This window comes from Nicotiana attenuata, chromosome 7, assembly GCF_001879085.1.
Source record: "Nicotiana attenuata strain UT chromosome 7, NIATTr2, whole genome shotgun sequence".
NCBI lineage: Eukaryota > Viridiplantae > Streptophyta > Magnoliopsida > Solanales > Solanaceae > Nicotiana > Nicotiana attenuata.
Window position 1 is genome coordinate 67,576,344 of NC_031995.1, and position 68,941 is coordinate 67,645,284.

The 68,941-nt window shown below is 42.7% G+C and overlaps 2 protein-coding genes across 2 annotated transcripts; both read left to right on the plus strand.

Moving 5' to 3' along the window:
• On the plus strand, positions 39,321 to 40,091 carry LOC109230124 (craniofacial development protein 2-like). Its single transcript, XM_019395652.1, has one exon. The coding sequence runs from the start codon at positions 39,321 to 39,323 to the stop codon at positions 40,089 to 40,091; it is 771 nt and encodes a 256-aa protein (XP_019251197.1).
• On the plus strand, positions 41,748 to 43,754 carry LOC109230125. The gene is made up of 2 exons (XM_019395653.1): positions 41,748 to 42,188; positions 43,695 to 43,754. The coding sequence occupies exons 1-2, from the start codon at positions 41,748 to 41,750 to the stop codon at positions 43,752 to 43,754; spliced, it is 501 nt and encodes a 166-aa protein (XP_019251198.1).

A 68,941-nucleotide genomic window follows, 5' to 3' on the forward strand; every position in this document is an offset into this window, starting at 1 on the left:
TTCACTTAGTGCACTTCCAGCCCAGGGTTCGTCCCGTGCTCCATCGGTTCTTGATTCTTCTACGCAAGGGCCATCTGCTAGTCAAATCGGTGCTAGGGGTTCCCATCAGTCCCCGTCTCCAGCACCCGGGAGTTGCTATGCGTGTGGAGAGATGGGCCACTTGCGGAGGCAGTTCCCTCGTCATTCTCAGCAGAGGGGTCAGTCGTCATCCTCAGCCCTTGCCACTTTACCACCTACCAAGCCAGCTAGGGGTGGGGGACAGTCATCTAGGGGTCTCCCCAAAGGGGGAGGTCGATCCGTAGGTGGCCAGGCTCGCTTCTATGCACTTCCAGCTAGGCCCAATGCGATTGCTTCAGATGCGGTGATTACATGTATTATCTCAGTCTGCTGCAGGGATGCTTCTGTGTTATTTGACCCTGGCTCTACTTTCTCTTATGTGTCATCTTATTTTCCCATTATCTGGATATGCCCTGCGAGTCCTTTGTTTCTTCTGTTCATGTTTCTACGCCGGTGGGCAATACTGTTGTGGTAGACCGTGTGTACCGGTCATGTGTTGTAACTATTGGGGATCTGGAGACCCGAGTGGATCTGTTATTGTTATGTATGGTGGACTTATTGGTGGAGAAGAATGAAGAAAGACATATTGGGATTTGTAGCTCGGTGTCTCAATTTTCAGCAGGTGAAATATGAGCATCAGAGACTAGGTGGCATGCTTCAGCGGGTGGATATTCTAGAGTGGAAGTGGGAGTGGATCACGATGGACTTTGTAGTTGGACTCCCACGGACTTTGATGAAGTTCGATGCTATTTGGGTGATTGTAGATCGGCTGACCAAGTCCGCGCACTTCATTCCTATTTGTACTACTTATTCCTCCGAGCGGCTAACAGAGATATATATCCGGGAGATTGTTCGGTTGCATGGTGTCCCAGTTTCCATCATTTCAGATCGGGGCACTCAGTTTACTTCCCAGTTTTGGAGGTCTGTACAGCGAGAGTTGGGTACTCAGGTTGAGTTGAGCACATCTTTTCACCCTCAGACGGACGGGCAGTCCGAGCGCACCATTCAGATATAGGAGGATATGCTACGCGCTTGTGTTATTGATTTGGAGGGTCATGGGATCAGTTCCTACCGCTCGCGGAGTTTGCCTGTAATAACAAATACTAGTCGAGTATTCAGATGGCTCCATATGAGGCTTTGTATGGGAGACGGTGTAGATCTCCAGTTGGTTAGTTTGAGCTGGCGCGAGGCCAGGCTATTGGGTACAGATTTGGTGCAGGATGCTTTAGACAAGGTGAAGGTGATTCAGGAGAGACTTCGTACAGCGCAGTCAAGACAAAAGAGCTATGCTGACAGGAAGTTTCGTGATGTGTCCTATATGGTTGGTGAGAAGGTTCTGTTGAAGGTTTCACCCATGAAGGGTGTTATGAGGTTTGGAAAGAAGGGTAAATTAAGTCCACGGTTTATTGGACCTTTTGAGGTACTTCGGAGGATTGGGGAGGTCGCTTATGAGCTTGCTTTGCCACCCAGCCTGTCAGGTGTGCACCCAGTATTCCATGTTTCTATGCTCCGGAGGTATATTGGAGACCCGTCTCATGTTCTAGATTTCAGCACGGTTCAGTTGGAGGGTGATCTGACTTATGAGGTGGATCCAGTAGCTATTTTGGAGCTTCAGGTTCGGAAGTTGAGATCAAAAGACATAGCTTCAATGAAAGTGCAGTGGAGAGGTCGACCCGTGGAGGAGGCTACCTGGGAGACCGAGTAAGAGATGCGGAGCAGATATCCTCACCTATTCGAGGCTTCAGGTACGTTTCTTGACTCGTTCGAGGACGAACGTTTGTTAAGAGAGGGAGGATGTGACGACCCGGCCGGTCGTCTCATGAGTTACCACCCCATTTTCTCCATTTCTGTTTCTATTTGCCCTAATTATTGGTTTTAAATGTTATCGGGTTGGTTGGCTCGGGTTCGGAAGGGTTTTGAGAAGGTTTGAGACACTTAGTCTCTTTTAAGAAGGCTTAAGTTAGAAAAGTCAACCGGATGTTGACTTATGTGTTAGAGGGCTCGGATGTGAGTTCCAACGGTTCGGATAGCTTCGGGAGATGATTTGGGACTTAGGAGCGTGATAAAAATGTGTTTTGGAGGTCCGGAGTAGATTTAGGCTTGAATTGGCGAAATTGAGTTTTTGGCGTTTTCCGGTTGATAGGTGAGATTTTGATGTAGGGGTCGGAATGGAATTCCGAGAGTTGCAGTATATGTTTGTGCTTTTGGTTGAGGTCCCAGGGGCCTCGGGGTGATTTCGGGTGGTCAACGGAGAAGTTGAGATGTTATTGCAGCTGCTGAAGTTGCTGCTTCTGGTGTTTTCGCACCTGTGGTTTGGGGACCGCAGGTGCGGCGCCGCACATGCGAAGGAAGAGTCGCAGAAGCGGCTAGAGGCACGATTGGTCAGGAACCGCAGAAGCGGCTAGGAGGACCGCATCTGCGATGCCACAAATGCGGGAGTGTAACCGCAGATGCGCCCAACGGGGATCTTAAGTGATTTCCGCAGAAGCGGACCAAGAAACCGCAAATGCGGTACCGCAGATGCGGTGGGAGGACCGCATATGCGGAAATGTCTGGTCAGATTGTATTAAATTCCTCCTTCGCGATTTTCAGAGGGTTTCTCACTTTTAACACAAAATTGTGAAGCTTTAGGCGATTTTGAAGAGAGAAAATCATTGTTCTTCGTCGAGGTAAGGATTTTGGACCCTAAAACTTGATTATTTGTGATTGAGGAACGAAAATGTCAGTGTAAATTCATGAAAATCAGTAGAAAAAGGTGGAGTTAGGGCTTGAGATTAAGAGACCTTCTAGGGATGATTTGAGGGGTCAAACGAACTCCGATTTTCGAGTTCTTTATATGTACTGACTCGTGAGATGATGAAGAACATTTTGGTATAAAGTTTGTCTAGTTCTAGGACGCGGGCCCGGGGGTCAGGTTTTGACTGATTTCGGGTTTTGTGCTTAAATTAGATATTTTTCAATTGGAATTCATTCGTTTAGCATAATTTGATGATACAAATCTGAACTTGGTAGATTTGGAGCACTCGGAAGTCGTTTCAAAGGGCAAAGGCATTGCAAGCTAGGTTTCGGGCCGGATTGAGTTGAATAATGATTTTAAATACTATCCTGAGGGTATGAAACCCCGGAATTTCACAACGTACGGCTATGTTGAGGTGACTTACACGCTAGATGACGAGCATGGGATAGAGCGCCGTTGGGTATTGTGACTTAGTCCATCCCGAATGATTATTTTATTGTGTATTTGATAGTTAATTATTTAATATTATTATATTTTGGGCTAAATGCCATATGTGGGCTTCGTGCCAGCTGTTTAAACCCTTAGGTGATTTTTACTTGATATTTTCCTCACTGATTGATTTCATTTTGGTACTCAGTCATACTATATTTTACTATTTTAAAGACTCAGCTATATTATTCTATTTTAAACACATTAAATGATATTTACAAAGGTACTTGAGCTGAGCTTCATATTTTACTGTGGCCCAAGGGGCTTATGAGATTCTGACTGAGTAAGGCCGAGGGCCTGTGTTGTGAGGATACATTTGGGTCGGGTTGCACGCCGCAGCAGTGATGCATTGATTATGATAATGAGGCCGAGGGCCTGAGATTTGTACGCCACGAGGTGACTTGAGATATTGATATGAGGCCTAGAGCCTGTTTATGATGCCACGAGATGGCTTGATATTGCGCTTGGGCCGTAAGGGGGCCCTCCCGGAGTCTGTACACCCCAGTGAGCGCGGGTACCCATTGTGATTTGAGATATAGCCCGAGGGGCTGGTATTGTTCTGTGACATTGCCCGAGGGGCTGATTCTGTTGTTACTGTGCCTGAGGGGCAGTTATTATGTGTTTACTTTTTAGTTGTTTTCCTGCATATTGTTTATCTGTTTAAGAGATATTTATGAAGTTTCATTGTTTAATTATATTTACTGATTTGTTATGCCTCTTGTAGCTTAATGTTGTGCCTTACGTGGTTTTATATTACTCAGTCTTCATTTATTTTTATTACTCACTGAGTTGGAGTACTCACTTTACTCCCTGCACCCCTGTGTGCAGATTCGGGCGCTACAGGTCCTGCTCCTAACGGTTGATAGTTTCAGCAGGTCTTCGGAGATTTACTAGGTAGCTGCTTGGCGATTCGCAACCCAGTGCATTCTCCCTCTATTTCAGTTTTCTTTTCATTCTGCTATGTAGTAGTGGATTAGACTCTAGGCTTTTAGTATTGTTTTAGATGCTCATGACTGGTGACACCCCGATGTAGGGCTGTGTTGGTTTATTTTATTTCCGCAACTTATATTGTTATTTTGGGATTTATTTATATTAAAGACCTTGATTTATTAGTTTAACTGCTTAAAGTGAATTGGAAGTGTGTCGGCTGGCCTTGTCTTCACGAGTGGCGCCATCACGACCGGGTTTAAGTTTAGGGTCGTGACATAATAGGATCGTGCCATTTTTCAAAATGACAAGGCATGCCAAGTCCGATTAAATGGCCAATGAAACTGCGCCACATGTGCAAGTGACATATTTTGGCCAATCAAATACGACATTGTCACTCTTCATTCTGATTGGTCGGAAAGAGTTTGTTCTTATCATAATTCTTTCCTCCCACAACTATAAAAAGGCGTCTTCATAACTCAAAAAAGAAACCAAAAATTTATAACAAGAAGCAAGAGAGAGCTCGTGGATCAAATACAACAAATTCTTCCACAAGTTTCAAGCTTCAAGCAATCAAGTTCAAGTTTAAGAAATCAAGTTCAAGTTTAAGAAATCAAGTTCAAGCTTAAGAACGAAGAACAAATCAAGATTCAGGGAGTACGAGTTCAAGTTAAAGTTTGTACCAGTTGAATTCAAGATCATTTTTCGTGGCAACAACTATAGATTCAAGATTAAGCTCGAAGGCCCTTGATTTTATTTACTGGTTAAAAGAAGAATCAGAGGAATCATAGAGATTGTAACACTCAAATATATGAAATCAAATACTACGAGTGTTGTAATATTTTTTATCTTGATTTTAATTTCTTGACGCAATTTATTGTCTACAGTCATATTAGTTATATTATTTTTATTAGGTTGTTAATGTTTATCAGAAAAATTTAGCTATAATTACATATTATTTATAAATAACATAATCGTACACAAATATTTGTACACCGACTTAATTATATTTTATTTTATACCACTTCTAGGAAGCAACTTCTCTTACACACATACTCCACTATTCTTGAACTTCACAAAAGTAGTAAGCGTCTATTATAGCAAGATGTTATGTTATCAACACGTCATCAATATCATTAGCCATTTTTCTAATTGTGCACTGCAAAAACAAAATGGCGCATTATAAATCTGGATAGTAGCTATTCCTTTTGGAAAATTATCACGAAAATCCGTAGCCGTTATTTTTCGGGTGCGCATTGGGTAATTTTCTCACTGTGCAATAACTTACAAATTGCACAAGAGATGTAAACCGCATTAGGTGAGCCCGGTACGGCAATCCGTAGCTGCTAACAAAATGCGCATTATAAATTAGCTATTTCTTTTGGAAAATTATCACGGAAATCCGTAGCCGTTGCCTTTCGGGTGCGCATTGGTTAATCTTTCCACTGTGCAATAACTTGTAAATCACACAAGAGATGTAAACCACATTAGATGAACCTGGTGCGACAACCCGTAGCCGCTGAAAAAACAAAATGCGCATTATAAATTCAGATAGTAGCTATTTCTTTTGGAAAATTATCACGGAAAATTCATAGCCGTTACCTTTCCGGGTGCGCATTGGTTAATCTGCTCACTGAGTCACTGTGCAATAACTTGCAAATCGCACAAGAGACGTAAACCGCACTAGGTGAGCCCGGTGCAGCAAGCTCTAACTGAGGGGCTGTGTTAGAAGCTCAGAGTAAGCTCATGCAATGGGTTTCAATTGAGGAAACCCTAGATGTACAGTAGAGAGAAAAAGAGGAAAACAATTAACGGAGAAGAATCTCTATTTTATTTATGAATCTCATAACCTCTTATTCCGAAAATACAAGTATATATACTAGTGTTACAATGTGGCTATATTTACAAAGATAAAGCTGGCTAAAGAATATATGAGCTATGTTGCTATATGTGTGTATTATTATATGGGCCATTGGGCCTGGTCTGAAGGAGTCCGGAATTGAAGCCTATTTTGCTCAACACCCCCCTCAAGCTTGGGGGTGATAACACTCCAAGCTTGCCTAGCAAATGATGGTGAGAGAGACCAGTAAGGGGCTTGGTCATGACGTCACCCAGTTGGTCAGCACTTGCAACATAATGAAGGGAGACCAAACTAGAAGTAACACTATCGCGCACATAATGACAGTCAATCTCGATGTGTTTGGTGCGCTCATGAAATATTGGGTTCTTAGCAATGTGTAGTGTAGCATAGTTGTCACAAAAAACAGGAACATGGCAAGTAATAGAGACACCAAAATCAGCCAGTAACCTGATTAGCCAGGACACTTCTGCAACTACTTGTCGAAGGGCTCTATATTCACCCTCAGCAGAGGACAATGACAGTTTGTTGTTTCTTGCTCTTCCAAGAAACAGAGCATCTACCAAGAGTGATAAAATAACCAGAGACAGACTTTCTGGACATGGCACAGGCTGTCCAGTCTGAATCAGAATAAGCCTTAAGGGTAAAATCAGCACCAGGAGAGAGGAGAATGCCCATAGCTGGGGCAGTAGATAAGTACCTCAGAACATGAATAGCAGAAAGCATGCGAGGGACTTGAGGAGCATGGATAAATTGACTGAGATTCTGTACTGAGAAAGCAATATCAGGTCGTATGTGTTGTAAAATATTAAGTTTGCCAACTATCCTCCTATAAGTACTAGGATCAGATATGGGCTCCCCCATATCAGTTGAGAGTTTGACAGAGCCATCTAGAGGAGTGACCATAGAGGAAGAAATTAGCAATGAAACTCTAAAAGTAAATTAGAGGTAAATTTGTGTTGAGTCGTAAGAAAACCAGCATCAACCTTAGTGACTTCCAAGCACAGAAAATAGTGAATAGACCCTAGGTCCTTGATTTTGAACTGAGCATCAACGAAAGCCTTGACATCATCCAGATCAGAAATATCACCACCAACTAGGAGGATGTCATCAACATAAACAGCTAGAACTGTGAGAGAACTGCCAGTGGAATTGAGGAAAAGGGAATAGTCATTTTACTAGGAATATAGCCTCTACTGAGCAAGGCCTCAGACAGTTTAGAAAACCATTGTCTAGAGGCCTGCTTGAGGCCATATAGAGACTTCCTTAGCTTGCAAACCAATGAAGAAGAGGAAGAGAAAGATGTAGAGGAAAGTTGTAAACCAGAAGGGATCTTCATATAAACTTCTTCATGAAGATCACCATGTAAAAAGGCATTGTTGACATCTAGTTGATAAACAGTCCAGTTCCTTAAAGCAGCAATAGTAAGAAGACACTTAATGGTGGTGAATTTGACCACAGGAGAAAAAGTCTCATTGTAATCAATGCCTTCTTTCTGAGTGTCACCCCTTATCACTAATCTGGCCTTGTACCTTTCAACGGAATCATCAGACCTTTGTTTGATCTTGTAGACCCTTTTACGGGGTATAGGCTTCTTGTGAGGGGGAAGGGGAACAATGTCCCAAGTGTGATTTGCATCTAAAGCTTGGAATTCCTTTAGCATAGCCTCCTGCCAAGTAGGATGAGATGCATCCTGTTGATAAAACTGGGGCTCATGCATGTGAAAAACAGAAGAAAAGACCTTAGAAGCTAGAGAAGTAGGAGCCTTGGGGTCAAGAGATGGACAAACATAATCCCTTAAATGAGCTGGAGGATTGCTGATCCTGGAATAATGTCTGACAGGAAGAGAAACAGAAGGAGCAGAGGGGATAATAGGTGGAGAAGGGGAACGAGGATCAGAGATAGAAGGAGGAGAATGAGAAACAACAGGAGGAGAGGGAATGGAAGAAGGAGGATCAAAAGTAGAAGTGGGAGAAGGAGGAAAGATAGGTATCACAAAAGGAGTAGGAGAAGAAGGAAAAATTTGTTAAGTAGGAGAAGAATAAAGAAATTCATGCTCATGAAATACAACATTTCTGGAATATAGGATAGCATGATTGGAAAGAGTGAGCAACTTGTAACCTTTATTACCACATGGATAACCAAGAAAGATGCAAGGCAGTGGTCTTGTTTGAAACTTGTCTCTTCCAGATTTGGGTGTGGTGGCATAGCATAAACATCCAAAGGATCTAAGATGATCATAGTGAGGGGAATGACCATGCAATTTTTCATAGGGGGATATGTTGTTCAGGACAGTGGAGGGAAATCTATTAATGAGGTATGTGGATGTGAGAACACATTCACCCCAATACTTGGTAGGTAAGTGTGATTGGAAAAATAAAGCTCTAGAAGTTTCTAAGAGGTGTTTGTATTTTCTTTCCACAACACCATTCAGTTGAGGAGTGTGAGGAATGGTAGTTTGGTGTAGTATACCTTGAGCATTAAAGAAAGATTTGAACTCAGAACTAGTTCCTAGTTCAAAGGCATTATCAGACATGAAGGATTGAACTGAAGTGAGAAATTGAGTTTGAACCATAGAGATGAAAGCCTTCAGAACAAAAAGAGCATTGCTTTTAGAAGAGAGTAGGTGTGTCCAAGTTACCCTAGTGTAATCATCTACTAGAGTGAGAAAATACTTGAAACCATTGTAAGTGGAGGTGTTATAGGGGCCCCAAATATCAATGTGAACCAACTGAAAAGGGACTGTAGAATGAATGGAACTGTCAGGAAAGGGAGTCTCTGTTGTCTAGCCATGGGACAAACCGGACATATAAACGGTTGTTCGGAAGAGTTTTATCAAAAATGAAAGGAATGAATTTTATCCTATTATAAGGCATGTGACCCATTCTTTGATGCAAAAAATAATTTGTTTTATTGATGTGAGTGTGTGAATTACAAGAGGGATTGAGAGGAATGGGATCATTAACAAAAGTAGAACTAGAACATGTAAAATCAGTAGAATTAGAAGCATTACATGGTGAAGGTAAAGTACAAACAAGAGATTGAACATCATCAACAAGATGGAGGAAATACAGCCCATTATCAGCTCTACCAATTTTCAGTGGTCTCTACAGAGAAGGCCCCTATAAAAAATATTTAGAAATGGTGAGGACTGCATAACAGTTAAACTGTAAAAGTAGATGGTAAATGGAAATTAAATTGAATTGGAAAGAGGGAACAAGAAGAACATTGTGAAGAATTATGTCAGATATGAGGTGCAGAGAACCAGTGGAGACAGCCTTCACTTTGTATCCATTTGGTAAAGTTATCAAGTAAGGTCTAGCTAGTGGTGTTAAATGGTGAAGAAAATGTTTATGAGGGGTCATGTGATTAGTGGTCCCTGAGTCTAGGATCCAAGTGTCTATGGTGAATTGAGATGATGAACAAGCATGAAAATCCACAAAATTAACTACAGAACTACAGAATAAACCTACAAAGTTTGCATAAGCAGTATTTTTGTCAGAAGACAGGTTATTGTTGTTGGCCCCAGGGTAGATATGAGATTGTTGCAGTAAACTCAGAAGGTATTGATATTGTTCTCGAGTAAAACCATGTGAAGAAATGTCAGGAGTTGTGGAACCTCGGGGAGAAGCTGATAGAAGACCAGAGGAAGAAGCATCAACATGCACATAAGACGCTGATCTTTTGTTCTTGTTGAACTTGAAATCAGGGAAAATCCATGGAGTTTGTAACACTTTTCAATAGTGTGCCCAGGTTTCTTGCAGTATTTGCAAGATACGGACTGATTGGATCTCTTTGTCTCAAATTGAATTCTCTGTTTGAAAGATCTCTGACCATTGTTAGGTGCAGAAGAAGCAGAGAAAGAGACAAATTCAGCAGAAAAACCTGGAGGGGATGCTTTCTCTCTTTGTTTCTCATCATGCTGAAGAATAGAGTAGGCCTTACTGACAATTGGGAGAGGGATCATCATAAGAATGCTGCTCTTGACTGTGGAGTATGAATCATTTAGCCCAGCAAGGAACCAAAATAGTTTGAGTTCCTCTAGAAATTTAGGAAGGGCTCCACATGAGCAAACATGTCCGACATAAGCTGTGTTCATCTCATCCTGAAGACTGTGCAGTCTGGTGAAATATGAAGCTATGTCTGAGGTCCAAGATAGAACCAATCTCCCTTTGGATTTTAATGAATTTTGACCCATTAGATTGACCAAACTTATCATTTATATCCAACCATATCTCTCTAGTAATGTCATACCCTGAGACACTGGTAGCAATTTCTCTAGACAGAGAATCGGTGATCCAAGCAATCACCATGTCGTTACACCTTTCCCAATAGTGGTAATAAGGAGATTCCTCAATAGGTTTATCATGGCGGCCATTAATTAGACCTAATTTGTTTTTGGCAGAAAGAGACACTAGCATGCTCTTCCTCCAAGCCAAAAAACCAGTACCATCAAAAGGAGGAGGAGACTAAATGAGTACCAGGACTATCAGAAGGGTGCATGTAGAAAGGATGTGAAAAATCTAAGGTGAAAGTTGAAAAACCCTCTGATGAGTTTACTTCTTCAATAGCCATAGTAAAAACTCAATATTAATACCACAATCAAAGAATCAAAAGGCTATAAGGCTAAGATTGATGAAAAATTACAAAAAAAATTGAAGTTTGAGGAAGATAATACCAATTTTGTTTCAAGAGACCAAAATCAGCAGCAAAACCTCTTGAAGACTTAAGGAGATGACCAGTAGAAGAAATCCTCAGCTACTATTTCACCATGGATGACATAAGAAAGTTTGAAATTCCACCAGAGAACGAACCTTCTTTGAAAGTTAGGGTTTCTTCGAACTTGTTGAAAGCCATAAAATCTAACCTCAAGGGTAGGATCGGAAGAAAGAGGAGAACGAACGGAGTTTGTTCACCCGCTCTGATACCATGTTAGAAGCTCAGAGTGAGTTCATGCAATGGGTTTCAATGGAGGAAACCCTAGATGTACAGTAGAGAGAAAAAGAGGAAAAGAATTATCGGAGAAGAATCTCTATTCTAGTTATGAATCTCATAACCTCTTATTCTGGAAATACAAGTATATATACTAGTGTTACAATGTGGCTATATTTACAAAGATAAAGCTGGCTAAAGAATATATGAGCTATGTTGCTATATGTGTGTATTATTATGCGGGCCGTTGGGCCTGGTCTGAAGGAGTCCGGAATTGAAGCCCATTCTGCTCAACAGGCTGCTGGTGAGGGAAATCGATCTCAAGTCTCCCATATGGGGAACCATTCACTCAACCAACTCAGCTAACCCTTCTAAGCAATAATAGTTATTTAATAGTCTTATATGCTAATTTTTTTTTTTTTGGTTTCTCACCTAATGTTTCATATAAGTAGTGGGCCGACAAAAATTCAGTTTTGCACCGAAAAGTACAATATTGGAGAATAAAATATTTCCTACCAAAGATAACTTCATAACCCGAGCTTGAACTACGTAACAACTACTGCGTACACCGGAAGTGCGCCAAGGAGCTCTGTGGTTGGGCGCCCCTCCACTGTCTCTTTGAGTCGTGGTTGAGCAGCAGCCCACTGAGGAACCATCCACCCAAACGAAAGGAAAGCTAGAAAGTTAACTTTTGAATTTGACCTCCTCTTCTTCATTGTGTTAATGTTGCTTAGAATTGTATCGTAAAAGTGTGTTCAAATTGAAGATACGGTTTTAAAAGAAATCATTCAGTTTTAATTTTACAGCTTTTTATTAAAGCAAATTTCCATCTCTCCTTTCCGATTATTACTATATTTTTACTTTCGCGTTCATGTATGATGTATCACGTACCCTCTCTACGTTTAAATAATCTGATATGATAAAAAAATTCTTCAATTGAGTACATTAATCACTATCAGTGGCAGATCCAGAGGCTATGATGGGGTTCCCGAGAACCCGGTAATTTTTTCCAAACCTTGTATATGTGTAAATAATTCATTGAATATCCATAATATTTGATTGCAAATCCAATTATTAACTTGAGATTGTTATAGAAATACATAAACTTTAAATCCTGCATCCGCCGTCTTATCACTATATACTTTTAGTCCTTGTACAAAAACAAGGGTAGGACAAATACACTCACTTAAACAAATTAATCTAGCGAATCCTGTTCTGCGATACAATACAAGTGTTTTAAATTTGCTATGGAACTCGATATATTATCAAATTTTAAGGGAATGTTGGATAACTTTTGGATTCAGGTGGTATTGGTGTAGATAATAAATTTGCGTCGAGAAAATAAAATCAAGACCGAAAATATTGCAATAATTGTAGTATTTTATTTCGAATATTTGAGTGTACAATCTCTATGATTCCTCTGATTCTACTTTTCTAGTATAAATTCAAGGGTCTTTGAGCTTGATCTTGAATTTGAATTTGATTTATCCGTCGCAAACACTTTGATAGTTGCCACGAATTGTATCACGAACAAGTAGCCTTGATCTTGAACGCCTTGTATTTAATTTCACTTCGTTCTTGATCTTGAGTTTGATTGCTTGAACTTGAACTTGATTTGTTCCTCGTTCTTGAGCCCGAACTTGATTTGTTCTTCGTTCTTGAGCTTGATTGCTTGAAGCTTGAAACTTGTGGAGGAATTTGCAGCGTTTGATCCACGAGCTCTTTCTTGCTTCTTGTTATAACTTCTGGTGTCTTTTCTGAGTTATGAAGACCCCTATTTATAGTTGTGGGAGGGAAGAGTTGTGATAAGAACAAACTCTTTCCGACCAATCAAATTGAAGTGTGAAATGGCAGTATTTGATTGGCCAGAACGTGTCACTTGCACACGTGGCGCGATTTCATTGGCTTTTTAGTGACTTGGCATGCCTTGTTACTTTGACACGTGGCATGATCCTATTGGCTCTTCCGCTTGACTTGGCACGCCATGCCATTTGACATGTGGCACCAAACTGGGCCTCTAGGAAAATGTCATCTTGGGCTTAATGAAGTGGGCTCATCACTTTAGCCCAATTAAATGGGCTAGCCCAATAGATTTGGACCTATTTATTTAACCCATATGTATTGTACTTATATAATTAATTCAATTATATTAGCCCATAATATTTATTTGGCTTAATATAGTTCAAATAATTTTATGGATTTAAATCCAATAAAATTTAAATGCCTACAAATGCCCCCTACTTCAAGACTTGTCGGGGTATAAACTTTATCGACTAGACTTGAAGTACACTAGTAAGCAACTACTTTTACTTCATGCAAACACTGCTTAGTTGGTCTTGTAGCACCAACCGCCTTTACGTGAAGTCAGCTTGACTGATTTCATTTCTTATAGGAAACAAATCATATTTTCTGGATAAACAGCAATTTTTGTTTGGTTCAACTTCTTTGATAAAAAAAGAACCAAATTAGAGAAAATGACTACTGAGATTGACACTTTAAATTGCATGATTAAAACCTTTTCTTGTCAAAGAGTTGCTGGCCTAAAATCATAGAACATGTAGTCATGTAGATAGTCAATGTATGTAGCTATCTTACATACTTTCCAGGTTGATCAAAGCTTAACTACTCCACACTTGTCCCGATGGACTCATGAGTAGAAAAGAATTTTTTTTCAATTGAACTTGGCAAAATCATCAGAACTATCCAAGTACGTTCTTATTATTCTAAAACTAATTGATGGCCATCCTTTATTGAGTCCTTAAATATCTCCTTTTCGAACTTTATATATAAGGAGATTCCCTTGGAAATTTTAATTGTTGCCAAATTCATCTTCTCGACTTTACACCAGATTCTTCGTCACTTTTGTATCCTTATTCAACTTGGATCCTTATCCCTCAAAAAATGAAGAGTCCGTGTTCCATTAAAAGTTAGCCACTACTCTACACAATACCTATAAGAAGAGCTTGAACACTCCATTTCTGAAACACCTTAATTTCCAGCTTCACAATTGCATCGACTCTTCTTCTGAGAATAAAGATATTCTTGTTTTTTCCTTTCTTTTCTTTCGGGTTCCTTGTTCAAAAGTATCCAAGCATGCATGCTTCTTGCCGTCCAATTTCCTCCCCAATGCTGTGAGTTTGTGGTGCCATAGGCTCACACCAATCGTATTCAAGGATGGAATTGCAGTCTTTCTCGAGAAGACTTCGCTGCCCAGAAGATGGTGGAGAATCCTTTGATTTTTGGACGTCATCGGCAAAAGATACCAAGGGCGCAGTAGCTTCATATATTTTTTTTCTGTGCTGATCTGGTTTTCTTTCGCCTCCTAACTTGCAATTTGTTTTTACTTGCAGCACCCAAGTGATATAGATTGGCAAATTGAAGGAGAACCATGAGTAAACACAAGAACCGCATATTGATATCCGCAAAGCTCTTCTACTTGTATTACTGGAGACCTCTATTCAACATTCAAATCGCAGAGGGCGCGTACGACACTACCATTCACTATCGAATTGAACCGTATGTCACAGTGTTCACTATGTCGATTTAGGATTGTGTTGTTTGGCGTCGATGTCTATCATCCCAGATAGAAGCATGTGCCACTAGCACTTTTGGGACCAATCCGTATAAAATCAAGAGGCTTCGTGCAATTAGCACCAATATTTAATTCGCATGTCAGAACTAGAACAATTGTGCTACTGCTGATACAGCTTGTATATGCCACGTCGAGGAGTCGTGTCATTGGAACCGAAGTCCACCATGACGAGTTGAAGCGTATGACACAATTTCACCATGCTGAATTGAAGCATTGTGCCATTGGCACCGTAGGCTCTCTTTTTTTCTTTCTTTTTCTTTTGCAGGTTTACAACGGACCGCAAACAGTTGGTGTGCCTACCTCCCTTGTGGCTTGACGAAGAAGTACATGACACATCTCCTCTTTGTGGCTTGGCAAAAGGCTTGAGCGATTCCATCCTTGGCAAGCAAACGCGTGATGCATTTCGGGGGTGTTTGGTATAACGGAAAATGTTTTCCGTGAAAAATGTTTTCCAAGAAAATGTGTTCTTAGAAAAACAAGTAGTAATTTTATTCATTTTCCGGTGTTTGGTACGGAAATTAAGGAAAATGATTTCTTAAGAGTATTCATAAATAATTTAGATATAATAAACATGAAGCCATAAACTTTCAAACCAACAACCTTCCGAATCCACAAATTTCATAAACTTTCGAACCGCTAAACTTTTGAAACCGCGGAATTTTGAACCCGTAAACTTTATAATTTCTAAACCGTAAACTTCCAAACACATAAACCTCCGAACTCATAACTTTGATACTTGTAAAATTTTGAACCTTTTACACCGATAAAAAAAAACTAAAACCGAAAAATATATTTAAAAAATATTTTTTTTGGGGGGGAGGGGGCAGAAAAATGAAAAAAGCAGAAATTTGAAATTACAAAAAATTTTTTTTAGTCCTAAGGGTGGGGGGGGGTCTTTGGGTAGGGGTAGGNGTCATTGGAACCGAAGTCCACCATGACGAGTTGAAGCGTATGACACAATTTCACCATGCTGAATTGAAGCATTGTGCCATTGGCACCGTAGGCTGTCTCTTTTTTTCTTTCTTTTCTTTTGCAGGTTTACAACGGACCGCAAACAGTTGGTGTGTCCACCTCCCTTGTGGCTTGAGGAAGAAGTACATGACACTTCTCCTCTTTGTGGCTTGGCAAAAGGCTTGAGCGATTCCATCCTTGGCAAGCAAGCGCGTGATGCATTTCATCCTTGCGGCTTGGTGAGAAAGAGGTTTTCTATCCTTGGAAAAGGTACACGGCATATCTCATCCTCGCGGCTTGGCAAGAAAAGGCCTGGAGAGATTGTAGTCCATCCTTGAGGAAGGCACATGTCGTATCTCATCCTTGCGGCTTGGCGAAGACATACATGAAACGTCCACCTTGTTGGCAGGTTTGGTATAATATCTTCTGGAACTTGGCGAAGAAGTATCCACTGTTTTAGCCTTCAATCTTTGTTGCAAGGTGCTTAAAATTCCTCTTTCTTTCGCTGTGAGAGACGACCCGAGTGAGAAGACGATGCCCCCAGTCGCGGCAAGGAGGACTTTGGCACATCTTATGAACCTTAGTGCCATATAAGATCACTATTTTTTCTTCACAAGATTCATTTGCTAGTTTTCAAAGCTTGCGGTAGAAAATTCATGTCCGAAGCGTGAGCTTTCTGATTCTTTTGAAACCAGAATTCAAGAGCTCCAATGTGTTAGAGGACTGAAGCGAAGGTCCTCCAATTTTTTTTTTGATTTTTGCAGGTAATTAATTTTGAGTCCACTTCAAATTCTGCCATATCAATTACTCATACTCGCATCATGCCTTAACCAAAAACTTGTGCCTAAGTGTAGATGAGTCAAATTGCAAGACGCTCGATGCACCAGAAACCATATTTAGAAGGCAGCAATGTATCAAATTTTCAGATCAAAATTCCTTCCGGATCGACCAGAATTAATTTCTAAAGTTTATTCTAAGTCTGACATGTAGACTTTGCAGCTTTGCGCGCACTCCTATGGAGAAATTTATATCTCGGGTTAGGAGTATTCAAATCACAAGACTCTTGTTTCCACAAAGTCAGAGCTCGAAGGGTTGTGGCATATCAAAAATTCAGATCCAAACTCCTTTGTGATTGGCCCATTTAATTTCTGAATTTGATTTATAAATCTGATATATTTGCTTCACATATTTGCACGCTCTCGCTGAATAAATCATATCTGGGTGAAGGAGAGTCCAAAATAGGAGGGATTTATCCTCCTAAAATAATACACAAAGGGCTGCAACATATCCAAGAATCGGAGCAAAATTCTTTCTGTACTATCTCAGGTAATGTTTTGAGTTTTCGTTTCAGATGTTGTTGCGTTTGACTTTTCAGATTGCGCGCCTTCACAAAAAAAAAAATTATATTTTGGCGTAGGAACATCGAAATAACAAGCGGTTTGTGGCCATCGAAACCAAACTTCTAGAGCTACGATATATATATAAAAATCATAATCAGACTGTCCCTATATCTTCCCAGATTTATTTTAGAAGTTAGATAACGAGTTCTTACATGCTTGGCTCCTTCAGTTTTGCGCGCTCTTGCCGAAAAATTCATATCTCAAGATAGAAGCGTCCAAATAACGAGCCATTTGCGGCTTTGAAAAGAAGACTCTGAGATCTACAACATACATAAAACTGGAAGCTCCACCCTTTCTGATATAGTTGCAGCAAATTTATGAATTAAGCGCTAAAATCTGGAGGATTGTTCGGGCATCGTACTTCATTTTTTTTTGTAGCTTTGGCAGAGACGAACATGGCGAGTTCTCTGTGACAGATCAGGTGAAGAAGTACATGATTAACACTATCTTCTTTTTTTGCAGGTGAAGAGCTAGGTACGTGGAACTTCCTATCCATTGAGCCTTGGCATGGATAACTTATTCTTGCAACTTAGTGGAGAAGTTCACGGAGCGTCCTTTTCACGGCTTCGACAGAATAATCAGGGGAGCATTACATCCTTCAATATTTGGTGGAGAGGTGAATATCACAATGTTCACTATCCGCATTGGAGCGTCATATCGTTGATACTGGTACTTGCTGTTGAGCTAAAGCCCCATGTCGTTTGGCACCAATCAACTAAGCAAAACCAAATGTTTCGTGCCATTGGCACCGTGGCTCCAAATTTTTTCTTTTGCAAATTTTCAAGATAGAATTAGTGGTCATGATATCTTTAAGAAGATTCCCTAGAGGTTCATATAATTGACGCAGAACCACTCGTCTCTTTATTGTGCCTTGGCGAGATAATCTCGTGGCGTATCCCTATTTTTTGCGGCTGGAGAAGGACATATTTATTAGCGACTCCTTTCACCTTTGGCGAGAAAGCATGTGGCGTACCTCCCCTTCTTGTCATTTGGCGAGACACTTAGAGTACTACTTCCTTTGCGAGCAAGTATGTGAAGTAGACATTTCAACCTTTGGCATGGAATCACATCTTCTTTCAACTTGTTGAAGAAGTGCATGGAGTGTTCTAGCCTTCAAGCTTTGGTATGGAGTGGCCTCTTCTTACAACTTGGTGAGGAGGTTCATGGAGCATCCTAAATTTCAAGCTTTTGGCATGGAATGACCTTTTCTTGCAACTTGGTGATGACGTTTGTGAAATGTCCTAACCTCCAAGCTTTAGCGTAGAACCACGCCGTCTTGCAATTTGGAGAAGCATTTTATGGAGCATCCCATCCTTCAAGCATTGGAGTAGAACTAACTCTTGTAATTTGGAGAAGAAGTGCATAAAATGTTCTTCTCACAACTTGATGAAATGATACATATAGTGCTCCATCTTTCTAGTTTTGGAGGAGAGCATTATCAACTTCTCTTTGCCATCGTAATAAAGTATACTTTAATTTTTTATTTATTTATTTATGTGACTGAACTTAGAACAAAACTCTAAGTTTCCTACGTACCTCCGCGAAGAGGATCAAGTCATTACGTAGTTCAGAGAAAGTATAATTTAATTTTTTTCTATGCAGTTTATACTCGTGCATACAAGGAGTGTTTGCAACTTGAAGACTTTGCTAAAATTTTAAGAGCTTCGCAACTTAAAGACTTCCTCTATTTTGAAGAGCTTTGCAACTTGAAGTTCGGCTCGAATTTGAAGAGCTTTGCGACTTGAAGTCTTTGCTCGACCTTGAAGAGCTTTCGACTTGAGTCTTTGCTCAAATTTGAAGAGATTTGCGACTTGAACACTTTGCTCGAATTTGAAGAGCTTTAAAACTTGAACACTTTTCTTGAATTTGAAGAGCTTTACGTCTTGAAGATTTAGCTCAAAATTGGGGAGCTCCGGTACATACAATATATACTTCCGAGAAGCATTATAACTTGTAGTTTTGGCTTGTGCGTTGAGGAACGCTATAACTTGCAGTTTAGGCTCGTGCGTTGAGGAGCATTATAACTTGCAGTTTAGGCTCATGCGTCAAGGAGCATAGTGACATGCATAGACTCTTCGGTTTCATTCTCGGATGAAAACTTGCCCCCATCCTCGCCTTCTTGTTCTTCTTCTTCGTCGTAAGGCTCAAAGACATATAGCTCTTGGTCTCCACTTGTGGCCATACTTAGTTCCATATCATGAGCGCGAGTTGCTAGTTCTTCAAATGTTTTAGGCTTTATGCCTTGTAAGATATAGCAAAGACCCAACGCATGCCTTGAATGCACATTTCGATGCTAGAAGTTTCACTAAGGCGATCTTTGCAGTTGAGGCTTAAGCTCCTCCAACGGTTGATAAAGTCAATAATTGGCTCATCCTTTCTTTGATGAGCGTTTGTAAGTTCGATCATGCTTACAATGCGTCTTGTGCTATAGAAACGATTGAGAAACTCTTGCTCCAACTGCTCCCAACTGTCGATGGAACTAGATTCGAGATCTGTGTACAATCAAATGCATTACCTTTGAGAGATCGAACAAACTGTTTGACAAGATAATCTCCATACGTTCCAGCATTGTTGCAAGTTTCAACAAAATGTGCTACATGTTGTCTCGGATTTCCCTTGCCGTCGAATTGTTGCAACTTAGGAGGTTGATGACCAACATGCATCTTCAAGTTATCAATTCTTTTGTGTATACGGCTTTGCATACATGAGTGATAATTTTGACGACTCACGTTTATCTTTGATAGATTCCATGATGAAGTCCTTTAATTTCCCAGCAGGAATCAGACCTTCAGCGGAGACTTGAATCTCCTTGGTTATCGTTGCTTGCTTTTCAGAGGAGTCTTCTTTCTCTTGTGATCTTTGAAGATTTAAAGGTGTTTGTGTCGATTCTCCCTCTACTATGCTATCCAATGTATTTGTTAACTTCAAAAGTTTAGCATCTTGATCTTGCATGTGCTTTGATAAGCTTTCAATTGCTTTTGTCAAATTTGCAAGTTGTTCTTCTACAGTAGAAGCTTCAATAACTATTGCTTGCATGATTGTCGTGGACGATGGAGAGTAGCATGGATTTTCACATAGATTGATCCTTGATTGGCTCACGCTATGTGATGTAAGTGGGGAGGATCCATCACTTGAAGCATCATCATTTTCCTTCACAACAGAATGCTTGGATCCGGAGAGGTCAAGCAGAGCAAGAGTTTTCTTGATCTTTTCACCAACATCGCTTCCTCCTTCAGGTGCGTTTGTGGAAGATCTTGTTCCTTTTGAGGATGAAGATCCGAAAACAGGGGTTGATACGGACGGCACTTTGGATGTTTATTGACCTAGAGAGCTTGCTTTGCTCCTCGTAACTGGTCCGAAGCTTCCAAAGGTAACATCGAGGATGCTTTCTACATCAGCATAGAACCTGGAGTTAACAGACTTAGTGGAAGTTGATCTGGAGTTGATTTTCGTTGAAGCCATTTCGATGTTCTTGAACTTTGGTGATTGAAAAGTTGAGATGAGAGGTAGAGATTGTCCCACTGGGCGTGCCAGAATTTGTAGACAATAAATATGCATCGAGAAAATAAAATCAAGACCAAAAATATTGCAAATTGTAGTATTTTATTTCGAATATTTGAGTGTACAATCTCTATGATTCCACTGATTCTACTTTTCTAGTATAAATTCAAGGGCCTTTGAGCTTGATCTTGAATTTGAATTTGATTTATCCGTCGCAAACATTTTGATTGTTGCCACGAATTGTATCATGAACAAGTAGCCTTGATCTTGAACGCCTTGTATTTAATTTGACTTCGTTCTTGATCTTGAGTTTGATTGCTTGAACTTGAACTTGTTTGTTCCTCGTTCTTGAGCCCGAACTTGATTTGTTCTTCGTTCTTGAGCTTGAACTTGATTGCTTGAAGCTTGAAACTTGTGGAGGAATTTGCAGCGTTTGATCCACGAGCTCTTTCTTGCTTCTTGTTATAACTTCTGGTGTCTTTTCTGAGTTATGATGACCCCTATTTATAGTTGTGGGAGGGAAGAGTTGTGATAAGAACAAACTCTTTCCGACCAATCAAATTGAAGTGTGACATGGTCACATTTGATTGGCCAGAACGTGTCACTTGCACACGTGGCGCGATTTCATTGGCCTTTTAGTGTGACTGACATGCCTTGTTACTTTGACACGTGGCATGATCCTATTGGCTCTTCCGCTTGACTTGGCACGCCATGTCATTTGACATGTGGCACCAAACTGGGCGTCTAGGAAAATGTCATCTTGGGCTTAATGAAGTGAGCTCATCACTTTAGCCCAATAGATTTGGACCTATTTATTTAACCCATATGTATTGTACTTATATAATTAATTCAATTATATTAGCCCATAATATTTATTTGGCTTAATATAGTTCAAATAATTTTATGCATTTAAATCCAATAAAATTTAAATACCTACAATTGGATACAAGTCAACTTTCCAATTTAAGTTTAGAAATTCTAATTAATCTAAACTCAATCCGATTCACTTTTGATCCTTGTTTGGACAAACACGGGGGTTTTAGGATTTCATATGATCTTAGTTTTGCAAAATTTAGTAGATATTTTGGGATTTTTGTAGTCATCTAAATTTTATCGGATTTAAATCCATAAAATTATTTGGACAATATCTTTAAATCTAAGATATGTTAGTTCAAATAAATTTATTGGGCTAATAATTGAATTAGTTATATCAGTCCAATATATATGGATTAAATAAATAAGTCCAAATACATTGGGTTAGCCCATTTGGTCGGGCTACAAGCGATGCACCCACTTCATTAGGCCAAGATGTCATCTTCCTAGAGGGCTAGTGCCACGTGTCAAATGACGACGTGGCATGCCAAGTCAAATGGAAGAGCCTATAGGACCATGCCACATGTCAAAATGACAAGGCATGTCAAGTCACATTAAAAGGCCAATGAAACTGCGATATGTGTGCAAGTGACATGTTCTGGCCAACCAAATGCGGCCTTGTCACACTTCAATTTGATTGGTCGGAAAGAGTTTGTTCTTATCATTACTCTTTCCTCCCACAACTATAAATAGGGGTCTTCATAACTTAAAAAGGGGACCAGAAGTTATAATAAGAAGACACAAGGGAGCTCGTGGATCAAAGGCCACAATTCTCTGCAAACTGCAAGTGTTCAAGCATTCAAGCACTTCAACACAAATTTCACGTATTCAAGATAAAAAACTACTTCAAGTCAAATACAAGGCGTTCAAGATCAAAGCTACTTGTTTGTGATATAATTCATGGCAACAATCAAAGTGTTCGCGAAGGATAAATTAAATTTAAATTCAAGATCAAGCTCAAAAGACCTTGAATTTATATTAGAAAAGCAGAATCAGAGGAATTATAGAGATTGTACACTTATATTACTTAAAAATAATACTACAATTGTTACAATATTTCTCGATCTCGATTATATTTTTTTGACGCAACTATTGTCTACAATTTTAACATAGGAAAGGGAGAATAAGGTGGAAAGTGACAATCAACAAGGAGACTCAACTCTCAAGGGAGTAACTATATACGGGGAAAAGAAAAGCAAGAAAAGAAAAAGTATAAAATATAAATGTGGGGAATATATTTTTTCCTACAGATTTAGACCCAAATCTAATTTGAAGTTTGTTTGCTATAGGTCACCAGTAACCTAGAACAATACCAATTTCTTATCAAAGCCATTTTTGGATCAAATTTGATTTAAAAAAAAAAAAGATTATGTTATTGTTAAGTTAGTATTTGATTAGAATCTAAAAATAGAACTAGGTTGCTCCTGTTAGTTAAAGTTTAATTAGTTTTGACAAATTCCTGACTGATGCTACCGCGCTGTCTTCGGACTTTAAAATTTGAAATTGGGCTCTGCCAAAGATTAACTTCACACCCAAAAGTCTAAGCTAGCGTTTGACCATAGATTCCTAAATTTATTTTGAAAATTTTGATTTGGGTGAAGTTTGGTTTGATGATGGAAATGTGTTTGGACATCAATTTTTAAAATATATTTCACTTTTTTTTTGGGAAAAAACATGAAATATGACTTATACCCACAAGTTCTAAAAACTATTACGAATACCCAACAGTACCTTCATCAATAACATTCATTATCTTATCACAAACCATAGTCCTGAACATAAATAAATTTGGTACCAAATTATTATTTTTATAATGAACTACATAATACACTCTCAGATGACCGAGAAGACGAAGCAGCATTGTTACAAAACAATAAATGGTGAGTTCTTTTATAAAATACAAAAGTTTGGGGCAATTTTTAAAAAATATAATAGTAATATTTTGGGCCAGCTGGTTTTGGGATTTGGTATTTGAGTTTTGAGAATTTGCAAAATATGGATAAAATTTATGAACAAATATGTATTTACCAAAAAAAATCCAAATATATTTTGACATAATCCATGGCCAAACGAGTCCTAAAATTTTAAAACCCAAACTTCAAATTCTAACCTTTTAATTTGAAGTTGGGTTTTTGCAAAATTCTAACTTCAAACTCATGTCTGAATTTATATTTGAACTTCATTCAAAATTCATACCTTAGGTCTAAAGTTTGTCTTTGGCAGAACCCAATTTCAAACTCCTAAATCCGAAACTGGAAACTTCAGACCTCCAAATTGATTATAAGACGGCTAAACTTAAAAAATTTCGTAAATTCTGTCTATTCTTTAAATAGAAGTCTTAAACGGCTATCTCTAGTAGAGTCCAGTTCGGACAAGCCTATTGTAGCAGGCCGCACCATTATAATCCTTCAAGGTCGGGAATGCACTATTGAATTAAGAGGATTTTTCAGAAATAACTATTTTTTAGTGGCTATTAATTTTCTATAGCTATCATATACATAATTACTTTCCGTAGCTACTTTTCAGTTGTTATGGTAATGTATTCGATGTATTTGAGCTATGTATTCATGAATACAGTAGCAAAAATCGGCTAAAAAATAGGGCAGTCAGCTGTAAGCCGTTGTATTCACATGTATCCATGAATACAACATAATAATAGGTCTCTCCAGTTGTTTAATAACGGAAAGCTGCTAATTTTATGGGATACGCTCCTAATATAACTCACCTGAATCAATTATAACACACAACATTATCAATCCAATTAATGAGAAGATTGATTAGACGCTAAACACAAAAAAATAGAGCATTCTTCAGAGTTTCGGTACCTTTTTTTTCTTATACAGTTCGAGTTTTTTTCCTGACATTGTTCGAGGTTCTGCTTTGAATTGATACAAGTATCCACTTTGAAATTTAATTTTCAATATATGAATACATCATGTATTTATGCTGGATACAACCTGTAATAGAACCTATCGCCTGCATATTTCATAATAAACCTAGTGCTTGTATTTTGTTGTATTTAAAAGTTGTGTTCAATGTATTCAAGTTTATTTTTGTATTCAGAATATTTTATTTATTCCTAATACATGGAATTACTGCTTTATTGGGTATATTTTATTGGTTGTATTCATTGATTTTCTATTTGTATTGAGAGTATTTTACTGTATTTCATTGTATTGTTGTTTTAAATACAGATGGTTATAGTTAGGTTGAAAATACAGATGAATATAGTTAGATTGAATGCATAAGTAATTGATGAATAACATCAAAATGATATAACTAACAATGTATTTAAAAATACTGTTGTATGAACTCAAATACTATAAATACATCTAAATACAACAATCAAAAATCACTATACAAACCAAAAATCAGTGTATGCCTTATCGAATACATATCAATACATCTAAATACAAAAAGAGAAAATCACTGAACAAATTAAAAATCAATGTATTCGGACTCGAATACATATAAATACATCAACAGTTAGGGCCATTGCATATTTTTGTTCTCCTTTCGACTTCAATGGTTGCTGATGAACCTGCAAAAACAGGTCCCTTTTGAATGATTTGCAAATCGAATGATGGCCCTATGAAATTGAGTGCTTTAGTGAGTATTCTGCAAAAAAACCTAACAAAGCTTTTATAGTATCGAAAGATGGCATTCGATACTCTGATATAACACCGAGATAACTAATTGTATAAGTTTCTCCTTAAACTTGGAGCAACAGTGTGGTGGAACGAACTAGAATATATAGAACAACTCAAGAAGTGGGTGCAGATGGTTTTACCTCTCGAATATCGGCGTCTTCAATAGTCCAAGGGCCATAAACCCCTTGATAAACTATAGATTTGGTTGTACGGTAGAAATAACACTAGCATGGCCATGGCAGCTGCTAGGTCTCCATGTCGCCTAGAGAGAGGAAAGAGGAGAGAAAGATCAGGGAGAGAGAAATAAGATATTATGCGGTGATTTTGGGAGAAAATAAACTGAAAGAATGAGAGAGAAAAATATTAGACATCGTATTTAATGGCTTAACTGTAGGAAGTGACCATAAATAGACACTACTAGAAATTTAGCGACCATAAAAAGCGACCAACGTTGGTCTGTTTAGGCAAATTACCGACCAAAATGCGTCCAAACAGGCTTGGTCGCTATTTTGGTGGTCGCTTTAGTATACCGACCAAGGTTGGTCGCCAATTACCAACCAAGGTTGGCCGCAAAGGTAAAAGGACCAATTGTACAATTTAAAGCACATACCGACCAACTTTGGTTGGTAACATATTTTAATAATTTAATTTTACCGACCAAAATTGGTCGATGTATTTAAATTGCGTTATTTTATTAATTATTAAAATTTAAAAATTAGCGACCAAAGTTGGTTGGTAAAGTAAAATATATATTTTTTAAAAAAATTAAAATTTAACCATACCGACCAAAGTTGGTCGGTAAAGTAGAAATCTGGTAAATCCTTGTTCATTAACCGACCAACTTTAGTCGGTAATTTTTAATTTTTAATTTTTTTTAAAAAATTAAGCGACCAACCTGGGTCGCTAATCAGCAGAAAATTATTTTTTTAATTAGATACCGACCAACTTTGGTCGGTTTTCTGGGTTTTAATTTTGGCATAAATTGCTTGTTTTGGCAACTACACCACCTGCCAGCATACCAAAATTCCTAAATAATAACAACAACAACAACAACACAATTCAATAAATACATTAAAACTAACAAATTAAAGTTCAATAGAACTAAAAAATCCAAAATCAAGTTAATACTTATTACAACTAGTTCAGAACTGGTTCTATTTGTCTAGTTCAAAGTATATACAAGTCAAGGAATGTTTTGTACAACATCATCATCACCCTCTGATGAACTTTCATCTAAAAGACGGTGTTGAGAAGGGTCTTGTGGAGGACGTGAAGAACGACCACGGGGAGGATGGGAGGAACGATCACGGGGAGGACGGAAGGAACGCTCACGTTCAAGTCGAGCCTCTGGCGATGACTCACAAGACCGGGGCAACGGAAAAGCTCCAGTAGATAGGAGTGTTCTGATTTGAGCTTGCATGCCAAGGAATTGAGCATCTCTAACCCTTTCTCTTTCCTTGGCCGCTTCTAGCTCGGATGTGAGCTTTGCCACAGTCTCCCGCATAGCAGAGAGGCTCTCCCCATTAAGTTGCTCGCCTTACGAGGAAGTCCCTATTCCTTGCATTCCGATCTTATATCAATGGAACTTTTTAATAGGAAGTCCGTATACCTTCCCCCATTTTGGACCGCCAGCAGAATCCATCCATATTCTTTTAGCATCCTCGTCCGAAGGTTGGGTTGGCTCGCCCGATTCACCAGCTGGCTGAGTGGGAATGAATTCCTCCACGTTAGTTTGGTAGCGACCCTATACGAAAATTTAAATTGAATTAGTATTTCAAAATGTATATAAAAGTAAATTAAAATACTTAAAGAAAAGTGAAAGCTTACATATACAGTCAAGGCTCGGTCCTCGACCCACCTTTCTTGATCCGTCTCTTTCTTCTTCTTTACAATACGCGTCTCTTTGAATAGCTCATCATGGTTTATTGGACTCCCCAACTTCTTTTCTTGAAAAAAAATTAATTTAGTTAATAAACTGAATAGATATACTTTGAAAATTAAAATAATTTAAGCAATTACGTACCAATCTTCTTTTTATTCTCCCTAGGCTAACCGCACCTCCAGTGTGTAAAGAGCCTCCCTTCTCAGATGCGCGAGCTTTCTTTCCTTTTTCGCTCTTCTCTAAGAACTTTGTGGTAAGCCATTGCCTTTGCAGATCATCCTATAAATTTTGAAGTAACCAGTCAGGCTTCTTGTTCTTCTTTCTAGCTTCGGAGAAAGTATGCGACAATCGCTTGCGAGCTTTGTAATAAAAATTTTCAGCCACTTCCGCGCTATAGCGATGTTCCAATACACACTTGCTCTGTATTTAAAAAGTTAAATATTAAACAAGAAATATCATAAATATAAATTATTAAACTGATTAAAAGAACATTTATACCTTAAATTGATTGAAAATTTGCTCCTTCAGCGAGAATGGGAAATCAGTCCAAGTCGCATAAGGGCCATCATAAAGCTTTCTGATGGCTTTGGTGATTATCCTTGTAGTCTTATTACTCGGGATGAACCTGCAATTTAATAATAAAAATACATTAATATCTTAGTAAAAACTTTACAAAAAAATAAACACAAAAATAACAAATAACTCTTACCCATCACTCGCAGGGACTATGATGATCCTGCCATATTGATCATAATGCAACTCCTCGTCATCATCAACATCATCGTCTGAAGCATGTATATCAAAGGTATGTGTGGACGGTGTATGGGGTCAGAGCTACTACCTCGCAGGCGAAGGCCTGAAATAGATGGAGTCACTGATGAAGATGGCTGCGATCCCTGTGACTGCGACATAGCTGGATGGACCTCAAGTGGCTGTGATACTGATGGCTGTGACCTGAGTGGCTGTGATCCATGTGGCTGTGACATGGATGGATGCGATCCATGCGATGCAGATGGCTGCGATCCACGCGGTCGTGAGGCAGTTGGACTATATGTCGGATGTATAGTCCTATGACCCTTTGATGAAAGACCTGGTGTCTGCATGAAGGCGTAGGGCTCGTGATACTGTGGCAGCTCAGTATAGCCGTGGGGCGGAGGATAAGACATAGGCATCTCTGTAGAGGGTGGAAAAGAGGGAGTATTATTAACTACCCTCCTCTTTTCCTTCCTAGCCTTTTCTCGACCCCGAGAACCAGTAGGGTCATTGTTACCTTGACCCTTGCCTGCCATCTGCATAATATAATACATATTTAGATTGAAACATATAAGAAACTAGCTATAAAACAAGAGTAATTTAAAAAATCAACTTTTTAAAGCTCATCGACGTATTGTTCCTCGTCCGAGAATTCTTCGTCCTCACTTGTTTGAGCTACATCAGTTGATTCTTCATCCTCATTTTCTATTTTATTGTTACTTCATTCATATCAACTTCTTCCAATATATGTTCAGGATGTTCCAAATCATTTTCTAGCTGATCGTCCACTATTTGGTGAACACTGGAGATATCGTTCTGATAAGCAACCTCTAACACATTCTCGACTTCCACCCTACCTACAGGCTTAGTTTTTATTACAACCCACCAATCAGACTTATTTCGCCGCAATGGATAAGGAGCTGTCACGATCCGGACTTCCCACCCTCGGAAGTCGTGATGGCGCCTACTCGTGAAAGCTAGGCAAGCCGAGTGTTATAGATCTTATTACCCTTTTTCCTTAACCTTTTAACAATTTCAAATTAACATGCGATCAACAGCGGAATAATAATAATAATAAAAGAAATGCGGAAGACGAATCTGATAACTTAGCCAAATACTAGTGCGAAAAATACAAAATTACATCTCTACCCAGAACTTGTGTCACAATATCACGGACCATCTACGAATACTACAATCAGTGGTCTGAAAAGAAAGATGCAAGTCTGTCTCTGAAGTAAATGAAAATAGAACATAAAGATAGAAGGGGACGCCAAGGCCTCCGGACGTCTGCAGGACTACCTCGGGTCTCCGCTGAACTGAAGGCAGCAACCTCGCTATGGTCCAAAAGCTCCGGTACCGAGATCTGCACACAGTGCAGAGTGTAGTATCAGCACAACCGACCCCATGTGCTGGTAAGTATCGAGCCTAACCTCGGCAAAGTAGTGACGAGGCTAGGACATGACTACCAAATAAACCTGTGCAGCTAAAGCATATACGGCAGGTAATAATAACAGGAACTAGCAGTTAAAGACGGGAAGGGGAACATGCTGTGGGGAATATCAAGTACCAACAGAATCTAAGGAGAAAAACATAAAGAACATCTTATATTTCACATCACCCAGAATAAAGAAACAGTAACGAATCAATGTCCACTTTTATTTTTTATTGTTGCGGCGCGCAACCCAATCCAAATAGTATATCACTGTTGCAGCGTGAAACCCGATCCAAATCGTATATCACTGTTGTGGCGTGCAACCCGATCTAAATCATATATCACTGTTGCGGCGTGCAACCCGATCCAAATCATATATCACTATTGCGGCGTGCAACTCGACTCCTCCTGTCCTCCCTTATTACTCCTTGTTGCGACGTGCAACCTGATCCCATATAATATTGTTGCGGCGTGCAACCCGATCCAAATATACAAATCAACACCAATCACAAAAGAATCCCAGCAAGGAAACAATAAGGAAACAACAATATCCCGGCAAGGGTATCAACAACAAGAATAAACACATCCCGGCAAGGGAACCAACAGTAAGAATTAAATACGTCCCGGCAAGGGAATCAGCTATAACCAAACTTGTACCAACAATTAACTTCACAAATGAAACCTCAACTGGAGCCACTGCTCAACGATAAACAAATACCACGAAGATAATCATAATTCTTGTACCACGGTTGCTAACCATAAAGTTAAGCATGATCAATATATAGTAAAATCACAACAATCCGAATATAAGACTCACGGGCATGCTTGATACCAACGTATAGATACTCGTCACCTCACCTATACGTCGTACTCGATACCAACACATAGCAAATAAGACACAACACCTATTCCCTCAAGCTAAGGTTAGGCCAAACACTTACCTCGAACTTCCACGGCTAACTCAAGCCTCAAACACCACTTTTCCTTTGGAATTCGCCTCCAAGTTACTTGTATCTAGCCCAAATTAATTTAACAACATCAATAAATGCTAAAGAATTCAATCCCAATGCTAAATTATAGATTTTCTATCAATTTCCCCAAAAAGTCAAAAATCGACCCCGGGCTCTCTTGGTCAAAACCCGAGGTTCGAACAAAAACCCGGTCACCCATTCACCCACAAACTCAAACATATAATTTTTTTTGAAATCGGACCTCAAATCGAGGTCCAAATCCCCAAAATTTGAAAATCCTAAGTTCTACCCAAAATCACCCAATTTCCATGAAAAACCCTTGATTTTGAAATGAAATCATGTAAAAAGATGGATTAGATTGAAAGAAATGAGTTAGAAATGACTTACTAATGATTTGGAAGAATATGTGCCTTTGAAAAATCGCCCAAGATGTTTTAGGGTTTGAAGAGTTTGGAATATGGGACCCGTCAGAATTTCATTTAGCAAGTCTCAGTTGTCGCAATTGCGACCAGGGTTCGCAATTGCAAACCCCTTTGGAACCTGCCGTCTTCGCATTTGCGAAGAATTAGTCGCATTTGCGACTCTGCCCCTTTCGCGTTTGCGATCAAAGGGTCGCAATTGCGATCAAGGCCTGCCCAGGCTTGGTTTGCATTTGCGACGCCTGGGTCGCAATTCCCAAGCCCGAGAACTTTGCAATTGCAAAGCTTGGTCTCGCAATTGCGAGATCAGAGTCCTGGGCAGAAATACCAGATACCAGCAATCTTTTCTAAGTCAAATTTCACTCCGTGGCCTATCCAAAACTCACCCGAGCCCTCAGGGCTCCAAACCAAACATGCACACTAACCTAAAAACATCATACGGACTTGCTCGCGCGATCAAATCGCCAAAATAACACCTCGAACTATGACTTTAGCATCAAAATCAAAGAAAAATCTCAAGAACTCTTAAGTCTCAAATTTCACAACCGAGGGTCCGATTCATGTCATATGAAGTCCGTTTCTTACCAAATTTTACAGGCACAACTTAAATACCATATAAGACCTGTACCGGGCTCCGGAACCAAAATACGGGCCCGATACCATCAAACTCAAACACATTTAAATTTCTACAAACTCTTCAAATTTAAGTTCAATAATTTTCTTTTAAAATTTATTTTTCGGGCTTGGGACATCGGAATTCAATTACGGGTATACGCCCAAGTCCCATATTTTTCTACGGACCCTCCGGGACCGTCAAATCACGCATCCGGGCCCGTTTACCCAAAATATTGAATGAAGTCAACTTAAATTCATTTTTAAAGGCAAAATTAGCATTTTTATCAAATTCTTCACATCAAAGCATCCCGGATATATGCCCGGACTACGCACGCAAATTGAGGCGAGATAAAAGGAGGTTTTTGAGACCTAGGAACACAGAATTGACTTGTAAATCAAGTGATGACCTGTTGGGTCATCATATCCTCCACCTCTAAAACAACTGTTCGTCCTCGAGCAGACATAGAAAAGAAGTACCTGGGTCCGGAATAAGATGGGGATATCGGTTTCGCGTATCGGACTCGGACTCCCAGGTAGCTGCCTCGGCAGGCTGACCTCTCCACTGAAGGGAACTTCTTCGATCTCAACTGACGAACCTGCCGGTATAGAATAGCTACTGGCTCCTCCTCATAGCTGAAGTCCGTGTCCAACTGGACAGTGCTGAAGTCTAACATGTGGGATGGTTCGTCGTGATACTTCCGAAGCATGGACACATGAAACACTGGGTGCACAGCTGATAAGCTCAGCAGAAACACAAGTCTATAAGCCACGTCTCCCACTCGATCAAGAATCTCAAAAGGACCAATGAACCTAGGGCTTAGCTTGCCCTTCTTCCCAAATCTCATCACGCCCTTCATGGGCGACACCCGGAGCAACACTCGCTCTCCGACCATGAATCCCACATCATGAACCTTGTGGTCGGCATAACTCTTCTGCCTGGACTGAGCTGTACGAAGCCTATCCTGAATGATCTTCACCTTATCCAAGGCATCCTGAACTAAATCTGTTCCAACAATCGAGCCTCTCCCGGCTCAAACCAGCCAATCGGCGACCGACACCGCCTACCATATAATGCCTCATAGGAGGCCATCTAAATGCTCGACTGGTAGCTGTTGTTGTAGGAAAACTCTGATAATGGCAAGAACTGATCCCAAGAACCTCCAAAGTCAATAACACATGCTCGGAGCATATCCTCCAAAATCTGAATAGTACGCTTGGACTGTCCGTCCGTCTGAGGATGAAATGTTGTGCTCAACTCGACCCGAGTACCCAACTCACGCTGAACTGCCCTCCAGAAATGCGAGGTAAACTGCGTACCCCGGTCAGTAATGATAGACACGGTCACGCCATGAAGACGAACAATCTCCCGGATATAGATCTCATCCAACTACTCCGAGGAATAGAAAACTGCCACAGGAAGGAAATGTGCTGACTTGGTCAGCCTATCAACAATAACCCATACTGCATCGAACTTCCTATGAGTCCGTGGGAGTCCAACAACGAAGTCCATAGTGATCCGCTCCCACTTCCACTCAGGAATCTCAATCTTCTAAAACAAACCACCAGGTCTCTGATGCTCGTACTTTACCTGCTAACAATTCAAACACCGAGCTACGTAGGCAACAATGTCCTTCTTCATTCTTCTCCACTAATAATGCTGCCGCAAATCCTGATACATCTTTCCGGCGCTCGGATGGATAGAATACCGGGAACTATGGGCCTCCTCTAGAATCAACTCACGAAGCCCATCCACATTAGGCACACAAATACGACCCTGCATCCTCAAAACTCCATCATCTCCAACTGTAACCTGCTAGGCATCTCCTTGCCGCATCGTGCCTCTAAGGACAAGCAAATGAGGATCATCATACTGCCGATCACGGATACGCTCAAATAATGAAGAACGAGCGGCTGTGCAAGCTAACACACGACTAGGATCAGAAACATCTAACCTCACAAACTGATTGGCTAAAGCCTGAACATCCAAAGCAAGCAACCTCTCACCGACTGGAATATACGCAAGGCTGCCCATACTGGTTGACTTCCTACTCAATGCGTCTGCCACTACATTGGCCTTTCCCCGGATGACACAAGATGGTGATATCATAGTCTTTCAACAGCTCCAACCACCTCCTCTGCCTCAAATTTAGCTCCTTCTGCTTGAACAAGTATTGCAAACTCTTATGATCTGTGAACACCTCACATGACACGCCATACAAATAATGCCTCCAAATCTTCAGCGCGTGAAAAATGGCTGCTAACTCCAAATAATGAACTGGATAATTCTTCTCGTAGATCTTCAACTATCGGGAAGCATATGCGATAACCTTGCCATTCTGCATCAACACCGCACCAAGTCCAATACGTGATGCATCACTATATAATGTATATGGCCCTGAACCCGTAGGCAATACCAACACCGGTGCCGTAGTCAAAGCTGTCTTGAGCTTCTGAAAGCTCGCCTCACACTCATCTGACCACCTGAACTGGGCACCCTTCTGGGTCAACCTGGTCATCGGGGCTGCAATAGATGAAAACCCCTCCACAAACCGACGGTAATAACCCGCCAAACCCAAGAAACTCCGGATCTCTGTAGTTGATGTAGGTCGAGGCCAGTTCTTGACTGCCTCTATCTTCTTCGGATCCATCTGAATACCCTCTGCTGATACTACATGGCCCAAGAATGCAATTGAACTCAACCAAAACTCGCACTTCGAAAACTTATCATACAACAGACTATCCCTCAAAGTCTGAAGAACGACTCAAAGATGCTGCTCGTGCACCTCCCAGCTGCGGGAATAGATCAAAATATCGTCAATGAAGACAATTACTAAGGAATCCAAATAAGGCCTAAACATTCGGTTCATCAAATCCATTAAAGCTGCTGGGGTATTTGTCAACCCGAATGACATCACCAAGAACTCATAATGCCCGTACCGAGTGTGGTATGCTATCTTAGGGACACTGGATGCCCTACTCCTCAACTGATGGTAGCCAGATCTCAAGTCGATCTTAGAAAACACTTGGGCACCATGAAACAAATCATCAATCCTCGGCAATGGGTACTTATTCTTGATTGTGACCTTGTTCAAGTGACGGTAATCTATACACATCCTCATCGATCCGTCCTTCTTCTTAACAAACAACATCGGCGCACCCCAAGGCGAGACACTCGGTCTAATAAAGCCCTTATCCAGCAAGTCATGCAACTGCTCTTTTAATTCTTTCAACTCTAGCAGGACCATGCGATATGGCGGAATAGAAATGGGCTGAGTGCCCGGAGCCAAAACAATGCAAAAGTCAATATCCATGTCGGGTGGCACCCCCGGCAGGTCTGAAGGAAATACCTCTGGAAACTCACGAACAACGGGCACAGAATCTATAGAAGGAACCTCAACACTAGAATCACGAACATACGCCAAATAGGCCAAATATCCCTTATCAACCATACGCCGAGCCTTCATATATGATATACCCTGCTGGTAGAATGACCAGAAGTCCCTTTCCATTCTAAACGAGGCAACCCCGGTAGTGCTAAGGTCACGGTCTTGGCATGGCAATCCAATATAGCATGATAAGGGGATAACCAATCCATCCTCAGAATGACATCGAAATCCACCATATCGAGAAGTAGGAGATCCATACGGGTCTCAAGACCCCCAATAACAACCACGCAAGCACGATAAACATGATCTACCACAATAGAATCACCCACCGGTGTAGACACATATACAAGAGCACTCAAAGAATCACGAGGCACAACCAGATACGGGGCAAAATAAGATGATACATAAGAGTATGTAGACCCTGGATCAAATAGAACTGAGGCATCTCTACTGCACACTGAAACCGTACCTGTGATAACTACATCAAAGGCCTCCGCCTCAGGTCTGCCTGGCATAGCATAACATCGGGGCTAGGCCCCACCACTCTGAGCTACGTCTCTAGGACGGCCTCCTGCTGGCTGGCCTCCACCTCTAGCGGCCTGACCTTCACCTCTAATATCTCTACCTCCACCTTTAGCACCTCTACCCCCACCCCTAGCTGGCTGAGCAGGCGGTGGAACACCTGGTGCCTGAACCATGGCACGGAAACCCTGCTGCTGCGACTGAACACCCACTAATCTCGGACAAGCCCTCCGGATATGACCATACTCACATCACTCAAAGCATCCACCTGAGTGCTGCGGCTGAAGAGAAGGTGCTCTGATAGGAGCTGATGGTGCACGGTAGGACTGCTGATCAGAATATTGCACATGAGAACCACGACCACTTGGAGCACCATGAGAAGCCTGAAGTGCTGAATGAAACGGCATGGGAGGATGGCCCCTACCAAAAGAATCCCTGCCTCCAGATGGGGCACCACTGAACCTGCCTGAATGACGGGGCCTCTTGTTAGACCCCTGACCACTCCCTTGCGATAGAACCATCTCAACTCTCCTGGCCACATTGGCCACATCTTGAAAAGAAATCTTGCTCCCAGTCTCCTTAGCCATCTGCAATCGAATCGGCTGAGCGAGTCCCTCAATGAACCTCCCCACCCCCTCTCTCTCGGTGGGAAGTATAATAAGAGCATTACGGGCCAAAGCAATAAATTCGGTCTCATACTGAGTGACGGTCATAGAACTCTGCTAGAGACGCTCAAACTGCCTCCGATAGTCCTCCATCTGAGTGATAGGAAGAAACTTCTCCAGAAATAGCTGAGAGAACTGATCCCAAGTCAAGGCAGGCGACCCAGCTGGCCTAGCCAAACAATAATCCCTCCACCAAGTCTTGGCGGAACCTGACAGGCGAAAAACAGCAAAGTCGACCCTATTGGTATCCACGATCCCCATGTTACGAAGAACCTCATGACAGCTGTCTAAGTAATCCTGGGGATCCTCCGAAGATGTACCACCGTAAGTAGTAGTGAACAGCTTGGTGAACCTGTCCAACCTCCACAAAGCATCGGCGGACATAGCTGCTCCGTCACCGATCTGAGCTACCACACCCGGCTGAACTGCTCCAATTGGCTGAGCTGCTGGAGTCTGAAACTGGGGAGCCATCTGCTTTGGAGTGCGGGTAGCAGGAGTCTGTGCTCGTCCCCCAGCCTGAGAGACGGCTGGTACTACAAGAAGTAAGCCTGCCTGAGTAACACTCTCCATAATGCCCACTAGACGGACCAGAGCATCCTGAAGTACTAGGGTAGTAATGAACCCCTCTGGGACCTAAGCTGGGCCCACTGGAACTGTCTGGGCCGGAACCTCATCATCAAAATCTACCTAAGGCTTCGCCGCTGGCGCTACTGTTCTGGGCTGAGCTCTGCCCCTACCTCGGCCCCTAGCACGGCCTCTGCCTCGCCCTCTTCCCCTCGTAGATGCTGCAGGCTCGGGCTGCTGATCAGCGGATGAAGAAGCGCGTGTTCTCGCCATCTGCGAAAGAACAGAGTAGAAGTTCAATTAACGTTGAGAAACCAAATCGCACGAGAGAGAAGAATAGAAGTGAAACTTTTCCTAACTCGGTAGCCTCTAGGGGATAAGCACAGACGTCTCGGTACCGATCCCTCAGACTCTACCAAGCTTGTCCGTGAATTGTGAGACCTAAGCAACCTATAGCTCTGATACCAACTTGTCACAACCCGGACTTCCCACCCTCGAGAGTCGTGATGGCGCCTACTCGTGAAAGCTAGGAAAGCCGAGTGTTATAGATCTTATTACCCTTTTTCCTTAACCTTTTAACAATTTCAAATTAACATACGATCAACAGCAGAATAATAATAATAATAAAAGAAATATGGTAGACGAAATCTGATAGCTTAGCGAAATACTAGTGCGAAAAATACAAAATTACATCTCTACCCAGAACTGGTGTCACAATATCATGGACCATCTACAAATACTACAATCAATGGTCTGAAAAGAAAGATACAAGTCTGTCTCTAAAGTAAATGAAAATAGAATATAAAGATAGAAGGGGACGCCAAGGCCTGCGGACGTCTGCAGGACTACCTCGGGTCTCCGCTGGACTGAAGGCAGCAACCTCGCTATGGTCCGAAAGCTCCGGTACTGAGATCTGCACACAGTGCAGAGTATAGTATCAGCACAACCGACCCCATGTGCTGGCAAGTGTCGAGCCTAACCTCGGCGAAGTAGTGACGAGGCTAGGACAGGACTACCAAATAAACCTGTGCAGCTAAAGCATATACGGCAAGTAATAATAACAGGAACTAGCAGTTAAAGATGGGAAGGGGAACATGCTGTGGGGAACATCAAGTACCAACAGAATCTCAGGAGAAAAGCATAAAGAACATCTTAAATTTCACATCAGCCAGAATAAAGAAACAGTAACGAATCAATGTCCACTTTTATTCTTTATTGTTGCGGCGCGCAACCCGATCCAAATCATATATCACTATTACGGCGTGCAAACCGATCCAAATCGTATAAGCGTGCAACCCGATCCAAATCATATATCACTGTTGCGGCATCCAACCCGACCCCTCATGTCCTCCCTTATTACTCCTTGTTGCGGCGTGCAACCCGATCCCATATAATATTGTTGCGACGTGCAACCCGATCCATATATACAAATTGTATACGGTGAAATTGGAGGGTCCAATTTCTCGGCATGAAGGCACTCGGAAGATCACCTCGAAGGCTCGAGGCCACGGGATCACCTCGAAGGCTCGAGGCCGCGTCCGAATATCTTTCCTCGAGGGTCGATAACACTAGACCCCAAGGTAGTAATGATCACGATAATAGTGGAAGTGGGGAGTTCCCAAGGCAGCAGGCTAGGTCTGATACAATCTAGCAGGCTACTCTGAACCCAAATCAGGGCGTCATTCAGCCCTCTCATCTCCATATCTATGTAATTAATATATTTTGTACTATGTGGGGATTTCCCTCCTATATAAAGGGAGCCCTTGTCATTTTGTAAGGTCTGTTCCTTCAGCTGCTCCACAAGAAATATAAGACAACATTCTCTCTGTTCTATTACATACTCTCTTGATATTATTGCTCTCATTTATTATCTTCATTGTTGTACAAATAAAGTTCAGTACTTGAACTTTGATCGCTTTATGTGCTTGAACACACTTATCTGCTTTTCTGGCGACACCTTCCACTTTGTCTTCTTCCACTCTACACTCTCTCTTCGTCTCCTATTTTGTGCGTGTGTGGGTGTGTTTGCTTCTTTGGAAGGTGCGGATTCTTTCCCGGCGAGGACGAGCTACTTTCAGGTGGGTACAAATTTCCGGCAAGTTTCATAAATCCTGGCGACTCCCGAACAGCTTTCCGACAGGATGCAGTAGGACTTGTCAGCTCTTGGGCAGATCTGACATTATCGGTATTTTTTACTGTTGTTATAGTTTACAGATTCGTTTTGCTCTATATAAATCGACGCTCCTTCTCGCATTTGCTTTCAAATTTCACTTGATTCGCTACATCATTACATGTATCCTTTCTTATTGCGATTTTCTCTTTTTTTTTTGTATATACAAATCTCCCCTACTCTTTTACATTATTTTTACTAATTCTGCAATATTTTGTTTGTTCATAAACTAGCGCCTTCAAATTCGCTTCCTTTTTCCTTGCGTTTCATTACAACGGCTAGGCATCACTAGTGGTAGCAGTGACAACCATCTATTTGTTTGGCCTCGTGGTATTTTGTGTGTATTTCAGGTTAGGGCCGGTGGCTTTGGGTGGCGAGCGATACGTGCACGTGCAAATAGTGGGGAACGACCCAAGTATCAGCAAGGAACGGCAGGAGTTGGACATGAATGAGCTAGGTGGCCGCAATACCGTCGGGTATACCAAGACAATTCCCAGGTTATACTCACGGGAGTTGGTACCTCCCGTTTGCCTGTTTCCCTCTATTGTGTTAGCAAAATTGCTGTCCTTTTAGTTCTTATTAGTTTAGTCACCGTATTAGTACGCCTGTAGTGGCATCTTGTCTTATTCTAGTGTGTTCTGTTGTGTCTGTTAGTGATTCCCCCTAGTCCGCCGGAGTTATAGTGGCTGTAGTCTGGGATGGTCGAGTGAGTTCATGTCCTCGGGGGGGTGCGGGGGTTAGGGGGTGGGTTGGGAGGAAAGGGAGGTAAAGGGAACAAGGATGTGCATCGGTTGAGAATTGGGTCATGGAACGTAGGTTCATTAACAGGTAAGTCTATAGAGTTGGCGAAGATCCTTCAGAAGAGGAGGGTCAATATAGCGTGTGTCCAGGAGACAAGGTGGGCAGGGTCGAGTGCGAGGGACGCGGATGGGTATAAACTTTGGAACTCAGGAACCTAGAAGTGTAAGAATGGAATGGATATTTTGGTGGATAGGGAACTTAGAGAGTCTGTGGTTGAGGTTAGACGAGTGAATGATAGATTGATGATTATTAAGTTGGTGGTTGGACAGTGCACCCTAATCATTGTTAGTGCCGATGCACCACATGCGGGCCTAGATGAGGAGGTTAAACGGCGCTTTTGGGAGAGGTTGGATGAGATTATACGTCAGGTACCACCTACTGAGAAGTTATTCATAGGAGGGGATTTCAATGGCCATATTGGGTCGACCGCAGGTGTGTATGACGAAGTGCATGGAGGCTTCGGTTTTGGGGAGAGGAACGGAGGGGGAACCTCGTTACTGGACTTCGCTAAGGCTTTTGGGTTGGTGGTTGCTAACTCTTGCTTTCCGAAGAGGGAGGATCATTTGGTTACTTTTCAAAATGCAGTGGCGAAGACTCACATTCACTATCTCCTCCTCAAGAGGCGTGACAGAGGGTTGTGCAAGGATTGCAAGGTGATTCCAGGTGAGATACTCGTGACACGACATAGGCTCTTGGTGATGGACGTTGGTATTATGGTGAAGAGGAGGAAAATGTCTTCTCGAGGAAGACCGAGAATCTGGTGGGGAGCCTTAACTAAGGACAAAGCTCAAGAGTTGGAGGGGCGGTTGTCGGCTATGGGAGCTTGGAGGAGCAGTGGTGATGCGAACACTATGTGGTCAACGACAAAAAACTGTATAAGGGAGGCTGCGAGAGAGGTGTTAGGGGTCTCGACGGGCGTCTCTGGCAGGCACAAAGGAGACTAGTGGTGGAATGAAGTGGTACAAGCTAAAGTGGAAGCGAAGAAGGAGGCGTACCGATCATTAGTGGGGAGCATAGGTGAGGAGGAGAGGCGTGCGTGCATGGAGAGGTATATGGTAGCTAGGAAGGAAGCGAAGCTGGCGGTCACGGAGGCTAAGACTGAGGCTTATAGTCGTATGTACGACGAACTAAGGGAAAAAGGAGGGGAGAAGAAGTTATTTAGGCTGGCCAAGCAGAGAGAGAGGAAAGCTCGAGATTTATACCGAGTGAGATGCATCAAGACGACGATGGTAGAGTATTGATGGAAGATTCCCAGATTAGAGGAGATGGCAGACTTACTTTCAAAAACTTCTTAATGAAGTAGGGGATTGGGATATTGTGCTCGGTGAATTGGAGCATTCCGAGAGTCACAGTGACTCTGGGTGCTGCAGACGCATCAAGGTTGAGGAGGTCGTGGGAGCTATGAGTAAGATGAGTAGGGGCAAAGCGACCGGGCCTGACGAGATTCCGGTAGAATTTTGGAAGTGTGTGGGGAAAGCAGGTTTGGAGTGGTTGACTAGGTTGTTGAATGTTATTTTTAAGGCGTAGAGGATGTCGGATGAGTGGAGGTGGAGTACGGTGGTCCCACTGTACAAGAACAAGGGTGATATCCAGAGTTGTAACAATTATAGGGGTATCAAATTACTGAGTCATACTATAAAAGTATGGGAGAGGGTGGTTGAAGCAAGGTTGAGGATGACAGTGTCCATTTCCGACAACCAGTTTGGTTTTATGCCGGGTCGTTCCACTACAGAAGCTAGGGGTGTTCATAAAAACCCGAAAAACCGAAATAAACCGAAAACCAAACCAAACCGACCAAAAAAACGATACTTTTTGGTTTGGTTTGGTTTCGGTTTTGAATTTTAAAAACCGATCAAATTTGGTTTGGTTTTGGTTTTAATCAGAAAAAAACCGAACCAAACCGACTATAGTAGTAGCTATTTCAAATTTATTATTACACCTATATATATGTATACTGTTATACGAAGTTTCAAAAAATTTATGGTAAATATTAATAGTTTGCACTTTTAATATAGTTCTTTACCTTTACAGTCTAGTTTGATTGGTAGTTTTCTTTTGTTTAGTGTAAGAATCCATTTCGTGTTAAAAAATAACATATTTTTAATTGAGTCCTTAAATTATTCATCACTATTTGATTCAATTATCATCAATATATCTCGGTAAATAATAGATTTCTCAAAGGGCAATTGATTTGATTGTGTTACATTGAAAATATAGTCGCCGGAATATGTGTTTGGTAGTGTATGTCTTATATTTAAGAAAAAACTGACAAATAACCGAAAAAACCAAAAAACCGACATAAACCGAATCGAGAAAAACCGACTTAATTGGTTTGGTTTGGTTCTAATATTTGAAAAACTGACTTACTTGGTTTGATTTCTTTTTAGGGAAAAACCGATCCAAACCGAACCATGAACACCCCTAACAGAAGCTATACATCTTGTTAGGAGGTTGGTTGAAAAGTATAGAGATAGGAAGAAAGACCTGCACATGGTGTTTATCGACCTAGAAAAAGCGTATGACAAGGTTCCTAGAGAAGTTCTTTGGAGAAGCTTGAAGGCAAAAGGCGTGTCGGTTCCCTACATTATGGGATTAAGGACATGTATGATGGGGCAAAGACTCGGGTTAGGATAGTAGGCGGCGACTCTGAAGATTTTCCGGTTGTTATGGGGTTACATCAAGGTTCTGCGCTCAGTCATTTCCTATTCGCCCTAGTGATGGACGCGTTAACACATCATATTCAAGGGGATTTGCCATGGTGCATGCTATTCGCTGATGACATAGTTTTGATTGATGAGTCACGAACCGGTGTTAACAAGAGGCTGGAGGTTTGGAGACAAGCTCTTGAATCTAAGGGTTTCAAGCTTAGCAAGACAAAGACGGAATACCTGGAGTGTAAGTTCAGCGCTGAGCAGAGGGAAGTGGGCGTGGGTGTGAGGCTTGAATCACAGGTCATCTGGAGTAGAGACAGCTTCAAGTACCATGGGTCGGTTATCCGGGGGGGAGGGGAGATCGACGAGGATGTTACACACTGTATTGGGGTAGGATGGATGAAGTGGAGGTTAGCATCTGGAGTATTGTGTGACAAGAGAGTGCCACTGATACCCAAAGGTAAGTTCTATAAAGCGGTGGTTAGGCTGGCCATGATGTATGGGGCTGAGTGTTGGCCGGTTAAGAAATCACATACCCAGAAGATGAAGGTAGCAGAAATGAGGATGTTGAGGTAGATGTGCGGGCATATTAGGATGGATAAGATTAGGAATGATGATATCCGGGAGAAGGTGTGCGTGGCTCCCATTGACGACAAGATGCGGGAAGCAAGGCTCAGATAGTTCGGACATATTCAGAGGAGAAGCCCAGATGCTCCGGTAAGGAGGTGCGAATGACTGGTTGTGGAGGGCACGAGAAGAGGTAGGGGCGGCCTAAGAAGTATTGGGGGGAGGTGATTAGACAGGATATGGCGAGTCTTCAGATTTTCGAGGACATGGCACTTGATAGGAACATGTGGAGGTCGAGTATTAGGGTTGCAGGTTAGGAGGTAGTTGAGTCTTGTCTTATGCCATAACTATTTTGCTTTTGCTTTGTATCATTCTTCTTGATTTCATGTTGTTCCTATTTTTCGTATTTTTTCATATTATATCTGTGGTGTTACTAATATTGTCTTCTTTTGTCTTTTTGTCTTCTTGAGCCGAGGGTTGTTCGGAAACAGCCTCTCTACTCCTTCTGGGTAGGGGTAAGGTCTGCGTACACACTACCCTCCCCAGACCCCACTAGTGGGATTTCACTGGGCCGTTGTTGTTGTTGTTGTTGTTGTTATTTCTTATCATTGGTCATAAAGATTTCTTCTTTGATTTATTATAACTGTTAGCCACACTTCGATTACCTTCGATAGCTTACAATCGAGCCCCGGAATCGACCTCGAGGCCCCCGAATCGACAAGCTCGAGGCCCGAATGCTAACCAATCGGTTTGACCATCACTTTATCCTTAGCCCTTATTTCGTTCCTAAGTCTCACATACATAGCATCAATTGCTTAACAACATGCATAAAAATAGATCACGTATTTTTAGAATCCCATAATCAAATTTAATTATTGTTACCATTTTCACGGTAAACAGTTTGGCGCCCACCGTGGGGCTAAAAATAATAGTGATTATTTTCTTGCTGGTTCCATTACACAACGCAAGTTATCTTTCACGCTTTTTCTTGTCCAAAGATCTTTGATTTCAGGTCGGAATGTCTGATTCAATAAACAATAACCTTGAGAACCATGGAGAGAATGGTATGGCCGTTCCAGGTGTTGGTGAGCCACCACGAAACCTTGAGAACACGCCAGGACCAATCCCTGTGGACGAAGTCTCGCGCGACGCTCAACATGTCGAAATAAGCTCCCACACTAACAGGAGCATACACCAAGGCGACCAACAAGAAGCCCAGAAAACCCCGGCCCGGGAAGAAAGAGAGGTTAGCCTTCATGTTATTTTTGAAATGTTGCAGGCACAACAGCTGGCTATTGCTCAGCTGCAAAGCTACCAGAAAACTTCTAGCACGGTAGCACCGGGGACAGCTCCCTCGGCCGAACAGGCACCGGAGAGATCGAGCAATAACGGGTCAATGTCTGATCCAGTCATCATAAAGATGCTCAAGGACCTCACCAGAAGGATTGAATCGGGCGAGAAAATGATAGAAGCCAACGATAAGAAAGTCGAGACTTACAACTCCAGGGTCGGCCAAATTCCAGGAGCGCCCCCGATCTTGAAAGGTGTGGACTCAAAGAAGTTCGTACAGAAGCCGTTCCCACAGGAAGCGGCCCCGAAACACATTCCAAAGAAGTTCAGAATGCCCGACCTCCCAAAGTATAACGGAACGTCAGACCGCAACGAGCACGTCACCGCCTACACTTGTGCAGTAAAGGGCAACGACCTAAGTGATGTTCTAAACGTCAATACCACACAAGAGGGGGGGGTGATTTGTGTGGTACCCAATTTTTGCTCTAGAAGAACCTGGTTCTTCTAGATGTACTTACTACTACTGTTTGCGGAATTTAAAGTGCATAAAATAAAGAACTCAGAGATTTTTACGTGGAAAACACCTGGCTCAAAAGGTGAAAAAACCACGACCTACTACTCAGTAGGATTTTCCCAAACTTCCACTAAAATCACTGAGCGAAAAATAGCATTTACAAAACTCTTGTAAACCTAAGGATTAAACTCTAATCCCAGTGTGGCACACAGCCTCAACTGCTGCGACACTTTCAAGTTAACTCTAACTTGAATACTTAAAGTACCTAATACAATTGCTTCTATGAAAGATGGAAAGGTACGACTTTAAACCACCTACTACAATTGAACTAGAATAAGAATAAACACAAAAGAATTGGTTCTTCTATCTTGTCCAAGTAGCTTCAGGAATGCACACTTGAATTTCACATAAATTGCTTGCAAAATTGCCTCGCTCTTTTGCTCTCAATTTAGTTTTACTTCTGTGTTTGTGCAACACCTGTAAAAGAGAACAATCATTGTTATTTAATGAGTTAGAAAATCAGAGTTTGATTGAGACTCAATTGCTGATCCTTTGTCGAATTTGAGTCCTTCAACAATACAAACTCCAATCCTTATCCTTGATCGGGATTAAGTTCTATTCACATTAGGAGACTTCATCTCCTCATCCTTTATGCAACCTTTTCGATCAATTCAGAAGATATTGAAGCTTGATCCTTGAGAATTATCTTCTTCACGTGCATCTCACATGTGTAAGTAGCTAACCACTGTGTCTCACATGACGAACCTGGTCCATGACTGAGTTCATTTGTCAATCTTCAAAACTTCATCTGAACTTGGGCCAACAAATTCCCCCTTTTTGATGATGACAAACTCTGTGCTTTTACTGATCAGAGAACCTGTGGAACTCAGCTTAATTATCAACACTTTAACTTAGAAATCTTAACTTATAATTAAGGACCAGGTTTAATCAGGTTATAAATATCACTTTAGTTCAGAATACAAAGTAAAGCACAATATCTCTTCCCCCTTTTGGCATCATCAAAAATTGCATATATTGTGAACCCAGATATTAATAATTACTCATGGCCACTAGGGCAACTGCAAGTGAAAATATGGGTTAATTAATCAACAACCAGCAAACAAAATTAACTATTAAGATCAGAATCTGCAATAGAACAAGAGAAATAGCAAATTGTCATTAGAGATGCCTCCATACACAGACCACAAAAAGAAAGAAAAAAACTTCCAACCATGAGCAAAAACACAAAAAATCCCTAACTGGGTCACTAGGGGGGGGGGGGTTTCTAGACTGGTTCAAAGACAGGGACTGGACATCCTAGGGCTTGGAGGAACTAGAGAGCTGGGTTTGGAGAAGGTTGAGCATATTCTGAAGCATTCCATCACTCTTTTCCTTTTCCTTTTCTAGCTCAGATTTAAGGCCATTTCTCTCATTTTCCAGTTCAGCAATACGGGCTTGGAGCCTAGCAATTTCAGCATCTTTTGTTCCACATTCTTGAACCAAGGCCCTAACCTTGCTATTCACAGGAGTCTTCAGAGATGAACCAGGTTCAACTGGGGTGGCATCCATTGGAGAGTCACAAGCCATAAAAGTCTTGACACCAAAGTACTCCTTGCTTGATGCCATTTCCCACTTCTTCAAAGGCACATTTAGCCTTTCCAGAACAGTAGTCAATAGGAACCCATATGGTGTGGCATGAGCTTTGGAGCCATTGATGACTCTATCCAGTAGTTTGACAATAAAAGCATGCCAGTTTATCTGCATTCCTCTCACAAGGCACTCCATGAGGACCAAGTCCATGTAATTGGCAGTGTGCCTTCTCTCCTGCCTTGGCAGCAATCATTTGTTCACAAACTCAAATAGAACCTTGTGCTCAGCCCTCATCTCACTCTTCTGAACAAACCTTGCTTCAGGCACATCTTCAGCAGTTGCAGAATCACAAAAGTTTCTGGTGATTTGGAGTGCAGTAGGAAGAGAATCCAGACAGGGCCACCTTTGCCTAGTGTAATCATCATATCCCACACTGGGAATGTCCAGAATCTCACCCAATTTAGGTGCATCAAACTGCACCTTTACTCCTTTCACCATGCTGGTGACAACCCCATTCTTGACAGTGGCATTGGCCATGAACTCAATCAGCTCCTTCCTGGCCAGTTTCCCATCCAATTGAAGAACCATGTCCTTCAATCCTGCAGCTAGGGCATCCACCAATCTTATCATACCTGGCTCCTCCAGGTCTTTCAACAACCTGCCTTTCAAGATCTTTCTCCTGCCAAAAATGGCAAATCTATCCTGTTCTTTCTCAGACTCCTCCTCTTCTTCTTCTCCACTCCATTCTTCTTCTTCTTCTTTAATAATTTTCTTTTGTTTTCCCTTCACAGCAGACCTAGTTCTTTTAGCCAACGAGTACTCAGCAGATACAGGTACAGAGGATGACTTCTTGGTCGAAGTCTTGGAACTCTTTGGTTTGGGTGTTGGAACCTTTTCAGTTGTTCCTCTTTCTTGATGGACCAGATCCATCTCCTCCTCTTCTTCTTCTGTAACCTCAACACTCTCCACAACTTTTGTCTTTCTTTTTTCCCTCTTTTTCTTCCTGCTTTCTTCCAGTTCTTTTTGCAACTCTTCCTCACTTTTTTTGACCCTGCTTCTAGTTGCTCTTCCCTTTGAAGGGACAGTAGACTTAGGAGATGACACTTTGCTTTTCTTTGTTGGCTTGGAAGCAGTTGGAGCTTTTAGGGAAGAAGCCTTGCGCTTCTTTGGGTCATAGCTGGCCCCAACCTTCTTCAAGATGTCAGCTAGGGTTTCTTCAACAGATGAACCAGGTTCATCTTGTTGTTTACTTAAATGAACAAGACCTTCAGCAGCCTCCCCGGAGCCACTTCCCCCTGACTTGTTGCCACTCTCCTCTACCCCTCCACAGATTGCAAGAATTTTGTCTTTCCTTTTCTTTCCCTTTCTACTAGACTCAGCCTCCTTTACATCTTTCAAAGGACCAACCAAAACAAACCTATTTTCTTCCTTTTCTATCACATCAGAAAATACAAAACAAGTATTAACCTCACCAGGGGTTTCTTGATTTTTGTCAGTATCAGAAGACCCATGTTCTTCTCCTTCACTGGCAGAGATAAATGCTTCAGACTCAGAACTTGAGTCGGATTCTTTAGCAGGACTTTCCTTCTTCTGACTAGCCTTCAATTTTTCATTTAGAGCTTTCCTCAAAGCTCCAGAAGCTACTATTTTTCTGGCTAGCATTTTTTGCCTACGAAAACTAGGTTTTGGGTTTTCAACAGGAGGAGTAGATGAGGATGTATTTGAGGGAGACACAGGTGGGGGAGTTCCAGGGTTATCTTGAGGATTTGTCATGGTGATGGATTTCTGGAGATTTTTGGGGATTTTTGGAAATTTTGGAGAGAAAGAGGATGATCAGAACTTGGGAGAGATTAATGACGGTTATGGACTAAAGAGAAGGATGTGGAGTGTATTTAAAGAGGGTTATGATTAAATGCAGTAATGACAGCCTTTTTGCAGTAGTCAATCAGGAGTTTAATCACTTTAGAATTCTGGTCTCTTGGTGATTAATGGGCGACGCTATTTTTTAGGCAAGAATCCCGTTTTCTTCATAGTTCTAGGAGAATGAAACTGGTTCAATGCTCAACGGATATAATTTCTGGGAGTTTGGTGAAAATAGGACTTCTGCTCATGATTGAAAAATTAATCTTTCTAATTGTGCTAAGTATAGAAAACATACCTGAACTTTCTCATAAGCATATACTGATGAACCAGGTTCTTCAAGTAGAATTCCCTTGAACATGCCTCAAATGTCATAATAGAAAAACTTTGTAAGAGATTAGTGAGTCATATATACACATGTCACAGGAGTATACTGATTAAAGTATGAGACTGAGTAAGGATCAATCTAGTTAGTTACACAAACTTGAAACTTCTAACCAAATTTTTTTTTCATTGCACTCTGAACTGGACCTTTTAGGTGATCTTAATCATCCCCAATTCCAACCTGTTCCTCTAAAAGTTTTCTCTACTCAGTGCTTTAGTGAAGATGTCAGCTATTTGTTTATCAGTAGCACAAAATTCTAGTGAGATCAATCCTTTCTCATTGTTATCTCTTAGGAAGTGGTGTCTAACATCTATGTGCTTGGTCCTTTTATGATGAACAGGGTTCTTTGTCATACTTATAGCACTAGTGTTATCATAGAATATTGGTATACATCCAACTTCAATTCCAAAATCTACCTGCTGTTGTTTGATCCATAGTAATTGAGCACAACAAGAAGCAGCAGCAACATATTCGGCTTCAGCAGTAGATAAGGCTACTGAATTTTGCTTTTTGGTAGCCCATGATACAAGACATGAACCAAGGAAGTGTGCCATACCTGAGGTGCTCTCCCTATCAACTAGGAAACCTGCATAATCAACATCAGCATATCCTACTAGATCAAAGTTACTACCTTTAGGATACCAAAGACACAGATCAGTGGTGCCTTTCAAATATCTCAATATCCTCTTGACAGCAGTCAAGTGAGACTCCTTTGGATTTGTCCGAAAACGAGCACAAAGTCCTACACTGAAAACAGTGTCAGGTCTGCTGGCAGTAAGATACAAGAGTGAACCAATCATACCCCTATACAACTTCTGATCAACTGATGAACCAGGTTCATCAACATCAAATTTAGTGGCAGTTGCGATAGGTGTATCTATTTCTTTAGAATCCTCCATTTTAAACTTTTTGATTAGTTCTTTTGTATACTTCTGCTGATGAATCATGGTTCCATTTTGACTTTGTTTGATCTGCAACCTTAGGAAGAAGTTAAGCTCACCCATCATGCTCATTTAAAACTCACTCCCCATTAGTTTTGCAAAGTCCTTACTTAGCTTGTCAGTGGTGGCCCCAAAGATTATGTCATCAACATAAATTTGCATAACAAGGAGATCCTTACCTTTTTCCCTTAAGAATAAGGTACTATCTATTTTACCTCTCTTGTAACCATGCTCCAGCAGGAATTTTGACAGTCGTTCATACCATGCTCTTGGGGCCTGCTTGAGTCCATAGAGAGCTTTGTCTAGCATGTACACATGCTCAGGACATTCCTTACTCTCAAACCCTGGAGGTTGTTTCACAAACTCTTCTTCTTTTAGATAGGCATTTAGGAAGGCACTTTTGACATCCATCTGATGAAGAGTAAATTCCATATGTGCTGGAGCAAAAGTCTCATCATAGTCTATGCCCTCCTCCTGGCTGTAACCTTGGATCACCAATCTTGCCTTGTTCCTTGTAATTGTTCCATCTTCATCAAGTTTGTTCTTGAAGACCCATTTTGTACCAATGACTGATTTGTCCTTGGGTCTTGGTACTAGGTGCCAAACTTGACTCCTTTCAAATTGGTTAAGCTCATCCTGCATTGCATTCACCCAATCTGCATCCTGCAAAGCCTCAACAACATTTTTAGGTTCAATGATAGATAGAAAAGCATCAAAAGCACACAAATTCTTTAATTGTGATATGGTTTTAACTCCAGATGTTGGATCAGTGAGAATGTTGTCAATGGGATGAGAACTTTGATACTTGTGAGGTTTCACAACCAACTGGCTTCTGCTGGATGTTTCTGCCATTTGCTGAGGAACGGGATCATGAACATGTTCCTTCAATAAGTTTATCTCAATTCCTCTTTGATTTCTTCCCCCTGTCAGGTTGCCCTGTATGGAAGAACTTGTTCCATCACATGTTCCTTCTGTTGGTGCCACTTTAACCTGGGTTGATGCTTCAGTCAAGTCTTTACCAATCCAATATCTTCATCTTCATGTTCTTGTCTCTCAGAAAGAATGTTAGTTTCATCAAATACTACATGCACACTTTCTTCAACACACAAAGTTCTTTTGTTAAACACTTTATATGCTTTGCTATGTGAAGAATATCCCAAGAACACTCCCTCATCACTTCTGGGATCAAACTTACCTAGGGAGTCTTTTCCATTATTGTGCACATAGCACTTGCAATCAAATGCCCTAAGATGGGATATGTTTGGTTTTCTCCCTTTAAGTAACTCATAGGGAGTTTTCTCAACAAGAGGTCTAGTCATGCATCTATTTATTATGTAACATGCAGTGTTTACAGCCTCTGCCCAGAAGCTGTGAGGCAATTTACTAGAGAGTAGCATGGTTCTAGCCATATCCTCAAGAGTTCTATTCTTTCTTTCAACTACTCCATTTTGCTGAGGGGTCCTAGGGGCAGAGAAATTATGATCTATACCATTTTCATCACAGAATTCAGCAAACTTTGAGTTTTCAAATTCAGTTCCATGATCAGACCTAATGGAGGCAAATTGATTTCCTAATTGTTTCTGAGTTTTTCTAACAAATGCAGAAAACATGTCAAATGCTTCATCTTTGGAGGTTAGAAATAGAACCTAGGTAAATCTAGAATAATCATCAACTAGCACCATTACATATCTCTTTCCACCTCTGCTCATGGTTCTCATTGGACCACATAGATCCATATGGACCAGGTCCAACGACTTGGTTGTACTTACCATTTTCTTGCTTTTGAAGGATGACCTTACCTGTTTCCCCCTTGCACATGCCTCACAAACTTTGTCTTCCTTGAACTTGATATTAGGTAACCCTATCACCAAGTCTTCAGAGACTAATTTGTTAAGCTGATTTAGACTTGCATGACCAAGTCTTTTGTGCCACAGGAGGGGATCATTAACCAACACACTTAAACAAGTGAGTTCATTTTCTGAAAGAGTGGACAAATCTACAATGTAAATATTGTTAACTCTTTTTCCCTGCAAAACAATCTTGTCAGTGGTAAGGTTAATCACAAAGCATTTGGTGGAGGTAAAAGCCACAAGGTTACCTCTGTCACACAGTTGTGACACACTTATTAGGCTATATTTCAAGCCATCTATCAGGTAGACATTCTCTATGAAATGAGAATCTGTTTTGCCTACCTTTCCAACCCCAATGATCTCACCTTTCATTCCATTTCCAAAGGAGACATTACCTCCCTTTAAGTTCTCAAGTGAAAGGAACTGGTCCTTGTCCCCATTCATATGTTTTGAGCAGCCACTATCCATATACCATATTTGGCTCCTACCTTTCACTTGGACCTGCAAGAGGAAATCAGGGGTTAGTCTTAGGAACCCAAACTAGTTTGGGTCCCTTTCTATAAGCAAAAGGGTGAATCAAATTCCTTCTTGCCCATCCAGGCAGCTTATTTTTTTCTTGAACAAAAGCTTTGTTCTTTTGACTGGCTTGTTCTTTTGCCTAACATTCATATTTGTAATGGCCAGTCTTACCACAATGTGTGCAGATTTTATTTTTAGGAAGTGTGAGGTACTTGCTTTTAGGATCCCATTTTGGAGCTTGAGTCCCATAGCCAAGTCCTCTTTTGTTGCTACTGTGATGCTCTTGCAGCCAGGAGAGTGCATCAGATGCCTTGTTCCATTTGCAAGTTCTGTCTAGTTCATGTTTCACCTTTCCTAGATCTTCCTTTAAGCCTTTGATGAATTCATCTTTCTTATACAATTCATCTTTCATTTTTCCCAAATTTTCTTCTAGAGTGAGATATGTGTGATCAGCTTTCTTCTTTCCTGTTCCTAATTTCAGTTTTAGGTTTTCAGACCTAAGTTCTAGGATGCTGTTGTCAAGTTCAAGAACCTGGTTCTTCAACTCAGCATTTTTGTTATCACTCTCATTTGCCCTAGACTCCAGACTTTTGCATTTTGCTTTTAGGATCACACATTCCCTAGACAGAACTTCATTCTCATTGTTAATTATTTCAGATTCATCAATGAAATCTACTAATAGCTCAACCAACTTTTCTTTAGACAAGAATTTAATCTTGTCTTTGAGATGAAGAATACTTACCTCTTGTTCATCATCTGATTCTCCAATGGCCATTAGTTCTTGCTCTTCTTCAGCTTCATCTTCTGAGTCTTCATCTGAGGTTTCTCCCCAAGCAGCAACCATAGCCTTGGTTGAACCTTTGTTTCTTTTTGGTTGAACCTGTTCCTTCTTCCTGTTCATTCGTTCGTTCAGTTCTTTCTTTCTTCCACTCAATTTCCCATTGAGGGCAGTTTTTGATCATGTGATCAGTCTTACCACATTTGTCGCAACCCTCATTGGTCTGTTTCTCAGGAGCTCTTGTCTTGTTGAAGGTTGTACCTCTTGAAGAACCCTTTCCTCTCATCAGGTACTTTTTAAAATCTCTAGTGATCATAGCCATCTCATCATCTTCCAGATCTGAACCTTCAGCAATTCTGAGAGCTAAGCTTCTCTCCTTCTTGGGTGTATCCATCTTCATGGTTTGCCTTCTCATTTCATAAGCAGTCAGATTTCCAATCAATTCATCCAGTCTGAGAGTAGCAATATTCTTGGATTCCTGAATTGCAATGATTTTGCTTTCCCATGTGACCGGCAGAACCCTTGTCAAAATTTTCTCAACCTTGTCTTCTTCAAGAATAACCCTTCCAAGAGATTTAAGTTCATTTGTCAGTGTAGTGAACCTAGTATACATCTCCTGGATATTTTCTCCTTCCTTCATAGTAAAATTCTCATATTGAGAATATAGCAATGTTCCTCTTGATCTTTTCACTTGAGGTGTTCCTTCATGGGCCACTTGTAAAGTGTCCCATATCTCCTTAGCAGTTGTACAACTTTGGATCCTACTGTACTCATCTGGGCCTAGTCCATACACCAGCCATTTCTTAGCCTTAGCATTTTTCTCCCACTTTCTCAGATCTTCAGCAGTACAGTCAGCCCTTGTCTTTGGCACATCAACTCCTTCAGCATTCTTCTTTGTGGTTGCTAGGGGACCATCAATGACTATGTCCCAAAGTTCATAGTCTTCCCCTATGATATGATCTCTCATCTTGTTCTTCCACCAAGAATAGTACTGACCATTGAAAAGTGGAGGTCTAGCAGTGGATTGCCCTTCTCAGTTCCCAGGTGGTGCACTCATGTTGATCTTTTCCTAAGGTGTTAGCCTCTTCAAGGATAACCTGCTCTGATACCAATTGATGTTCTAAACGTCAATACCACACAAGAGGGGGGGTGATTTGTGTGGTACCCAATTTTCGCTCTAGAAGAACCTGGTTCTTCTAGATGTACTTACTACTACTGTTTGCAGAATTAAAAGTGCATAAAATACAGACCTCAGAGATTTTTACGTGGAAAACACCTGGCTCAAAAGGTAAAAAAAACCACGACCTACTACTCAGTAGGATTTTCCCAAACTTCCACTAAAATCACTGAGCCAAAAACAGCATTTACAAAACTCTTGTAAACCTAAGGATTAAACTCTAATCCCAGTGTGCCTCAACTGCTGCGACACTTTCAAGTTAACTCTAACTTGAGTACTCAAAGTACCTAATACAATTGCTTCTATGAAAGCTGGAAAGGTACAACTTTAAACCACCTACTACAATTGAACTAGAATAAGAATAAACACAAAAGAATTGGTTCTTCTATCTTGTCCAAGTAGCTTCAGGAATGCACACTTGAATTTCACATAAATTGCTTGCAAAATTGCCTCGCTCTTTTGCTCTCAATTTAGTTTTACTTCTGTGTTTGTGCAACACCTGTAAAAGAGAACAATCATTGTTATTTAATGAGTTAGAAAATCAGAGTTTGATTGAGACTCAATTGCTGATCCTTTGTCGAATTTGAGTCCTTCAACAATACAAACTCCAACCCTTATCCTTGATCCGGATTAAGTTCTCTTCACATTAGGAGAATTCATCTCCTCATCCTTTATGCAATCTTTTCGATCAATTCAGAAATATTGCTGCTTGATCCTTGAGACTTATCTTCTTCACGTGCATCTCACATGTGTAAGTAGATAACCACTATGTCTCACATGATGAACCTGGTCCATGACTGAGTTCATTTGTTAATCTTCGAAACTTCATCTAAACTTGGGCCAACAAATTCCCCCTTTTTGATGATGACAAACTCTGTGCTTTTACTGATCAGAGAACCTGTGGAACTCAGCTTAATTATCAACACTTTAACTTAGAAATCTTAATTTATCATTAAGGACCAGGTTTAATCAGGTTATAAATATCACTTTACTTCGGGGAAACGCTCTCTAAAGGGGAAATGATGTGGTATCACAACCTGGCCCCAAACTCGATAGATTCATTTGCCATGTTAGCGGATTCTTTCATCAAGGCACATGCTGGCGCCATCAAAGTTGCAACAAGGAAATCCAACGTCTTCAAGATTAAGCAGAGAGACAATGAGATGCTGCGAGAGTTCGTATCTCGCTTCCAAATAGAACGAATGGAACTACCACCGGTCTCTAATGACTGGGCGATGCAGGCCTTCACTCAAGGTCTGAACGAACGAAGCTCGGTGGTTTCGAAATAGCTGAAGCAGAACCTAGTCGAGTACTCGATCGTGACTTGGTCGGATGTTCATAACCGATACCAGTCAAAAATCAGGGTCGAGGACGACCAGTTGGGGGCCCCCTCGGGATCAGTATATCCAAGCAGGCTTCTGGCGAAAGAGCCAAAACCAAACAAAGAGAGGTACCAGCCATACATCGAAGATAGGAGGAACGCCCTGAGGTGCAATGTACCCCGCAACGATCGAAGGATGGACCGAGGACAGAATCCTCGGGGAATCGTCAACAGAGCTGGGTTTGATAGGCATACGGGGCCAGCAGAGGCACCTCACCTATCAGAATACAACTTCAACGTTGATGTATTAGACATCGTGTTCGCCATCAGCAAAATCAGAGATGCCAAGTGGGCAAGGACTGTGCAATCGGATCCTTCGCAAAGGAATCATAACTTAATGTGTGAGTTTCACAACACACATGGCCACAGGATCGAGGATTGGCACCAGCTCCGAGAAGAAGTAGCCAGACTACTCAATAAAGGTCACCTCTGAGAATTCTTAAGTGATGGGGCCAAAAACCAGTTCCGGGAAAGAGAGGCGGCCAAGAAGAACGAAACGAATGAGTCACAGCATGTTATCCACATGATCGTGGGAGGCACTCCAGAGGAACCCGTGATGAGAAGGACGAAAATATCCATCACCAGAGAAAAGCGAACCCGGGGGTACATACCCGAGGACGCCCTCACATTCAGCGAAGCGGACACTGAGGCCTTGTCTCAACCTCCCAATGATGCACTGGTAATCTCTTTCCTCGTAAATATATTTCAAATAAAACGTGTACTCATGGATCTAGGTAGCTTGGCCAACATTATCAGGTCGAGGGTAATCGAGCAGCTCGGACTGCTTGACCAAATCGTGCCCGCCACTCGAGTCCTTAATGGATTCAACATGGCGAGTGAAACAACGAAAGGAGAAATCACCCTCCCAGTCAACGTGGTCGGCGTAACCCAAAATGTTAAATTCCATGTCATTGAAGGAGACATGAGATACAACGCCTTGTTCGGGAGGCCGTGGATACACTGCATGAGAGAAGTACCGTCCACCCTCCACCAAATGATGAAATTCCCGACAAAGCATGGGATTTAAACCGTCTACGGGGAACAGCATGCGGCGAGGGAAATGTTCGCGGTGCATGATGTAGCGCCAACACCAGTGCATCCACCCTCGAAGGAGCCAAAGGATAATCAAACAGTAAAATAGCGATAGCAAGCTATGCCCTTGGCTATGTCCGAACTAAATAAAGCGAAGGACCATATTGCGTCCTCAGGACAAACGGTCGAAACATCGCCGGCGCGCTCCACACTGAGGTATGACTTTCTTTTTTCTCTTTCAATTACATTCTACGCTGACCTAAGTGCATGTAATCGATCAAAACGGCCAAAACACTCCAACTCGAAGGCCTTAGGTTTCAAAAGCATGTGTTGCACTCTTTTCCTTCGACCGGGTTTTCATCCCAAAAAGGGTTTTACCGGCAAGGTTTTTAACGAGGCAATACCTATATGCTACCTAAAGGAAACTCAACAAGTATTCAAGGCTTCTTTTGCAATCAACCTCGAATACTGGGGGGCATCCCCCCGGAAGGTCACCTTCTCGGAGAAGCTAAGACATGCCGAACAGGGTTCCGATAGAAAAATAATGTACCGGACCAAACGGTCAAACGAACCGTGTCTGCATAGAACAACCAAGCTCCTAACAGCAAAGGCATGTATACTTGTACCAAGTGATTGAAGAATACTTTTCATCAAAGCATATCACGCCTAAAGAGAAACTCGGTATTTTTTGCAAAAACGGCTCCTCTGTCAAAAATGTCCCGAGCACTCGGGGACTGGCATCGACGACTCAATGCCTGAACGACCTCCGGATCGAGACTCCAAACTCATAAGCCCTCAACGAGGCAGCATGTAAATCACAAAACATCTCCAAGGTCGAAAATGCCCTGAACACTCGGGGACTGGCGTCAAAATCTCAAAAATCGCATGACCTCAGGGTCGGAGTTGCCAAAAATCATAAGTCGTCACTAAGGCAACACCAAGTTTGCAAGTAATGGCTCCCGAGCCGGGAAATCCCCGATAAGCTCGGGGACTGCCATCAAATCATCATCTCCATCGCAATAGCTCCCTAACCGAAAGACCCTCGATGACTCAGGGACTGCCGCCAATCACTATTCATTAAAAAACCCGAGGCCGTAAGACCCCGAGCGGGTAGACTCGGTCTCGTAAGACCTACATAAGGTAGCAACAATAATATCTGTAAGACCTCAAGCAAGGCATGAACCGCACTGGTACCAAGTGACAATATCTGTAAGACCTCGAGCAAGGCATGAACCATACTTGTACCAAGTATCTAAAAACTGTAAGACCTCAAAGGCATGAAAATTTTATAAGACCTTGCTAAAGGCATAAACCCGATATTAAAGCTGAGGCTATATATCGAACTTGTAAGACCCCTAAAAGGCATACCCTCGATATAGATGCCAAAACTACCTCACTCGGGATCAAAAGTGGCTCCGGCCAAGCACAAATGACTATGGTCATAAGGCTGTACCAGCCAAACTAACGTGACTAGGGGACGCCCGACCGTTGCCACAAAATCACAGGCCTTCAATTACTTCGAATCTACTTCGAAAAGAACCGGTTAAACAGGCTACCCTCGACATAGGCAAAAGAGCTTCGACCATGTCAGCTCCTAAACACTGGCTTCGAGATACTCAGCCTCCGAGCCAAACCTCCCGAGGTGCTCGATCATCATCATATAATGACTCACAATCGAAGTTTTTTACTAAACTGTCGAAGAGTCAGGCAAACACTTTCAAAAAGTTCTTATCGAGGGAAAAATAAAGCCTACACAAAAGGTCGCATCGACCCAAGGCCTAAGAGCCATTGTCGCCAGCCCACATAAACGGTCGCACCGACCCAAAGTGTAAGAGCCATTGTCGCCAGCTTAAAATACGAAAACTTAAGGGTCGAATAAGCTCGAGTCGAAACCCGACTCGGAGACTGAACCCAAAACTGTTAATTAAAAATGCCAAGAACAAAAGCGTAAGAGCTCAAATGCCAGCTTACATTAAAAGGTCGTATCGACCCAAGGCGTAAGAGACATTGTCGCCAGCCCACACAAATCAAAAACTTGAGGGTCGAGTGAGCTCGAGTCGAAACGCCAGCTTATAGTAAAGGCTCGCACCGGCCGAGTACATAAAAACCTACGGGCCAGCCCGATGAGCCTCAGGGCCATATCGCGAATCCAAGGATTCCTATCGACTGAGAAGACCGGTTCGCTTGACCAAATTCGAGACAGAGAGGAATAAGAAGAAGTAAAGCCACAAGGTTTTCTTTATACACATATAAGAAAAAACACAATCTCCACTTACAAAACATAATTTGAAAACGCTACATACAGATGGCAAAATCTACTCCCCCCCCCCCCTTTCTGAGGGCTATGGCCCATTGGCCTCGTCTTCGCTATCGACGGTGCCAGACATAAGTAACCGAGCATCACGCTCGTCCGCCCTCGCTCGCGCCAACTCTTCCGAGAGGACTAAACCCCTAGCACGGATCTCCTCGAGAGTCTTTCTTCTAGACTTGCAACGAGCATATTCCTTGATCCTGCCTTCACGATCAAGGGCCTATCGCAGCTCAGCTTGAGCATCAGCAGCATCGTTCAAATAGATCGCCATCTCCCGGTCAGCCTTAGTTCGGCTCATCACGGCTTCAGCCCGGGCATCAACGATTTCAGCCCTGACCTTCGAAAGCTCGGACTCGAGCTTCATGATCACATCTATTTGAACTAAGGCATTGTGATAAGCTAAGCGAAGTTGAGCCTTAAGGACGGAGACTTTGCCCAGAGCACCCTCCTCCGCTAAAGTCTGAGTGCCCGCCTGAGCCTTCAACTCATCATGCTCGCGCTTGGTTCGATCAACTTCATTTCGAAGGTGCTCCAGATCCTCCGCCTTTTTCTGCAACTGAAATAACAAAACACTAGCCTCAGGAGCTAGAAGAAAGAACACACACTCAGTCCGAACGAAAACTACCTGCTCCTTCAAATAGCTCTCATAATTCAAGCTCCGACTCGCCTCATACTGTAAACTTGTCAGCTTGTTTTCCTTTTCTTCGCAAAGGCGCCTAAGCAATTTCTCCTCATCCAGAGCTTTCCGAAGCCTGGCCTCCCGACGAAGCAACTCGGACTTAAGCTTATCAAAATCCTGCAAAAATAAAACACGATAAGAAAGGGAGGGCACGAAACTCAAAAAACTTGCGCCAAAACTCATCGCATGGTGAAGCCGCTGGACTTCCTCGAAGGTCGAGCACACATCTGCTAGCCAGGCTTCCCCAGCTCCAAATAAGTCGACCCCAGTCGAGGCACGGCCGCTCGGCGCATATGACCCCGGGATTCGAGCACCCCTTGAAGTATCTCCGGCGGGAAAGGAGGATGGCAGCGGAGGAGAAATCGCCTCTCCAAAACCAGAAACCACGGGCGCAGTCGGCTCAATCGACACTTCCACTTCGGGCCCCCGGTCCAGGTTCGCCTCACTTTGAACACTGTCTCCATGAAAAGACATCTCCCGCTTATTGTTATAGCTCTTTAGCACGGAAGCTAGCAAACCTTCCCTCTCTCCGATGGAGCGCGACCTCGCTTTGGAAGGCTCTCCGATGCCTACAACGGCAGGATTAATACGCGGAAAGGAAAAATGCCTCTCCGAATGAAGGAAGGGTACAAAAAAATAGCACAACACGCACCGTGATGTTTTGCTTCCCATCTGCTCCGGGATAAAGCTCGCCACTTGCGCTCATCACGAGTCGAGTGGGTCGCCAACTTCCGAACCAACCCGGCAGATGTGGAACGTTGCCCGGCGCCCATGAAACCACTACAGAAAAAGAAAAGAATGCACTAATACAAAACCAACTTTCGCCATAAACAAAACTGAGAAGGCACGGAATGTACCACTTATGTGCGTAATTCCATTCTCAGGGAATGGCATAAACTCCACGGGGATAATGTCAACGGTCCGAACTTGGACGAATCGACTCATCCATTCCCGATCTCCTTCTTCCTCATTGTCGACGACAAAGGGTGTGGTCAACCGGCATCGCAAGGTTAGCAAACCTCGATGGTGAAAGGGCCGATACAGCCTAATAAGATGACTGAGCGTGAATTCAAGACCCGCCTTCTCCGCAAAAAATCTCATCATCAATATTATTCGCCAAAGTGACGGGTGGATATGCGCCAAGGTAACTCGATACTTTAAACAAAGTCAAGCACAATCCTATCAAGGGGGCCCAGTGTGAAAGGATACGTGTACACATTCAAGAATCCATCGACACGATCCGCGATGCCCTCATCCGGGGAAAGTATCTGTAACACTACTTCCTCCCCCCAGCCGCAGTCTTTTCTCACTAACCCGAGATGCTCTTCACCTATCAAAGAAGTAATCTTCAAGGTATGCTCTCGTTGGTCCCGAATACCGGAGGCGGAGCTCTCCCCTCTCTGCCCGACAGACCTCGATGTAACAGTCATGGCGACGGCAAACTCAGAGAACTAAAGCAAGGAGTCCGTGCGAGTACGATGATACTGAAATGATGAAAGGCTTAACGCAGGAAAAGAAAGGCAACTACTTAGAAGGGTGGGATCTCCAAAAGAGCGAAAACAACCTTATATATATATATATATATATATATATATATAGAAAAACGAAGACGACGGTCCGCCTACCCAANCAACATAATCATCACCAGTCCCGAGGTGGTACCCGACCTCGAGGACCTCCATCAATGGGAAGTTAGGCTCCAAGAGGCCGACGTAATCATCGCCAGTCCCGAGGTGGTACCCGCCTAGAGGACCTCCGTCAAAGGGAAGTTAGGCTCCAAGAGGCCAACGTAATCATCGCCAGTCCCGAGGTGGTACGCGACCTCGAAGACCTCCATCAAAGGGAAGTTAGGCTCCAAGAGGCCGACATAATCATTGCCAGTCCCGAGGTGGTACCCGACCTCGAGGACCTCCATCAAAGGGAAGTTAGGCTCTAGGAAGCCAACAACATCCTCACCAGTCCCGAGGTATTAGTAGACCTCGAGAACCTCCATCAAAAGGAAGTTAGGCCCTCAGGAGTCAACGACATCATCGCAAGTCCCGAGGTGGTACCCGACCTCGAGGATCTCCATTAAAAGGAAGTTAGGCTCCAAGGAAATAAGCATTTAAGCTCCGCCCATATGGGCTTGATCACGGGGTACCACCTAAAGTCGGATAAAACCTCGTTCCAGATCTACCTTCAACGCCTTAAGGCTATTTACGATAAGATCAAAACAGACTTCCAGACGACCCGAGTTTATCGGTCCAATTGGGGCTTGTTCCGATCAAAGGCAAAAGGTTCCGTAGGGAGTCGTATTAATCAATCAAAGGTCAGAGAAACATACTTCCACCTAGGCTCGATATCGACACCAACCGGTGGGGTTATGCATTTAGAGTCTCCATAAGCGCAAGTAAAAGGTAACATAGCAAACATCAAAGACAAAATTGCGGAAAGATCTTTGTATTCATAAACACTTGATTACAAGAGCCCACGAAGGGGTCCTTACATATGGTTACAAAAGCCCACAAAGGGTCCTTACACAAAAACGAAAAAGCGAAAAGGTACACGTATAGTAAAAGCCTAGAGCCTAGCCTATTCTCAAAGGTGCAACCTCGGCAGCCGCATCTTCGAGCATCATCTCCTCGGGCATGCATCCTCGGCGATAGTGTCTTCGACCGCCACCTCCTCTAGGACCTCATCTCGGTCTTCCAGAGTAATATCTCCGAGGGTGAAGATGAAAAAGAGGAAAATGAGGAGAGGAAGAAGATGAAAGTGAGGCGGAAGAAGCAGAAAAAAGAGACATAGCCCGCCGAAGCCAAAGGTTGAAGATTCGGCGGGCACCTACCCTACTTGCATGGCCGCTCCAAGTCCCCCTTCTGGGACATAGTGCCATGCAAGTTTAACGGCCGGTCATGCCATTTTATCCCATGTAAAACCCAGGGGATGAAGTGCCATACCAGGCCAGGGTAGGAGAGTGAGCAGCGATATATAGTCCGAACGCTCTCCCGAGCAGCGGTGTAAGGGTCCGAATGTCCCCCTAAGTCCGAAAAAGTTGGCCCCCCTACTTCATCGTCCCGAGCCAACGACAACAACAACAACAACAAGAAAAATAACAACTAAACGGTGTAATCTCGCTCGGCAAAAGAAATCCAGGAGATAGGCTGTGACGACCCAAAGGGTGATCACCTATTTCCTCATCCACTCCGTGCCTCCGAGGTCTTGAAAACCTCATTGTTACTTGCCTCGATTTGCGTGTGCAGTCCGGACGTGTAGCCGGAAGGCTTAAATATGAATTATGTGTGAAAAATGATGAATTTTGATATTAATATGATTAAAGATGACTTTGGTCAACATTTTGGGTAAACGGACCCGGACCCGAGATCGGACGGTCCCGGAAGGTCCGTAGAAAAATATGGGACTCGGGCATGTGTCCGGAGTCGAATTCCGACGTCTAGAGCCCGAGGAAAGAATTTTTCTGTGAAATTGTTTCTCTGAAATTATTAAGGAAAAAGGAAATGAAAATTGATTAAAAGACTGTGGTATCGGGCTCATATTATGGTTCCGACGCCCGGTACAAGTCTTAAATATGTGTTAAGCGCTTTCTGTAAAATTTGGTCGAAATCGGATGTCATTTGACGTGTTTCGGACCCAAATATCTAAAGTTTGAAGTTTATGAAGTTATAATGAAAAATGATGAATTTGGGGCTTGATTCAATGATTTTGATGTTATTTTGGCGATTTGATCGCACGGATAAGTCCGTAGCATATTTTTGAGGTTGTGTACATGTTTGGTTTGGAGCCCCGAGGGCTCGGGTGAGTTTTGGATAGGCCACGGGGTGAAATTTTGGACTTAAGGAATTGCAGGTCTGCAGGTTTCGCATTTCCCAAACATTTTTCGCAATTACCAGGATTGTTCGCATTTCCCAAACTTTCTTCGCAATTCCCAAGTTCGCATTTCCCAAACATTTTTCGCAATTCCCAAGCTTGTTCGCATTTCCCAAACTTTCTTCGCAATTCCCATGTTCACAATTCCCAAACTATTTTCGCAATTCCCAAGCCTGTTCGCGTTTCCCAAATTTCTTCGCAATTCCCATGTTCGCAATTCCCAAACCATTTTCGCAATTCCCAAGCCTGTTCGCATTTCCCAAACTTTCTTCGCAATTCCCATGTTCGCAATTCCCAAACCATTTTTGCAATTCCCAAGCCTGCGGGGTTCGCAATTGCGAACCCATGTTCGCATTTCCCACATCTGAGACCTGCAATATTTCATACTTAGACGAATTTTAACCCTCTTTTCTTCATTCTTTCAAAACCCAAACTCCATAGGCGATTTTCCAAGAAACCTATCTTCTCCAAATCATTTGTAAGTCAATTTTTACTTAACTTCTTCAATCTCTAACATCATTAGACATGTTTTCATCTTAAAATCAAGGATTTCCATGGGTGAAAATGGGAATTTTGGGTAGAACTTAGGTTTTCTTAAAATTGGGGATTTGGACCTCCATTTGAGGTCCGATTTCAAAACAAAACATAGATATGAACTCGTGGGGGAATGGGTAACCGGGTTTTGGTTCGAACCTCGGGTTTTGACCACGTGGGCCCGGGGGCATTTTTGGAATTTTTGGAAAAACTTGGGAAAATCATTTTTATGCATTCAAATTGATTCATATAGTGTTTATTAAAGTAATTGAACAATTTGTGATTAGATTCGAGCGAATTGGAGGTGGAACCGCAAGGTAAAGCGATAGCTGAGGATTAAGTGGATTTCAAGGCTTTGAGGTAAGTATTTGGTTTAACCCTAGCTTGAGGGAATAGGAGTTGAGTCTTGTTGCTAATTGCTATGTGATCGAGTACGATGTATAGGCATGGTGACGAGTATCTATACATTGGTGTCTAGCATGACCGTGAGTCCTTATAATGTGATTATCATGGCTTGGTTGTGAACTCCGTGTTTATTGGAGGATTTCTATATGTTGTGAATAACATGTGTTTAATGAATTTGTTAATTAAGTTGGCTTGCCTAGCTCCTATTAGTAGGCGCCATCACGACCCTCGATGGTGGGAAATCCGGGTCGTGACAAGTTGGTATTAGAGCTCTAGGTTACATAGGTCTCACAACTCACGGACAAGCTTAGTAGAGTCTGAGGGATCGGTACGGAGACGTCTGTACTTATCCCCCAGAGGCTGCCAAGTTAGGAAAAATCTCTCCTTTGTTCTTTCCTGTCGTACGGTTTGGTTTCTCAATGCTAATTGGACTTCTACTCTGTTTCCTCGCAGAATGGCGAGAACACGCACTTCCTCATCTTCAGACCAGCAGTCCGAGCCCCAGGCAGCTTCCGCTAGGGGCAGAGGACGAGGCCGGGCTAGAGGCCGAGGTAGGGGCAGAGCTCAGCCCCGAGCAGCAGCACCAGCGGCGGAGCCTCAAGACAGTTTTGACGAGGAGGTTCCGGCCCCAGCCCCAGCAGCGCCAGTGGGCCCAGCTCAGGTCCCAGAGGGATTTATAGCCACCCCAGTTCTTCAGGACGCTTTGGTCAGATTGGTGGGCTTTGTGGAGAGTGTCACTAGAGCGGGTTTGCTTCCAGTAGCACCAGCAACTTCTCAGGCTGGAGGAGGAGTTCAGACTCCAGCTACACGTACGCCGGAGCAGGTAGCTCCCCAGGCTCAGGTTCCAGTGGTTCAGCCAGCTGGGGCAGCTCAGCCGGGTATTGTGACTCAGACCGGCGATGGAGCGGCTATGTCCGGAGATGCTTTGTGGAGACTGGATAGGTTCACCAAGCTCTTCACCACCACATTCAGCGGTGCTTCTTCAGAGGACCCCCAGGATTTCTTGTATAGCTGCCATGAGGTTCTTCGGACTATGGGTATTGTGGAGACCAATGGGGGCAGGATCCGCCAAGACTTGGTGGAGGGATTTCTGTTTGGCCAAACCAGCGGGGTCGCCCGCATTGACATGGGATCAGTTTGCAGAGTTGTTATTGGAGAAGTTTCTCCCAGTTACTCAGCGAGAGGCTCTTCGCAGGCAGTTCGAGCGTCTCCAGCAGGGCTCTATGACAGTCACTCAGTATGAGACCCGGTTTATCGATCTAGCTCGCCATGCTATTGTTATACTCCCCACTGAGAGGGAGAGGGTGAGGAGATTTATTGAAGGTTTGATTCAGCCGATTCGTCTCTAGATGGCTAAGGAGACTGGTAGTGAGATCAGCTTTCAGGAGGAGGCCAATGTGGCCCGCCAAGTTGAGATGGTTCTGGCACAGGGGGTAGCCATAGAGCAGACAAGAGACCCCGTCACTCAGGTCGTTTCAGTGGTGCCTCATCTGGAGGCAGGGATTCTTATGATAGGGGTCAGCCTTCCAGGCCCTTTCAGTTAGCCCTCCAGGTTTCGCAGGGTGCACCAGGTGATCGTGGTTTTCGTGGGCATTATTCCGATCAGCACTCACTCAGTGCACCGCCAGCTCCCATCAATGCACCGCCAGCTCCCATCAGTGCACAGCCTCTTCAGAGTTTTCAGTGGAGGTCATTCAGGTCGCCAGGGCCAGCCACAGCGTTCAGAGGGGTGTTATGAGTGTGGAGGTAGAGGCCATAGAGGTGGAGGTAGAGGCCATAGAGGTGGAGCTCAGACAGCCAGGGGCGGGGGTAGGGATCATAGAGGTGGAGGTCGAGACCGTAGAGGTGGAGGCCGGACCGCCAGAGGTAGGGGTCAGCCGGTAGCCGATCGTCCTAGAGACATGGTTCAGGGAGGTGGGGCTGAGCCCTGGTTTTATGCTTTGCCAGCCAGACCAGAGGCCGAGTCGTCAGATGCCGTTATTACAGGTACTATTCTGGTTTCTGATAGAGATGCGTCAGTGCTATTTGACCCTGGGTCGACATATTCGTATGTGTCGTCTTATTTTGCACCCTACCTGGCTATGTCTAGTTATGCTTTGGACATTCCTATTTATGTATCTACACCGGTGGGTGACTCCATAGTAGTCGACCGGGTGCATCATTCCTGTGTGGTTGTGTTTGAGGGTCTTGAGACCCGTGTTGATTTATTGCTTTTAGATATGGTGGATGTCGACGTCATATTGAGGATGGAATGGTTGTCCCCGTATCATGCTATCTTAGATTGTCACGCCAAGACCGTGACCTTGGCTTTGCCAGAATTGCCCCGACTAGAGTGGAGAGGGACCCCAGGTCATACCACCCGCAGTGTTATTTCATATGTTAAGGCTCGACGCATGGTCGAGAAGGGGTGTTTAGCTTATCTGGCGTATGTTCACGACTCCAGCGGAGAGGTTCCTTCTATTGACTCTGTTCCTGTTGTTCGAGAGTTCCCCGAGGTTTTCCCTTCAGACCTGCCGGGTATGCCGCCCGACAGGGATATTGATTTCTGTATTGATCTGGCTCCGGGCACGCAGCCCATTTCTATTCCGTCGTATCGCATGGCCCCGCCAGAGTTAAAGTAGTTAAAGGACCAGTTGCATGATTTACTAGAGAAGGGTTTTATCAGGCCTAGTGTTTCTCCTTGGGGTGCTCGGTATTATTCGTGAAGAAGAAGGATGGTTCGATGCGGATGTGTATTGATTACCGGCAATTGAACAAAGTGACGATAAAGAACAAGTACCCACTGTCGAGGATTGATGATTTGTTTGACCAGCTTCAGGGATTAAAGGTGTTTTCAAAGATAGACTTGAGATCTAGCTACCATCAGCTGAGTATTAGGGCGTCTGATGTCCCTAAGACTGCATTCCGCACTCGGTATGGGCACTATGAGTTTTTAGTCATGTCATTTGGGTTGACCAATGCCCCAGCAGCATTTATGGAGTTGATGAACCGAGTGTTCAGGCCATATCTAGACTTATTCGTGATAGTATTTATTGATGATATTCTGGTGTACTCCCGCAGCCAGGAAGAGCACGAGCAGCACCTCAGAGTGGTTCTCCAGACTCTAAAGGATAGTCAGTTATATGCTAAGTTTTCGAAGTGCGAGTTCTGGTTGAGTTCGGTTGCATTTTTGGGTCATATTGTATCAGCAGAGGGTATTCAGGTGGACCCGAAGAAGATTGAGGCAGTCAAGAATTGGCCTCGACCAACTTCAGCGACCGAGATTCGGAGTTTCTTGGGGTTAGCAGGTTATTACCGTCGGTTCGTGGAGGGATTTTCGTCTATTGCAGCCCCGATGACCAGGTTGACCCAGAAGGGTGCCCAGATCAGATGGTCAGATGAGTGTGAGGCGAGCTTTCAGAAGCTCAAGACAGCTCTGACTACGGCACCGGTATTGGTTTTGCCCACGAGTTCAGGGCCTTACACAGTCTATTGTGATGCTTCCCGTGTTGGGCTTGGTGCAGTATTGATGCAGGATGGCAAAGTCATTGCCTATGCTTCGAGACAGTTGAAGATCCACGAGAAGAATTATCCGGTTCATGATCTAGAGTTGGAAGCTATTGTTCATGCTTTGAAGATTTGGAGGCATTATCTATATGGCGTGACGTGTGAGGTGTACACGGATCACAAGAGCCTTCAGTAACTGTTCAAGCAGAAGGAGTTGAATGTGAGGCAGAGGAGGTGGTTGGAGTTGTTGAAAGATTATGATGTTACTATCTTGTATCACCCGGGTAAGGCCAATGTGGTGGCCGATGCGTTGAGTAGGAAGTCCGCCAGCATGGGTAGTCTTGCTTATATCCCGGTCAGCCAGAGACCACTTGCTTTAGATGTTCAGGCTTTGGCCAATCGATTGGTGAGATTAGATATTTCTGAGCCTAGCAGTGTGTTAGCTTGCACAATCGCTCGTTCTTCTCTATTGGAGCGTATCCGTGACCGGCAGTTTGATGATCCCCATTTGTGTGTCTTGAGAGACACGGTGTAGCGTGGAGGTGCCACGAAGGTGACCTTAGATGATGATGGTGTTTTGAGATTGCAGGGGCGAGTTTGTGTGCCCAATGTTGATGGGATTCGAGAATTGATCTTAGCGGAGGCCCATAGTTCTCGGTATTCTATTCACCCGGGCGCCGTGAAGATGTATCAGGACTTGCGGCAGCATTATTGGTGGCATAGGATGAAGAATGATATTGTTGCGTATGTGGCTTGGTGTTTGAACTGTCAGTAGGTCAAGTATGAGCATCAGAGGCCCGGTGGGTTGTTTCAGAGGATTGAGCTCCCCGAGTGGAAGTGGGAGAGGATTACCATGGATTTTGTTACTGGACTTCCGTTGACTCGGAAGAAGTTTGATGCTATTTGGGTCATTGTTGATAGGCTGACCAAGTCAGCGCATTTCATTCCAGTGGCAGTCTCCTATTCATCGAGAGGTTAGCTGAGATTTATATCCGGGAGATTGTCCGCCTTCATGGTGTGCCGGTATCCATCATTTCGGACCGGGGTACGCAGTTTACCTCGCGCTTCTGGAGAGCAGTTCAGCAAGAGTTGGGCACCCAGGTTCAGTTGAGCACAGCATTCCATCCTCAGACGGACGGTCAGTCCGAGCGGACTATACAGATTTTGGAGGATATGCTCCGAGCTTGTGTCATTGATTTTGGAGGCTCGTGGGACCAGTTTTTGCCTTTAGCAGAGTTCGCCTACAATAACGGCTACCAGTCCAGCATTCGGATGGCCCCATATGAGGCGTTGTATGGTAGGCGATGTCGGTCTCCAGTCGGATGGTTTGAGCCTGGAGAGGCTGGTTATTGAGTACAGACTTAGTTCAGGAGGCCTTAGATAAGGTCAAGATCATTCAGGAGAGGCTTCGTTCAGCTCAGTCTAGGCAGAAGAGTTATGCAGACCGTAAGGTCCGAGATGTAGCTTTTATGGTTGGTGAGCGGGTATCGCTTCGGGTGTCGCCTATGAAGGGCGTGATGAGGTTTGGAAAGAAGGGCAAGCTTTGCCCTAGGTACATTGGCCCGTTTGAGATTCTTGATCGAGTAGGAGAGGTGGCTTATAGACTTGCATTGCCACCTAGCTTATCAGCCGTGCATCCAGTTTTTCATGTGTCTATGCTTCGAAGGTATCACGGCGATCCTACCCATGTGTTAGACTTCAACACTGTCCAGTTGGACAAGGGTTTATCTTATGAGGAGGAGCCGGTAGCTATTATAGACCGGTAGGTTCTTCAGTTGAGATCTAGGAGCTTTCTCTCTGTTCGTGTTCAGTGGAGAGGTCAGCCCCCTGAGGCCTCGACCTGGGAGTCCGAGTCTGATATGCGGAGCCGTTATCCACATCTGTTCCCCAACTCAGGTACTTCTTTCTTTTGTCCGTTCGAGGACGAACGGTTTTTTTAGAGGTGGAGGATGTGACGACCCAAAGGGTCATCACCTATTT

What these genes read in the sequence shown, in the direction of transcription:
- LOC109230125 (XM_019395653.1), top strand. Translation starts at nt 41,748, where the DNA reads ATGTATGATGGGGCAAAGACTCGGGTTAGGATAGTAGGCGGCGACTCT. An exon ending in ATGTTACACACTGTATTGGG is followed by an intron (nt 42,189 to 43,694) that starts GTAGGATGGATG and finishes GAAAACTTCTAG; the next exon opens with CACGGTAGCACCGGGGACAG.
- LOC109230124 (XM_019395652.1), top strand. Translation starts at nt 39,321, where the DNA reads ATGGATATTTTGGTGGATAGGGAACTTAGAGAGTCTGTGGTTGAGGTT.